This window comes from Physcomitrium patens, chromosome 13 (assembly GCF_059467195.1).
Source record: "Physcomitrium patens ecotype Gransden chromosome 13, ASM5946719v1, whole genome shotgun sequence".
NCBI classification, from domain to species: domain Eukaryota; kingdom Viridiplantae; phylum Streptophyta; class Bryopsida; order Funariales; family Funariaceae; genus Physcomitrium; species Physcomitrium patens.
The window spans coordinates 4,214,214-4,265,137 of NC_143422.1; the positions used below are offsets into that span (position 1 = coordinate 4,214,214).

The window sequence follows — 50,924 nt, forward strand, 5'->3', positions numbered from 1 at the left end:
ACAATGGCTACATCATTGTTTTTGATAGATATTCATATTTAATAGATCTTTTTTGCTATTGCATTATTTTTACAACTATTATGTTTCTTTCTATTTATTATTCTTTATCATTATATAATCATGAATTGTATTTTTAGAATGTACGTAATTATTTATGTTTTATGATTTAATTTATCTTCAAATCAATTTACAAAAAAGTTGGTTTAAAGTTAGATTATATCATCAAAATACTAAGGTTTTACTTATTGATATTTATAACAAAAATTAAAATTAAATATTATTTTATGACTAAAATTTTTGTTTGACTTTCTTATTATGTAGATTGTTTTTTCCTATTCAAGTTTCTTTACTAGTAACAATGTTATATTAGGCTATTGCATAAATTTTCTCTTCTTATAGTTCCATCTTATTGCATCCAACAAAAATAAATTTCTCTTTTAAATTTTTACATATTCTCTTAATAACTAAAGTTACATCAGAATCTTGAGATTTAAAAATTTTACATTTGAGATTTTGATAGACTTATTAAACTCTCAATATCACTATTATTGTCTTTTTGCTAACAAGTTTTTTTTCACTAACAGTGACTCACCAAGAAGATTAATTTAAAAACACCAAAAGTTTAAGGAATTATATGCAATGTTGCCTACTTCAACTTTTTTAATTTAAATACAATCATGGCAGTTAATATTAACATACAAACTTCTCTTTGATATTTAAAAAATTGAAGACTTTTATATTTAAGTCACTCTTTAACCAAAATTAGATAAAAAAAATTTATTTCATCTAGAAGTTAAAACACATAATTTTGATTTTATATTTTATTTACATGATCAATGACTTGTCTTCTAAAGACATATCATTCTACATGTCTTTGATTCTTTCTTGTTCTCTAAGTTTGACTAAAAAAATTTAGAATATTTGTTGGAATCAGATTAAAAGTTCTATATAAATTTTAATTTTATTTATTTATTAAATTATTAGTTTGATTCACACTTCTTCTCAACTTCCATCTTTGATCTTAGATTCTATAACTCCATATTCATTACAACTACGCATAATGATATATTCAAACAATAAAAATATTTTTTCTTTAATATTACTTCATTTTTTTTTCCAATCCACATTCTTGTTGAGATCTAAACCAGGACATTATAGAATTTTAAATATATATATATATATATATATATATATATATGTAGTTCTAAAACTTTATAGAAAAGTTGCATTTTGATTGAAAAATAGAAATAGAAATAGAAATAAAATTAATAAGATTCTTCTCTTTTACAAACTCAAATTGGCTCAATCTTTTGTATCTAGTTCCTTTAATATCTAAACATGTTGGTTTTAAAATCTACTTGGTTGTTGATACTTGATCAATCTCTATGACTAAGTCAATTTAATTTAGCTAAGTTTGATAGGGCTAGACTTCAATCAATTGAGTGAATCTTCTTATTTATGGTAATGATACAATATGTTGGAAATTTGGTTATTACATCAAATAGTCTTAAAATTTAAATACTATATTAATAAAAACATGCAATGTACAAATACATGTACATATAAACATACATGAAATAATTAACTAAATAAATAAATAAATAAATTTATATATATATATGACAAGTGTGTTAAAGTTTCTTTTAAGAAAATTGGGGAGTGAAGGTGAATAATCTCCGACTCGTGCAACGAGTTCCACTGACGTGGAAGCCGTCTGCGAACCTGGCATGGCTGGTGCCGTTGGGGCACCTGCATGGACGCTCTCTTCTGGCTCCTTGTCAAGAGGGCAGTGGTCTCAACTCCCGCTTTAGGGTTTTGAATTTCTTCGATGGAAAGTTGTCGCTGCCTCGGCAATTGTTCCGGTGGCATCCATTCCCTCGCTTGATTCGGATCGATGTGCAGGGTTGGAATGTCATGAGAGCTCTGCTGTGGAGGTCTGTTATGGTGATCTACTGCTTCACTCGAAAGGGACTGGGGCTGTCTTGAGGAGGTTACAATTTCAGCTGGCATTAGTGAGGGGAAGCAAGGTCATTGGCGATTCGATCGAACCACTTCGAGGGGCGGAGGAAGAGTCGTGAAGATGAACCTTTTCAAGAAGAAGCCGGATGCGAAAGGTTTGTAGCTCACATTATCATATTTTACTTGCCTTGTGATGGGAAACAGAAACGTCTTGTTGCCTCGCATGGTGAGCTGAGGAGGTGAAATATGTGGAGGACTAGAGTGCGGGTGACTTGTTCTGTCAATGTAGTGCGATGGTGGATCGTTGAGGTCTCTATCTGCCGTTACGATGTGTCTGCATTGGGCGAGTCGGCTGCCGATCGCAGTCTCTGGGCCGGCGGGGTCCCAATTCGTTGTTGAAATATGTCTGCATTGACTACCGCTCTATCTGCCTTCGGACGCTGCCTGATTGCGGGTAGAGCTCGTTTTCTTCGTTCGATAATTTCTCCGTTCAGTGTACTATGTTCTCAATGCTGTTATATAGATGCTTAATTGAATGTCACTGGATAATCCCCTACTCCTCCATCATCTATCGTCTTCTTGGCAGCAGCTCCTACCGTTCCCTTATGTTCCTGAAGCTTGCGCATTCTTAGTCTTGGATTGATAGTACTTGGAGCTGAGCATGACTAGTTTTGGTTGCAGAGGTGCTGAGAGCGAGTAAGCGGGAGATGTCCAATGCTACCAGGGGTGAGTTGCTGACTCATGGTCGCTGTTTATGTAACAGACACAGTGTGTGAATGGCTTTACACTGTATTCTGTGCGAATGCACTTGTAGGCTCCTGAAAGTCATTGGTAGACTCTCGGCTTCGGCATGTTAGTCAAATTGCCAAAACTACCAGATTTATCCAACAGTCAATAAGTTCTACAATTTAAATTGCAGGCTATGTCAATTTATGCTGTCCCCAGCATCCGCTTAGAGCCTCCCCTGGTGCTTCTCTTGTTAATTATGTTTTGTTAACTGGGAGTGTCTTGTTGTATTTAGTCCCCAATTTCAATGTTATGGCAAGTGTTTACGACAATAGCTTCATGCAGTTAAATGTCAACAGTTGAGTGGTATGAGACGGTTGGTATGGGGTTTGAATGCATGGGTACACAGGGATCGAGAGAGAGATCAATTCCTTACAAATAGAGGTATTACTCTTTCAACTGCTTACGTGTTGTTAAGTGAATGCTCATCTAAATCTTCAAGAGAAAGTAGTAGCTTGCCACATGTGTTTCGAATGTGTAGCCTAGTCTTTTACTTCGCATAGCTCTTCAGAAATGACCACGCTTTACCTTTTTTTTAAAGTGCAAGCATTGGTTTCTTAGCTCGGTTAGTTGTTTTTGTGTCGCATTAGCTCGATTCGTCACAGGAACTGTTGAAGTACAGACTTTTACCAGACGTTTTTGATTCCATAAGGATCAAGTTTTGAATTTACATGTCCAAGTACGTTACTGTAAAGAAAAAGCTGTAACTTACGAGACTTTGTTACAGTCTTCGATGTTTGTTATGACTTTTGTGTCGTGAATGCAGGAAAAGAAGCTAGTGGCCGAAATAAAAAAGACGGCCAAAGCTGGCAATGACGTGAGTGGATTCTTCACGATATTCATCACTTAATCATTAGAGATTCTCGGGAATTGCTTCTTTCTACTACCATGACATTATTGTAGAGAAGTTTTACAGATGATAATGAAGACAATGTAGACCAAGTTCCAATGAATCTTGGAATCCTTTTCGATATATTCTTATCACTGCGCCGCGTAACGGAGATAACGATAACAGACGATCTGAGTGTTTCAACTGAGCAGGCAGCTACCAAAATCTTAGCACGGCAGCTGATCCGGCTGCGGCAACAAATTACAAAGCTACAAGAGAGTAGAGCCCAAATGCGCGGGGTTGCCACGCATACCCAGGTACGTTGGGCACTGAGCATCAACCAAATCGGGTCTTGAGTTTGCTAATTGAATAATGACGGACTTTCTCAAATCAAGCTTGGCGTATGCTTATAACTCTGAATGCTTGGGTGGAATTGTTAGGCTATGCATGCAAACACAGCAGTGGCTGGCGCCATGAAGGGAGCAACTAAAGCAATGGCCTCTATGAACAAGGTACGTTTTCAACGTCGTCGCTGTTCAAATTCTTATGGAAGAGCTCTGTGCTCCGTGTAGCGAATGGGTTGGTGATCTTCTTCTTCTTCAGGCTTTTACAATGATTTGACAATGACAATGCTGCACTTGCAAGTAGGTTGTAAGCCGACAATTATTCTGGACCAATCGTCACTCAATTGACGTTCTTCAATTCTTATTTCCCCTCTCTCCCTGTGTATTTCTTTCTACTCCTCTGTTCATAATTCTCTCAGTTTAGTTGTCTTGAATTGTTGTCCATGGCATTTTAAAGCGAATGTTTGTTATTTGATACTTTCAACAGCAAATGGAGCCTGCTAAGACGGCTAAGATCATGCAAGAATTCCAGCGTCAGTCAGCTCAGATGGACATGACTGTAAGTGACCTGGTTTCGATTTCCTCGACTCATGTCAATGCAGTATTCTTAGGCGTTCTACGTGAAACTGTTCCAGACGCCTCAGTAGTTGCTTACCTGCCCAACTTTTGCTTACAGACGGAGATGATGTCCGATTCGATCGATGATGCATTAGACGATGATGAGGCTGAGGAAGAGACAGAAGAGCTTACCGCCCAGGCATGTTCCTCCATCCCTTCACTGCTAACCGTCGTAGCAAGTCTTTCACGTCGTCTTCCGTTGTAGTTGTTATTTCTGCTGATTCTTGGTTTTTTTTTTTTTGTTACTGCGTTGTTCTCTTTTAGCTAAAACTTATTGCTAAAAGAATGTGCTGGACTGCAGGTCCTTGATGAAATCGGCGTCGATATTGCCACTCAGGTTAGTCTTTTATGCGCACTACATGTACATGCGACATATTTTTGCTTCTACATCTTCTCTTCATCCTGTTCAAACCCTCAAAGTATATGCCATTATTATTTGCGCAGATGAGTGCTGCGCCGAAAGGGAAACTCGGTGCAGGCAAAGCTAGGGTCCCCAATGCTAGCAGGTATGTTACAATCCTCAGACTAGTGCTGATGTGGTGCGTGACCGATAGAGTACTTCAACAACGTGTTGGTTGGTCCTCATTCACGCCTTTAAGGATAGGTGAAAAGTACTAAGGAAATTGAGAACCATGGGCTCGTCTAATGTTTTCCTGCAGCTCTGGTATCGATGCAGTGGACTTGGAAGCTAGGCTGGCGGCTTTGCGAAGTGGATGAGCACGACTGTTTCACCCCGAAATACTTGTACATAATTCCTGATGGCTCCCGTACTTTCCGGCAGTTAACTTGCAGTATTTTAGAACTTGATCCCTTGGCTGGCCATTGATTTGGCTGGTTTAGTTTGAATGTACGAAATGCTGTTGTATTCAAAATTAAGGAAAATAAAAATTGTTTTAGCATCAAACATCACTTGCGTTCTACTTGAATCTGATATTATTGGATTGAATTTTAACATACTAAAACTGTCATCGTACCAGTACTGGAATATTGGAATATTCCACTACTGGTGCGATGACAGTTTCCAATACTGGAATATTCCAATATTGGAATAGTGTCTGATGTAAAACATGCTGCACTGTTAATATGGAATATGCAGTCATCAATGTACAAGGCCTAAATCAATCGAATTACATAGAATTACATAGACAGGATCTTAGATTATTATAAACAACATGTATTTTATTATATAATATAATATAACCCAAGATATTTTGGTGGTGGAATCAAGAGGGGGGTGAATGTAGATAACTATAATATCATCATTCTCCCCTTTCACTTGATATTTTCACTTGATATTATCATTTAGAATTGTTGATAATTAAATGGTTGGTTTAGATTATAATATGTCCTAAAAAATTCAAGCATATCATTTTTATATGTTTCTAATATTTCACTTATATATATATATATATATATATTTATTTATATATATTTATTTTTGTTGAAATTGATGCAAGTTTTATTTTAAGACCAAGCTAGATGTACCCGTTAGATGTAACCGTGCTATTGTCATGGATAGTTTTTGTTGTGGTTGATAATACTTGGAAAATTCCAATAAAATTATGTTATTTAATAGTTTTGTTTATTAAATGATATACTATGTGTTTTAGATCAGAAAAGTAAATGCCATAGGATTTAAGCCAAATCTGGAACTCACAAAACAAAAATAGTGGAAGGATCAATTGCAATGGCAAGCCAGTTTCTACATCTTAGTCTTTTGCTTCCTTATCCTCCTTCTCATCTTTGTAGAAGAGAGATTCAGAAAAAGTCTTCTTCTTCTTCTTCTTCTTTAACTTCTTGACAATTGTGTCTAATATACAACAAAATATATTTTTGCATTCCATATGATAATAAACCTATAGATCTGAGCAAACTCCTAGTTGGATGGGGAGATCAGGAAGGACAAGAATGAGGATTGGTGATGAAGAATCCTGGGCTTGTTTCTCAAACATTTGTAGTGGCTACCTAAAGCTTTTGTCTTGTAGGGCTAGAAAGCTCATGAAGCTTCCAAACCTTCTTTAGATATTAGAGATTGTAGAAAAGAAACCATGTGCTTTGAGAATCATATGAATCCTTGTCTATAATGAACATGTTTTTGTACTATAATTGTTTATAGTATATAAAAATTAATTAAAACATATAATATATTTATAAATCTTGATGTGTATTAGAGTGGTTAGTAGGTTAATTTAAAGAGAATTGATGTAAGAAAATTTATTTTGAAGTTTACTTATTTTAATTGTAATATTTAAATTATATAGGATTTAGAGATTTAATATAAAATTTTCAGAGAAGATTGGAGTTCAAAGATAAAAATCCAAACTACTAAGAAGCTTATTTGGAGGGATGAAAGCAAGGTATGAAAGAAAGGCATAAAAATCTTCATCTCTATTGGTTGAAGGTCATGTCCAATATGCTTTCAATAGGCTGTCCACAACCATAACAAGGATTTCAACAATTTCAAAAGAGGCAATTTAAAAATCAAAAGTAATAGTTATAAGGTTTAGGATTTGAGCTACAATTTGTATATAAAATTTAGATGGTTTGGAGTTAGAATGAAGAAGATATAGCCATTTGAAGTTATAGGATCTTTTAAGATATATTGTTGCTCTTTTCAGGATATGAGGATTTGTATGATAGCTTTTGGAGATCAGAAGATGTGGCTACAAGGACAATTTTAAGATCTATGTCTTTTATGAAAAAATTATTACATTCAAAGCTTATATAAAGGAATTATAGGAAGTCGAAGATAGTACATGTAATTCAAAGGTAATAAGTGAACTATTTTGTCGATAGTAATGGTTGGAGCCATATTTTAAGTTTTCAAATCAATTTTTGGCTCAAAATTTTTAAAAGTTTGAATTATTAGGTTAAAAAGCTATATACCAATTTTTGTGGTATTTAAGTGATTAGTTTGTGAAAAATAAAGAAAGTTGTACTTAAGTATATGTAAATAAGGATTTGAAGCTATTATTAGAGTTTTAGTGACATTTCAAGATTTATTAGAAATTTGAAATTAAAATTTATTTTAATAGTTTTTTTTAAAGTACATCAATACTTTATATAAAATTTAAGTGTGTTTGGATAATTTGATTGTAAAATATGAGCTATTGAAGTTTGGGAAATTTTTTCTTTAAGGATATATAAGGTTTTAGAATATTTTTATGACATTTTAGATGTTCTTGGATGTAATTGCCCCTATTAGAATAATTTTATGTATAAACTTGATGCTTTCTTATCTTAAGACTTGATAGAGCAATTGATAATAGCCAAAAGCCTAGCGCTTTCTTGAGGCAAACTCTCTCTACTTTGATATTATATTGTTCAAACACCCTCTTATGAACCATATAAATATCTTGACATTTCCATTCATCATCAAAGCATTGCCAGATCTTATCTCTTTTACAATTTTCACCTCTAATTGCTCATTGACTTACTTATCAATGCTATAGTTGTTGTATGCACCATTACTCTTGCCTCTCTCAACATTAAGCAAATTCCACTTCTCTCCCTTTCTTACTTTCGATTGCATTTTCTAATCTTCCTAGAGCCCCATTGTGCAAATTGTTGCAAAATTTGATGACTTTGAATGAACAACAAAATATTGAAAGGTCGATCAAAAGTCAAAACAAAAACCTCTACTTATAGAAAAAATCAAGAAGGCTGTTGGAACAACAATATACAAGAAAAATACCCATAAAAGCACTTATCTTAGAATTGAAATCCAATGAGCTTACAATGTTAAATCAAAACCTTTTCTTAATTCCTACCTTAACAAAGTAATTAGTTTCTAATGAATCTTGTGGAATGCCTAGATGAATTATAAAACGCCTTGTAGAATGCCTTGATGAATTGTAAAACTGGTTGTGAATTCCACAAAAAAACTTTTTTGATGAAAACAAAGACCAATCCATGTGGTGAATGAGAGCAACCACTTGTATACTTGGGATAAATGGGATCTTAATATATATAGATAGAGTACGATAGTATTTTGTAGATACCAGAGGACGATAGCCGTTGACATCATTTTCAAATGTAGCAACAAGCAATATACTTCACTCCTTCGATTTATTGTTCTGAGTTTACCACCTCTCTAGGTAGCGCTTGGTAAGAGTTCAGGATTCAAGAGGTCCACATTGAGGGAAGCAGAAGAGCAAATGAAAATTCGTTTTAAGACAGCTGATGGCTACTAGAGGTTGATGATGAAGGCATTTAATGCAGATGTAGACAAGCTGCCTTGCTATGGAGGTGCTGGTGGAAGGTTTTACGGAAAAGGCAGCCTTGATGATAATTATGATGATTCTCAGAGTTCTGGAAGAGGAGAGAAAGAGGAATAGAAAATTGGATAAATTTGCTTAAGGAGGTGATGATGGTGATGATGCTGCAAATTACATTGGCGTTGATAAAGAGAAGCTAGAACGAAGGATTTATTGTCAGCAGATTCTGCAGCGGTGATGTCTTTTGCTCAAAAATATTTGGTCATTAGTGTGTTGGACATCCCATCCTTACGCTGCTTGGTGTTGCTTTGCTTGAGACAATTCCATGGAAGCCAAACTTGCGTTGAGTGAATTGTGGTGAACAAACCAAGTCGTTGAGCTTCGGATAGCACTTCTATTCTCATTTCTCTTACGCAATTAATCCCATACTTCTAAGGTTAGTAGCCTTTCAATAGTCCTGTGGATTTCGCATCTTCAGGTGATGATTGAGAGCATGAAGAAACTTTTACAGATGATGATGAGGCAGTGAACAACGATCCGGATGAGCGGGAGGACCAGTTTTCGGAAGGACCAGCTCAACTAGAAATCAATCCGATACACCAGTTTTTTGGTATATTAATTTGATTTAGATTTTCGCACGATCTGCAAGGCAAGATGCTTAGAGTCTGGAGAGCATTCGTCAGTGTTCATCATAGGTGACAATCATTATAAATCTCGTCACACGCTTCTCATTGTTGACCATATTCAGTCAAGAAGACTGCAAAAACTAGTTTTGCAGGTCCTTGATTATTGATCTTACCAAATGGTTCTCGTTTTGCAATGGCCTGTACGTGGAAAATGAAGTTACTGGATACGTTGGGCAACTTGTTAATTAACAATTTGTTGGAGCTGGTATTCTTGTGATTAAGTTTGGACGGATTTGTGTCTGCATGGATTTAATGACTGAGATTGAGACAATTGAACCTTAGAACCTTGTTGTCGTTTACTACTTTCGGGTAATCACTACGTAGCCTGATTTATTGGTGGGACATCACAGTTTTATCCATAGAAAACATGATCAGCTTCTATTAAACAGCATGTATCTTCTGAAGGCGACCACCCTTCTGGTTCTGATTTGTTCGGGAATGTGTCGTGAATGTATGATAGCGTTTCAGGAAGAAGAAGATGAGCAAGATGAGAGATAGGAGGAGCAGGACGATGAAGGGCAAAAACCGTTCAGCAAGTCTGGTTGTGATCGTAAGAAGATTGATAACCAGGCTCTTGACGACCCTGATGGTGAAGAAGACGTGAGATTTTTGCACCCCTTGGATATTTGCATGCCTCGTGAAGTAAGGAGCATTGCAAGTTCGCTTTGTGTTGTTTGTTTCATCTTCATTACGCTTGACTTGGATGTAGCAGCTGATGGTATCACTCATGTACATGTTTTCTTCTTATCCAGGTTGACTTGGAAAACGACGAAGTGGGAATGTCCCCAGTTTTGACTCCAGATTTGAAAAAGTAGGATGCCACCAAAGAAACTCCAGTAGAAACCACTCCAGCTGTAGCCGGGAATGAGAGTTCTGTGGCTGCCGCATCAAAAGAAAAGCGGAAGGGTGTTGCTGCTGGGAATGAAACCAAAATTCGTGGCAACAAAAAGGCCATGTCAGAAGATGTTAAGAAAGTTGTTTTTCACTACAAACGCATGTTGCTCATTAGCTCTGGCCTAGTTTTGAGCAATTTAGGTTTAAACTGCTGGACTGATGTACCGTTGAAATCAATGTGTACAGGGTTTGAGCTCATATGTCCCACTCAGCAGGAAAAACTTATCACACCAGGCAGATTATGGATGTAACATGGTAGTTCTGTTAGTATTCGCTAACCAACTTTACCGTTCACCTCGTCCAAGTGGTTCAAAGCAGCCACATGGGTAAAGAAATCTCTTAAAAGTGCTCCTGTCAACGGGATTCCAGCTCAGCCTGCTGCAGTTGCTTAGCCGGCTGGGGGTAGGAAATTTGGGAGGAGGTAAAAACATTCCTCCGACAGAATGGATCTGTCCAGGGCAATAAGCTAGTTTTCAAGTACAAGAAATTCAACCGAAAGCTCAAGAAATGAATTTAAATCTGTCATATGACTCCATGTCAGTTACTGTTTGGTAGTAAGGTGCTGTTTGACATGTGTCGAATGCTTCCTGTCTGCGTTTACTGACAAGCAATGACATCTAAGTCTTATTTCCTTGTGGTTGTATATGTGCAGGTACAGGCTGCTCATGTAGCAATGCTGAAGACTATATCCCACACTGAAAGAATGGGTGGTGTAAGCTACATTGTCTTACGATAGATGTTAGGTCTGGATTCCAAGATTGTTGAGGCTCCTACTCATTGGTTGCTATAGAAGTACCTGGAACTTGAATAGAAAACACTCTTGTACAGAGCGAAGTTCACAAGAGAATCATATTAAGTTATGTATATTTCACACTATAAATTTCATCCTTGATTGCATAGTTTAAACTGAAATTAGGGTTTAAGGGTATATATCGTATGACATTGCATGAAAGAGGAGCAGTTTTTCACATGCCCACGAGCATATTGGTCTGGAGAATGAAAGAAACAAAACAAAACAAACAAAAACTTTGACATGAGATTTTAGATCTTAATGTCATGCAAACGAGGAGCGAAAATCCTCACCCGTCTGCAAAAATACTTTCACAAAAAATGAATCAGATGACATACCATATTTCGTTACTGCAGTAATGGTTACGCACGAAATCAAAACTTCAAAATTAACATCAAGCAGCACTAAACAGTATAATCGAAGGGCCAGTCGGGCAGTTTGACAGATTTTGGCTCTGAAAAAAACCCTAAGATACAATCATTTCAGCTTTCGAATTTCCATCTATGCAAAACGATTGGGAAAAAGTTCGATTCATTAGTATAGTCAACATCATTTCTAACATGCCTTCTGAAAGTTCAGAATTGAACCATTCAAACAACACATAGTAATATTTGCCGTGCTGAAATCAGAGTCGAGCTTCAGTTGCGACCCATAAAATTAGGTCACTGTGGAAAGTGCAAGGATGTCCGATTTCTGTTCTGTTGCTTTTGGGGGCTTCACTTTTTTGTGTGGTCAACGATGGTCAAACGTGTGAAAAACACGCTGCTGGATCCGCCCACCAGATTCAACGGGCTCCCGCACCGGGTGTTCGATCCTGACCCGCGCCTGTCTTCGAACGGCTTCAATCCACAAGATACCTCCCTTTCCCGTACAGAAGATGCACTTGGGTTTTGGCGACAACGAAGAGGATCGAGGACTACAGTACAGAGGCGCTACTCCCGCCAGGTTGCCTTAAGTTTCTTCCGCGCCTTCTCATTCCACAATGTGGTTATTGCCAATGCTCTTAAACATTCTACAAGCTCCGTTGAGTACCGGAAGTTGGATGTCACCCTCGATTTTCCATCGGAAATGTAACCTGTGTTGTTTTTTGTCCAATTCTTCCAGGCTCTTCGAAGTGGAACTCGATTGTTCTGCGTCCTTATTGTTTTTATGCTGTTGAAGGGGGTCGTTGTTGGAGAGGCTTCCCGTGTTTCAATGTAGCTTGTTCTTGAGGAGATTTATTTGTATGCATCATCCTGTGACTCTTTGTCTTTCTTTTAGGGGTTTTCATTTCTAGGGTAATGCCGTTTTACGTTCAGCTGCAAGCCAGGCAGTAGTTCAACGTGTCCACCACTCATTGAATAAGCTTGTATCAGCCTTTCACAGATTCTGTGAACATTCCTAAGAAATTTATGCGTGCACTTCTGAGACATTGGGATCCTCTGGATGATTTAGGAATGTTTCTGTTTAGCTCGCATATGTCTCATAAGTTTCTAGAAACCGTGACCTCATTTTATGTCGCTTATTCCGTTGTTTGTGGAATTTTTAGCAGATCCACGAAATGATTCTATTCTGTTCCTACGTCTAGGATAGCGTTCGAAGGCGGGTAATATACAGCGCGATCCATTCCTCTTCAAGAGTCTTCTTAGATCGATTTATGTTAAGACGGATCAAAGAAAAAATTTCGCGTGGGTTCTTCACAATGGCTTCGTCCCCTTGCACGCCTACGCCTCCTTCGATGGCTTCAAGGATGGCAGGAGCTAGACTTCCAGATAAATCTATAGACATTGAAGCAGTCATTAAGCAGCAGGAAATGGCCAGGGACCTCCCACTGCCGTCGCTCAGTGCAGGACAGATCTCGGCTTGTAAGAATGCTCTGAAATTGCTGAAGCAGAAATCAAAGAGTAGTAGTGGGCGTGGAGTAATTGATCGTGAGTTTGACACGTTGCAGGTATTCATATGTTAATCCTTGCAAGAGTCTCTTGTAGTGAATGTCTTTTCTGTGCTTGTAAACAGTGAACACATAATTATACTTCTCTTTGTTCCACTGTATTCCAAGTCCCTCTTCTCTTGCCTACCATGATCCATCTCGATGATAATAGAGTGCGAACTAAACGTTGTGTAACATTGTTTGTCGTGTATGCTTGCAACATGTAGATATCTTAAGGGTATTATTACTCCATTTAGGTTTATGATCGGGGTTTGTTATGTTCGGCACTAAAAATGTGTTGTTGAATATCTAGGGAGAAAAGATGCTGAATTACAAGGCACTCTCGTCAACGACAGTGGCGGTGATGTCCAACAACAGAGCCAAGAACCGCTACATCGATGTTCTGCCTTGTATCCTGAAGCGTGATTGTTGAATTTCTCTTTGCATAGTTTTTTCCAGGTTTTTTATCTCTTGTGTATGTACTTGTTAGGCTGCCTTGGATTATGATGATGCTTCGAAGAACAAATTCATTAGACAGATGATGTCCTCTCATTGAGCTGCTGTCTGGTTATGAAGTTATTTGTATTAATCTTCGATCGATTTGGCACCTTAGAAGATGCATAGGATGAAGTGTGTTCCACTTCTTTAACTTAATTCCATAGATGATATCACAAGAGTGATCCTCGACAAGAGACACTACGATCCCACTTGCTCTGATTACATCAACGCAAGCTTTGTACAGGTATCGATTATTGGCAATTGTGACAAACTATAACTTTACAATACGATTCTATTCTTGGTACATTACATCTGTGTGGTGCTGCATCTTGATATAGATGATGCTGTAGATTTTGGCTGTACATCCAAAGTATTGAAAGCAATGAGTGATGATCTGTTCTTGCAGGACAATGCCCACGAAGATTTACCCAGGTACATTGCCACCCAAGGACCATTGCCCTCCACAGTGAGCGACTTCTGGACCATGGTGCTACAGCAGCGGTGCCCTGTCATAATCATGCTCGTAGGAGTTGTTGATGGTGACCAAGTAAGCAAAGTTATCCTGAGCAGGTTAGAGATTGATGATGGTGGTTAGCTGCTGCCGTGAACCTCTATGCTTGAAGGTAAAATGTATGTGGGGCCGAATGGGTGTTCAATCTTATGCATTTTCTTACACACGAATAGTACAGCTATGGTCTGAGCCGTTGCAACACTTTCCATCAATTTCTATTCCAAAGTTTAGTTCGTTGTTGACCTCCATTGATAAACAAAAATCTATAATTCGACCGAAATCTATCTCGAAATTACAGACTTTGCAGCTTATTAGTTAGAACACTGGTATGGTTATTATACAGTTTGCTAACAAGCTTTATGTCATATTATGTAACATTACGCATTCCTTCTTGTCATTTAGAATGTTTCCTTTCACATGTTTGACAGGGTAGCATACTCCAAGAAATTTTCGGTCGAGTTATAGGTTTTTGTTTCACGTGGCAACGGTTTTCTTGTGTGTATCAAGCAAGTCTTATGTTTAACTTTGCTTTGGTTGCAATGCAGTCTAAATATGCACATTACTTCCCTAGGAGCGAAAATCAGTCTGAAACTTTTGGACATATTGTTGTTTTAAACAAGAAAATGAGCCACAGTCAACATGGAATAACCAGACGGGTTTTCGAGGTTAAAGACATCAAGGTACCGATTCACTCAAGATTTTGTGTTGCATGGTCGTACTTTCATAATTGTTTCAGGAATCCGAGCTGATTGGTTGTCAACGTTTGTACATAGGGAGACTTCAAAACTAACGACCGGGTGGCATACACTTAGTATGAGAGGTGGATACGTGTTAACATATATTGACTTGGACTTGCTTTTGGATGCAGTTTTTGTTTTGTTTTGTTTTATTTAAAAGAATTTTGACCTGGCTTTGCAGTCTCCAGAACCACCTATGACATTGGCGCATTATGAGTACTTGGAGTGGTCTGACTATGGTGTTCCAGATTCTACAAGATCAGTGTGTGAGCTGATTCGTGCCTCGTTCTGTATTCCACCTTCAGCTGGCCCTTTTGTAGTCCACTGCAGGTACACTCTCGTCATCTAAATTTATGATCCTGTCACACCCCTGTATTTAGGCTCGCACCTGAAAGCAAAGTTCCGTGGATGCCGTAAACTTTCACCACCCTTTCTCATCAACTTAGTAGGTTAATGTTCAAGGTTACTGTCCACACCTGCAGTGCTGGCATAGGAAGAACTGGAACCTATTGCACTATTGATCATACGCTTCGACGAATTATGGAGGGTGACTTAGAGGCAGTCGATATTGGAAACACGGTGCGGAACTTCAGGTCGCAACGACATGGAATGGTGCAAACCAGAGTAAGATACTTCCTTCAGCCATCTACCCCAGCGTGGTATCTTGTCATTGTCATTTCAGTGCAAAGCAGAAGCCTTCTTATCCTGTGTTTTGATGAAACTATGGATACTCCTAGCAATAATGTGTGTGCATTCCAGCTTCGTCCTGATCTAGCTGAGTTAGACGCACCTGACTCGTCTAATATACTTGGTAGTTCATATAGCCATGGTTCACGCTTGGTTGCTTATCAGCTTTTTCAATGCCGATTTGAATGATACATAGCCTCTGTTTAGATTGCATCGTCGTAAAAAGAGAATCTGAATCCCAAGAAACGAAGTTAATGGTTCTGGCCAGTAAAATGTAACCTGCAAGCATCTGGATTTCGTTTTTTGGTCGGTGCGTAATTTGTGTCGGAAACTAAAGCCATCGTGCATGTTATATATCAGTTTGGTGCTAAATGTGGCAATTGTTGGATTCTTAGGATCAATACCGGTTTTGCTATGAGGTCGTTATCAAAGAGCTGGAGTCTTATGTCAGCGCTGGACCCCAGACCTGAGTTCTGCAAAGACAGAAACAGCTGTGAGGTTTCGTCGAAAGATGCCTCTTTTTCACAAGTCAGAGGTTTTGTTACAAGGTTTAAAGTTTTAGGTCTGTTGTAGTTATGAATTTTCCGGGAGGGAAATTTGGGGTTGGCATCATTCGACACATTGGTCAGATGAGAGCAACAGTAGCATTGCCAGAATTGGCATTACAATTAGATCTCCCCTCTCTGATTGACCAGCTGGGAGTACTTCGAACTGAAAAATAGCGTTTTTCGTTCTGTACTGCTTGAAACGTTCGTGCAATTTCGCTGCAATTAATTTAGAAAAACAACCTGCAGCAATCTTTTCCTATCTTGTTCAGTTGAAGACTCTTGACAGTTTTTGAATGCTCATTTAATGTTAGAACAACAGAGTTCATTTTCTTTCACAATTGATGGTTCTTACAGATATCATTTTAAGTTTTATCAGTTTAACTAGCTGGCATGTTCACGTAAAGATTTTAATTCCATTGGTTCTTACGATTCCTAGTTGTGTTTGTTAATGGTTATATCTCATTTCAAATTTTTTATGGTTCTAGGATGATTTTGCCTAATTAGAATTAAACATGTATGACTTAGGTCATACTGTAGGTATGTAATTTCTTTATCCATAACAAGATGAAAGTTAGTTATAGACCAAAGTAAACTTCAAATAGTTTAATTTCAATTAAACATATTACAATCAAATTATGAAACTATCAGATTTTAATATATATTTTATTTTATATATTTTGGTAATACAGATGTCAATTACAAATATCACTGAGAGTGATTAGCTCTTATACGAAATTACGAAATTGTGTCATTTGTTTTTTTGGCCAAATATATCTATAATCCTTATTCTTATTTACTCTCATTTCATGAAAAAATCATTCAAGCCTTAAGATTTGTGAGTATTAAGATTTGTGAGTATTTATATCTATACAAATGCTATATTCATTCTCAAACTTATCTATGTAAATTAATTATTTATATTCTTTTATGATAATAGATATTATATAAAAATTATTAGCTTATAAATATATATATATATATATATATATATATATATAATGTATTTATGTCGATGATGTTTCTTTCATTTTCTTTCCATTCTTATTTTATTTTTTATTTTTTATTTTTTTTAATTTATTTTTGTGTGTGCATGCCAATTTTTTGTTTTTTGTTATCATTATTATCTTATTATATAATTTTGTATGTTTTGCTTTAAAATATATATATATATATATATAGGAAAATAATAAAGCAATCCAAATTTTTTTTAGAGCAACCCATCTATTATCACAATTTTGCACATGGATTGTACAAATCTTCTTCATCATTGAGACCATAATCTATATTTGGATAAACAAAATCATTATTTTGGATATAGTTCCCAATTATTCTCAATAATTTCCAATGGCTAATAATAACATCTTTCTATTGTTTTTTCTCTACTTGCTCTATAAATATGTGTATAATGAATTTACTTCTTCATCTTATTCTAATGGATACTTTTTCTAGATTGTGAGTAGTGGACAAAGGAGAGAAATTTGTATATTCTACAATTTTTTTGCATTTTGCAATGGAAAGTGAGAGATATATGTGTGCACTACCAAAGGAATATTTTGAAAATATAGAAGAAATGAAATGTAGTATTGATGAATTTACACATAATCAAGGCTATGTCATATGCAAACGGTGCTCTAACAAAGTTCGCATTGATTACAAGTATGACAAAGGAGAGGTTTACTATGATTGAAATCGTCATACTTACAAATAAAATAGTGCAAGTCATTTGATAGGATGTCCATTTGCATTGCAAGCTTGTCATTTGCATAATAGTATTCAATGTCATTTGATTGTTTGAAATTCTCTTCATAACCAAGGAGATACTTCTTTTCTTTTTCGCCATCCATTTGCTTGCTATTTGCAACTAACTAAAAAAGAACTACCTTCACAATTGCTAACTGCAAGCATCCTACTAAAAAATGTGATTGTTGCCTTATGTGAGAGAGATACTAATAGCAAAGTTATTACTTAAATTATTTATAATGAGCAACAAAAATTATGTCACATTACACTTGCTAGACAATTACCTATTATATGTCTTATGGAAACTTTACAAAGAGCTAATTACCATTTTACTTATCATTATGATCAAGATTATAAAGTCAATTCTTTATTTTTTGCACATTTTAATTGTATTCAACTTGCAAAAAGGTATCATTTTTCTATTGTCATGGATTGTACATACAAGACAAATAGATTTGGAATGCTAATATTACATACTGCAAGGATGACAAGTTTCAATACCTCATTTACTATTGGTACTGCTTTTCTCCAAGAAGAAATAAAAATTTTCTTTTGTTGGATGTTAATCCAATTTTAAGAAATTTATGGAGAAATTTGATCTATTTATATGGATGTTGATAGGAATTTAGTATTAATAAATGCCATTGAATTAATATTTTCTACTTCAAATATATTATTCTATATTTGGCATATATAAAAAAATATGTTACTAAATTGAAAAAAATACTATTCAAATAAAGTAGAGTTAGGATGGTCTTCATTCCTTGCAGATTGGACCACTATGATTAGTACATGTTTTGTAGAGCTTTTTGATTTGGAGAAGATTAATCTTTGCAACAAGTACATTCCAATTGTTGCTCATACAACTATTGAATATTTAATGAATACTTAGATACTACATAATAAGACATTTGTTAAAGCTTGGACAAATAATCTACTTCATCATGGAAGTATTATTACATTACAAGTAGAAGGTCAACATTCAATATTAAAATCTCACTTAAAAATTTCTACCAAAGACATTAAAGAAGTTCAAATTTCTTTCTCTCACTTTTTTAAGAATACAATAAGAGAATTGAAGGCTCAAGAAAGTTCAAAACAAAGCCATATTGCTCATCAATATAATATTATTTTCTTCACCAATGTTGTCAAACATGTATCTTTACATGCTCTTAATCTAGTCGTTGAGTAATATAAACAAGCAAGAATAGAAATTGATGAATACAATTTTTCTTACACAAGGACAATGACAAATACATTAGGTCTACCATATAAGCATCAAATAAGAATTTTACTAAAAAAAAGAGATATTTTATCAATTAGTGATTTTCATCTTTAATACTACTTAATAAATATTCCTAACAAGTTTATTCCAATAGCACCTATAGTTCTATTCTCTTGTGATAGTTTACATCTACTTTATACTATTATTAGTCAAACTTTTGATATTTAACTCTTCACCAATAAAAGAATCTACATGAAAGTTTCATTGAACTTTCAAAAATAACTATGCAATTGAAAAATCCATGAGTGATTTGACGAAAGAGAAGACCATAAGGAGCAAGAAATTGAACTAGTAGTGACATGCATGCAAAAACATCAATACAACAATCTGCATCATAATTTAAGTCTGTAGAAGCAAAAATAAGGAAATGGATTTGTAGCAATTGTAAATCAACTGAAGATAATATTTGCATGTGTCCTACAAAGATAACTTTTTCTTTACAATTATCTATAAACAATATGAAAATAAAGTAAAATTCAATAATATGCTTACAAAATTGTTTTAAAAAATTATTACATATAATCATTTAAAAAATTGTAGATAGTTATTACTTCAAGTGATATTAGTTATTAATTAATTTTATACTATAGAAGCAAAAAATAAAAATAGATTTATCAAAACCTTCAATGCCAAGGGCACTAATGTTGCAGATCTTTAATCTATTGAATCGAAGAGCACTCTCAGTTGCTGCCGTACAATGAGAGCAATCCTAAAACAATATCTACTAAGTTACATGTCAGAAAGACAATCTCAGAAAAAAAATTCTTGAAAGCTACTCGAATATAAATTATAATAATAAGTTATAAAATCAAGTGCAATTGGCTCAAAATATCTTTTGCGAGAAAGTTGCAAAATAGATGAAAAAATCAAAGAAATCAATAGCAAAAAAAATATTTTATTTTTATGAATAAAAGCTTATAAAAATTGGTAGAAATCAAGGAAAATACAACCTCTCATTGAAATACGATTTGATTATCTATAAGATTTAAGATCCTTAAAAACCATAGTAATATAAATCTCATGATAATGAAAGACAGCATAGATCAAATCAAAATTGAATAGAATAGAACATAAAAGATAGAATAAAGAAAAAGAAAATAGAATAGAATTAAAAAAAAAATTACAAAATCAAACCTTATTAAAATAAAAAAAAAAAGACCTAAGCCATACCTGACTAGATATCAAACGCCTTATTATGCAAAAGATCAACCTCAATTCCTACAATAATAGCTTTAATCAATTACATTGGCATGTTATGGATAAATATCTATCGTAATTATTATCTAGATAATATGAATAGGTAGAAGTAAGTAAAAGTAGATTAATTTCATAATATCTTCTAAAATAGCTTCCTAAAAGCTTCTTAGATGCTATATTGATTTTATATGTATTTATAATTGATTGGTAGGTTAGAAACTTTGTCAATAAGCTAATCATGTACTACATGTGTTAATAGCTTGTAGAACAAGCTAACTATGTGGCACCTATATAAAAAACTTCCCTTACAAGTTGAAATACATGTCATGTAAAGTGAATATTTTTTTGGAGGTCTAATAGAAAGTTGCCATATAGATCCTAGATAGATAGTATATATAGAGGCAAGAATAAAGCCTTCTTCACTCTTGTCAAATTTTTTCTTGCTTCTAATCTATTTTCAATCTATTTTCTAATCTCTAGTTTTTTTGTCTTTTTACAATAATTATTCTAGTTTTTTTTTTTAATATACATACTTTTCTATTTTTATTTTGTCATATTTCTTTGAGAGAGTCTCATTTATTTATTTTCTTTCATCAAGTTCTTATTTTTGACAAATTAGCAAGAATATATTTATAATATTAGAATTTTGTTTTTTTTTTTTATTAAGAGTGGATTATTCCTTTCTCTTGATAAGACTTAAGTATATTAGGAGTTGTGGATTATCCTCTTCTAAACTAATATTATTGTTATTATTTTTTCTTTGATTTTAAGTGTTTACTTTTATTTATCATAAGTAATATTAGACATCTTTCCTTCTTTAAGTATTATCATGGTAGAACTTTCTAAAATAAAGAGTTTAATGATACAAATACAAGAACAATTAAAAGAATTAATATTTGCGATGTTTCAACTTAATTTATCACTACAAAGAACAATAAGAATGGTAGGGAGTAAAGATATAGAGATGATTGGAGCTACTTCAATATCTATATCAAATCATGTCCCTTTTTCTATAGTAGAAAATCCTTCTAATGTTAGAAAACCAAAGATTGCACTATCTAAGAAGTTTGATGATATAAGATCAAAATTTCAAGGATTTATTAATCAAGTACAACTTGTGATTGAATTTCAACCCCAAAACCATCCAATTCTAGGATTGTAAGTTAGATTTATTGGTACACTCCTCTCAAGTTCAGCATTATCATATTTTTTTTTTATCTTTTTTTGAATGATAAGATTCAATATTGGATAATCTGGAGGATTTTTTGGCAAAGTTTTGATCCATGTATGGAAAATATGATGCAATTCATGTTGCAATCAATAAGATCCGTATTTTGTCATAAAGTAATTAAATAATAATATTATATGTTTTATAATTTTGATAACTTGTAACTAATATTAAGTGAGATGATGTTGTATTTATTAGTTATATTTTCTATGGATTACAATGTGAGATAAAAAAATTGATGCTCATCTTATGTGATCCTTAAACATTGAATCAAACAATTGAATTTGCTTTGAAATGTGACAATTAACTTTTTGAATTTTGATCTGAGAGTCACATAAATGTACCTCAACATTACTATAATTCTATGACAATACTAATGTCTTTTCAACACACACATTTAAAAGCAAAAGATATGGAAATTAATGTGGTATATTTCAAATCTCTTACTAAGCAAAAAAAGACTCGTTGTTGTTAAGAAGGATTATGCTTATATTATAGAGAACTTAAATACATTGCTCAATATTATTCAAAGAAGTGACATAACTACAAAACAAGGATTATAGCCATCAAAGAAGATAGTATGTCAAAAAATAAGTTTGTTTAGTTACAATAGAGATTGTATGGCTGCAATCTTATACAATACCTAGTGAAGATCCTATTCTCTCTTCAAAATACTCTCTTTGTTTTACAATAAATATTATTTTAGGATCTAAACATCACAAACCTTTTTTCTTGTTAGATTCGAGAATCTCAGCGTGTTTTTGACATGAAGAATTTACTAAAAGACATAATATATCTTTAGTGAAAAAAATTAAACTTATTCATGTAGAAGTCATAGATAGTCATCTATTATCTTCAAAAAATATTACTCATGAAACCTTTCCTATACAACTAAGAACTAATAGTTATAATAGCTTTGTAATATTTAATATCATTAAATCTCCCTTTAATCCAACCACTATAGGTTTAATATGGATAAAAAAATATAATCCAAAAATAGATTGGATTTCTTATAGTCTTAATTTTTTTTAAAGTATAATTAAGAATTTAATTGATAAAATAGAAAGTTATAAGTCTAGTTCAATTAAACCTATATTTATAGGTGCAAGAACTTTTTTGCATGTTGGAATAGAAAGATTATCTTGTATCATTTATGCTGTACCTATTTCTGATAGTAAAAAGATTTTAAGTGGCATTCTAAGCCAATATTAATATCTTTGACTTTTTATCTTCAAATTGATGGATAAATGGAGCATATAAATCAAATTTTGGAGCAATATTTAAAATGTAATATCAATTATCAATTAGATGATTGAATAACTTTTTTGCCATTGGTAGAGTTTGCTTATAATAACATGATATATTTTTCTAAACAAAAAATACCTTTCTTTGCTAATTATTATTATGATCCACAATTTGATGTTTTTTACTTTTTAAAATTTGATTATCTTACAACAAAAGATTTAGAAAATTATTTATCTAAGCTACATATAACAATAAAGGCACAACTAAAAGATGTTCAAGAACAAGAAAAGAATAATGTCCATGCTTATTATAAGAAAACACTTTATTGTCATATTGGTGATAAGGTATAACTACTTTGTTGTGATATTAAAACTATTTGCCTTTTGTGATAAGTTGGATTGTTGTAGACTTGGACCATTTTCTATTTGTGAATAAGTCAATCTAGTCGCTTATTGATTATATCTACTGGAGTCTATGAAAATTCATCTTGTATTTCATATGTTTCTTTTAGAGCCATACAAGACAATGAATATTTTAGAAAGAAGACAAATACCACCACATCTTATAGAAGTAGATAATAATCAAGAACTCAAAGTAAAAGAAGTCTTAGACTTAAGGCAATATTAATATAGATTAGAATATCTTATTCATCAGTGCGGATATAATATTAATACATATATATGGGAGATAATAAAAAAATCTTACAAATATAGCAAAGAAAATCAAAGATTTTTTATCAAAGACATCCATCAAAACCAAGATAAAAGATAGCAAATCTTTGCTATAAAAAAATATAATTTAAGAATTTTTTTAATTTATTTTCTATTTTTATTTATAATTTTTGTATAATTATTACATTAAAGAGATGAAGAATTAACAGTTAGCAGATTTAATTCAAAAGCCATCATTTGTTGACTTATCAAATAAGACATTGCAATTATCACAACTTTCAAGACAACATAATAGGAATGAAGACCTTCAAGAATGACATATTCTTTTTTGAATAGATAGTAAGATTTAATAAATTTGGTATCACAACTTGAGAAGAGACTCTTGATGTTTGGTAATTTTATTAAATGTAAGAACAACTCCTGATGGTATTACAAATATTTTGTTTAAAGAAAGTTATGAAGGTTTTAATAATGATCAAATAACACATTGGTCTTTCTATTTTAGAATGAAAAATTACCAATAGTTGAGAAGTCCTATTAATTACCTTTAAAGAGAATAAAGATTAGAATACATGGCAAATATAATTTTTTGCATCATAGACTTTCTCAACATGTGATCAGCGCTCCTTATTGAACTTGTTTCTAGAAGGGAGGTAATGTCATAGATATATATCTATTGTAATTATTATTTAGATAATATAAATAGATAGAAGTAGATAAAAATAAATTAATTTTATTATATCTTTTAAAAAAGCTTCTTAGAAGGTATTTTGACTTTATATGTGTTTATAATTGAATAATAGATTAGAAATTTGGTCAACAAGCTAACCACATTCCACATGTATTGGTTTGTGGAACAAACTAACTATGTCATGTCCATATAGAAAACTTGTCTTGTAAGTTAAGTTACATGTCATATAAAGTCAATACGTTTTTGGAGGTCCTATAGAACGCCACTATATAGATTTTAGGTAAAAAGTATATATAGAGGCAAAAGTGAAGCCTTCTTCACTCTTATCAATTCCTTTCTTGTTTTTAGTCTAATTTCAATAGTCTTTAGTTTTCTTATCTTTTGGAAATAGTCATTCTAGTTTCTTTTTTAATATACATACTTTTCTATTTCTATTTTGTCATATTTCTTTGAGAGAGTCTCTCTTGTTTATTTGCTTTCATCAAGTTCTTGTCCTTGATACTACATTCTTTATGAGATTAATTTAAACAAACAAGTTCACAAAAATAAACTAAAATTTACCTTCAAAATCTTTTTAAATGCTCAAATAATTTAATTTTGAATAGCAACAATTTAAATAATACTACATTAAGCCAATTTATTATAAATTTGAAGGATTTTAGTAGTAAAATTGATGGTATTTTAAAATAATAGATCTAAATACCAATTTTATGTTTGATTTCACTAAGAGATGCAAGTGAAATTCAAGATATTTTTCTTTAACATAATTGAGTCACCACTACAAGTAATTTTTTTTTATAAAATAAGATGGCAAGAGGAATTAAGTTTGGATGGAGTACTTCAAATTGACAAAGATAACAAGTTCATGTTTTTATTAGCTTTCTTTCTTTGCTATTTTTCTTTAATAAAGTGAAAACCAAAAAACAACAATGAAAAAGTTAGCTCAAGATATCAGACAAATTTGTGGAAGTAATCATTGATAATCACATCATGATTGGACATGGTTTGAGCTTTCATAATTCATATAGCCATCAAGGTTATAAGCTCCAATTTTTGAATCACAATCATATTCTTTCACATAAAGTCAACAACTAGCAAAATAAAGACTTTGACAGAAGTAATGTGACATTTTAGATGCAAAGACTATTATTTGATAAGTTGTGAAATTAGGCCTAGTAGGCCAATATTAATGTAATCTAGATAAAAGATCTAGCGGCAATAATGTGCAAAGTCCATACAATGATATATCAACATTCTTTAATTTATTTAATAATTAATTAGGTTTAAAAATTATTTTTTCGTAGCATCAATAATACTAAAAGTAGAGACCAAGTGGAGAGTAGCAATTTTAAAGCAATGGTTCTTTTTGAATATTTATTTTAGGAGGTGATTATTTGACCTAGATCATCTTTTGGCATGGCACCTAAAATTGAAAGATATTATTTTTTTTTCTTTTATTCAACTTAAAGAATAAGTATAATTATTAAGAAAACATGTTTGCCACGATTTGATGCAAAAAATTTACTACAAAACTTGGAGATTTAGACATTATATTTTTGCCTTGTAGCATACAACAATGGCTAGAATCTAATAGATATAGTGCAAAAAAAAGCCGGGCATGTAGTCAAGATAATATATCAAAGTTCTTCTCTATTATAGTCACAAAAACCATCATCTCCAAATCCAAGCTCTTTCTTTTGACTGACTTATTTGTAACCAACATGCATAGCATCAAGTTTTTGTGTATTCTATATATCTCACCTCCAAGAACAAACGGCGTGCTTGCACAATAATCTGAACACCATTCACAAGGTTCTTAATTTTAAAAAACTTGACTTTTTTGATGCCATTACCATCTTCCTACCTTTCTTGTGCCAAAGTGCTACACACATCAAGCCATCATATATTGTACCTCAAAGAGAGAAAGAGCATACAATTGCTACAACAATGACTCCATGTTTCCAATCCACAATCACAAAATCTCAGTTTTAAGAGAAGAAAAGATGCAGATTATAATTGCAACAACTACTACCGAGCCAACCTCTAAAAAAATATATTATTGCAGATTTAAGAAGGAAGCTCACTAACCAACATATGGATGTTATATAATAACAACTACTGCTGGTCTATGAATCATATCATTAATCATACATTAAATCTCTATGTTGATTTTAACAATAATTGGCAAGCCTCAAGCTCTCATCAATCTCATATAAATATTAGGAGGCTTCCAAAATTTGGTCTTTGCAACAATCATTACAGAAGTTTCTGCAATATAATTCCAAGATCTTGCATTAAAATGTGATGGTGGTAGGGAAGCTATGTAAAGAGAGGATGGTAGTAGAGAAGCTATGCGGAGAGAAAGGTGACAAAGAAGAGAAGGCCAATTCAATCCTTATCTCAATAGAGCACAGAGCAAGGAGATGAACTTGTTGCAAGTCATTTTTTTTCTAAACAAATAATTAGGGTTCTATAATTAAAGACTACTACGGCTAATAATTGTGGACAACAGCAATGAAGATTAGATTATCATGATTATGGATAAATATGTTTTTTTTTCATTGGTTGCAGATCTGATTGTAAAAAAATGAATCTATAGGTAATTAATTTTTCATGGTTGTGATGATGGATATGTTGCTTTAGTAAAAATTTGAATTATTTTATTATTTTCTTATATACATATATATAATTATTAATACTATATTATAATTAATATCTGCCACAATTAGAATATCAAGAAGGCATAATATTCCCCCATAGTAGTCCTATTAATTGATTAGTATACGGAATCAAGGAGAAGTGCTTTGCAAGTGTCTCCAAGGATAGAGTCTTATTATTAAAAATAATAATAAAAAAATTTAATTTATTAATAAAATTTGATTTTGAATTGAAAAGGTTTTTTTTTTGGAATCTTAGTCTTTAAAAAAATTACATTATTTATTTTTTTATTTTTTTCCTAATCAACCTTTCTAACAAAGTGATGAAAACATATAGAGAAGTAAGAAAAACAAACAATGTGAGAGATAATTTTGAAGACTAAGGTTCCAAAAAAGAACCTTCTTAATTCAAAATCAAATTTTACAAATAAAGTCCAAAAGAAAGAAAAGAAAAAAGAAAAAGAAAATAAAAACTTTTTGGAGACTTTGCCTTTAGAGACTCCTGCAAGGCATTGTCCCTTAACCTTGCTTGTTGACTAATTAATAGGACCACTGCAAGGGGCATTGTGCCTCCCCTACTTCCTGCTGTTGTGGCATATATTAATTAGAATGTAGCAATTTCAATTGAAGATGCACCATTAACAATTTCCTATATATTCATACTTATAATTGTCATCCAATAATTCTTTAAACAAAAATTATATTTCTAAATTTTTTATAGTTGCACTTGTAAAATATTGCCATAATAACTTTGATTCAATCATGAAACCCCATACAATACTGTAATTCCAATGGATCAGTTTTTATAAAAACAAGACAATGTTTCATGTAATCTCTTAATGTATTCTTCAACCTCTTTATATCTGCTTTGCTTTAATAAATTCACAGTAGAAAAAAAGAAAAAGAAAACAGAGAAAAAAGTAATTCATTTTAAAAAATAGTTTAATCAATGTGACAAATATTCTTTTAGTCCTTTTACATTGTTTTATTACCTCATCTACCACAAAGAACGTTCATTCAAAAAAACACGAAAAAAACTACAAAAAAAAAATTAATCAAACCAAAAAGAAAACACATAAGAATGACTACAAAACATAATGGGTTGCTTCAAGGAAAGGTCAACAATGCCTCACATGATAAGGTGAACAAAGCATAACTGCGTCACCAAGAGGGGGCATGGGGGGGTCTTCGGGGAGTAGTTGGGGGTCTTCGGTGGTCTTCAGGGAAAGTTGGGTTCCAGTTGCGTGGGTGTGGCCATGGCTAACGGCCTCGACGCCGTGCGAAGAGAGGAAAGGTAAAAATAAAAAAGGAGGAAGGGAGGGCGAGCTCAGAACGCCGACTCGGAACACGCTCTGCGATTGCCATCTGGTCGTCACGGACGAGCCGCTTTAATCAGCAGCAGGAGCAGCTTTTTTCCACCCACAAAAGGACGGAGTAGAAATTCAGATGAGTTTTCAAGTGCGGGATTGCGCAATTGTGAATGGGATGGATTAGAGCCCAGTCGTATGGGTTTGAGCCCCAGCCCCTGATTTTAGAATCTGCTTGCCTTTGTTAGACAGCCTGTTGGGGTGTTTCGGTGGCGACGAACAGGTGGGTTTTGAACGATGTGGAATTGGGAGCAATTTTTCTCCTCGTCGTCTTGGGTTGTGATTCTTGAAGTTGTGAAGCTGTGTAGGCTGATGGTTTAGCGCGAAGGTAGCGTTGGGTTGTGTGGTTGATGGCGTTCGTTAGGAATTTGAGGCATTGGATTGTCAGAGTTGAAGGTTGAGCCTGTTGTGCTGTGAGTTTGTTGGAACAGGAAGTGATGGTGACGGTTAGGCGATTGTTGGGAGTTGTAGCTGCTTCCGCAATTTCTGTGACAGCTGCGACGTCGTATACTGGGACTACGCCCTATGCCTATCCTATCACATGGAACCCTCAGCTCGCTAGTTCCAAATTGAGGCTCAATGATTCAATTGGTCCTGTAGCAGACGTTTTTTCTGCTGGCAGGGGATTCATACGATCATCTCGCGCAGTTTACGCAGTGAGGGACTTGACTTAAATGTATGATGTTGTTCAAACATTCATGATTGATCAAGTTTTAGGGTTTTTGCTTAGTGATGAACACGACTGCTGGATCGTGGCGTCGTACACTGTAGTGTGGTTACAATGTTACCGTCAATTTAATTTACTGGAGGTGTTTGTTAACGTTTTCCATGGAAATTTGCTGTCTAATCATAGGCTTTAGTCAGGATTGTGAAACTGAAGTTTTTTATATCTTTCAAGGTTAAGAATCATGCTGTCAGGGTTTTAAATGTGGGTGTATGCGTAATTTCTTGTACTATTGACGTCTCAAACGAGGGCCTTCGTTTAGGCCCGACTAGATTTTTTGGTTTCTGACTGGATTCTGTGAGCCCTTATGACTTAGGCAACATTGAAGAGTATTTTGGAGTTTTGATGAAGCTTCATTGTAGTTGTTAAGAATATTTGTCCTCATGGATACACACCGCTGTCTTTGTAGTTTGCAGCAAACAGCTTGGATTACAAGATCTCTTTGAGGGGCTTCGACGAGAAATCAGATGCATACTACGATGCTCGAAATAAGGTCTGTTTTCTATCCAACCCACAGAATGTCGGTTGCATCGATTAGTTCCATTTAATAGCGAGAATAAGTTGCATACTACTTTCAGGATACGCATGCAAGCCTAAAGCTAGTTTAGTGAATAGCAAGGTTCTAGTAATATTTGGATATATTTGTTGCCTCGAAGAAGATTTGTGGAGTGTACCCGTTCATAGATATATGAGTATAGGAAGCCGTACTGTTTTTTCCTTTTCTGGGGTTTGGATATCATGTGTGGGATTCGATTGATTTGAGGTAGTCCATGGAAGTGTAGGTGCATCTGCGAGCTGCTAAGAGACTACTAAGACTTTGTGAAAAAAACAGAGGTTTCTATATCAAAGCTGGACAATCCGTTGCTTCAATGCACCAAGTTCCGAAGGAGTTTGTTTCAACACTCTCCGTTCTCCAAGATAAGGTCAATATATATCATACGTCATTTTTCACATTATTTTACTCATACTGTTTGAGTCCTGGAGTCGGCTTGAAGGTGTTTTGATGGGAAGTGGCTCTAAATTTCATGGAACGTGAATTTTCTTTACAAGGTCTAGAATTTTGAATGGGTTATTTGCTGAAAACCAGTGGTTTGGTTGCATATGATCTACGTCTTCATGCTCTTACATCTTAATAGCTCCTGGTATACACGAAATCGTAGATTTAATTGTTCGTGGTCAAGCGTCAAGTGTATATATCCATCACTTAGTTCTAAATCGGGAAGCTTTTTCTTACCCATATGACTTTTCGAGTATGTGTCAGGCAAGTTTCTGGTCGTTCAAGGATTTGGAGGTGGTCTTTCTAGAGGAATTTGGGAAAGACGTTAAAGAGCTGTGAGTTGGATTATTTGCTAGTGGTGGTTTCATACTTTAGGAATTTGGGTTTCACATTTTGGTCAACTAGCAGTAAAAGCATTTAGTCCAAAATTGTAATATTTGTCTTAGCTATGAAACAGTTTTTTATATATTGTACTTGGTTAGTTGGATAATTTACTCTCAACGTTTGGCCTTGACTGTGCTTCTGGAATTCAAAGAACTAATTTTTTTTGCAAGCTACAGGTTTGAAGCATTTGATGAGCAACCGATTGCCGCCGCATCGCTTGCACAAGTGCACCGAGGTTTTCTTAAAAATGGTCAAGAAGTTGCTGTTAAGGTGAGTTATTGAGCTCTATATGTATTTCATTTCATGTGCCATCTGATGCGGGTGTGTGTGTGTGTGGAAAGTGCAATAGAATTATGAACTTGGTGTGTTCTTTGGTGCGTGAATCTGATTTCATTAGGCACTCGGCAGGTGCAATATCCAGGTTTGCAGAAACAGTTTGCAACCGACATTGCCACAATGGCATTTCTCTCCAAGGCTCTTGCTTGGGTACTGTTTTACTTCGCCATATTTAAATTACACCAAAATAATTGGTGGCTGATTATATCCTCCTTAACACATACACATTTGTTTTATATATATATACACATACATACAGACATACGATTTCTATTTCTTTTTTAAAATGTGGTTCTCATTTTTGTAAGATTAAGAATTCGAGGATTAATAAAACGCGCAGCGTGCTCAATAATAGCTGATAGTTTAATTTTATTTATTTATTTTTTGTCGTATTGCAGATTTTCCCTGATTATCAATTTGAGTGGCTAGTGGGAGAATTTGAAAAGAATGTAGTGAGAGAGCTCGGTAAGTGATGCGGCTCCAACAGACAGATTTAGTACTACACACATATGTGTAACACTCATCGAAATTGTGCTCTTTAAAATTTGTTCATGCTCTATCATATACCATGCTTTTTCGACGATTTGGATACTCCTGTAATAGATATGCCTTAACAACAATGATGCGATTCTGTGAATCATTTTGTTTTCTGAAGGGATTAAACGTTGCATCGTTTATAACCTTGAAATGAATGGTCCAGATTTTACTCAGGAAGCAGACAATGCAGATAGAACTGCTAAGAGCTTTGCCCACAACCGGAATGTTCGTATTCCACGTATTTTCAGGGTGAGCATCACCTTGTGTTTGGATATGTTTCTGTTTGCTCAAAATTAGGTAGGAAGACATGAGCATTATAACTTTTCTTCTCGATTCAATTTGCTGTTCTTGCCATGTCTATACTATTTTTAAATTTTTTGAATGTTTTAGGATCTGATCATCATTGTTAGATGAGTATTATGTTTGTTCATTTTCATTATTCTAGTGCAGGAATTATCAACAAAAAGGGTCCTGACCATGGAGTTCATGGAAGGGTGCAAGGTAGGTACTGATGTGAAGTAAAATCTGCTGTTATAGGGCGTAGTATTGAATGCGCTTCTTTGTAATAATGAGCTTTCAAAGATGTTTTATGTATGATTAGTTATTGACTCGGAAAGGATGTGAAATGACCCCAATTGTTGAAGGTTCCATCAACGAGTATGACATAGATTGGCGTGATAGATCATTTCTAGCCTACCTGTTTCTATCCAGCTACCCTTGTGAGAACATGTAATTACCTTGCATTTGTGACTTGGTTCAATCGGATCTTATCGAAGTTATGATATGGTGAGGGATGACGTCAAATATGAAGGTCAATCTTCTTTGGGGATAATTGGTTGATCATGGTGGTGTTCCGTGCAGATTGATGATATCAAAAGTTTAGAGAAAGCAGGAGTTGACCCCAAGGAGGTAGTCACTTGCATATGAGTTCTTTTGACTTTCGAGTTCTTTGATGCACTGGAAAACGATACAAACGAGTAGTAATGAAGATGCTGTCCAAGTGTTGCACTTTAATGATTCGCTTTCAGAGCGCGTAATGAAGACTAATAGGGTAAAATGGACAGGTGGCTTCTCTGTTGGCGGCCATTTTTGCGGAGATGATATTTTGCCATGGGTTTGTGCACGGCGATCCTCATCCTGGAAATCTTTTGGTGCACAGAGATCCCTCCCGTTCAGGGAAACACAATTTTGATATTGGTGAGTTTTTCTTTCATCCTGTGCATACAACTGTTTGCCATTCTTAATGGGGTCTCGTTAATACTTAGTCCTATCAATTAGTATATTCTTCGATTGTGCACATATTCTGAATTGCTGAAAGAGGATCCAGACATGTGATGAAGTTTAGTATTGTATTTGTATTATACAGATACACCAGAGGCTATTTTGGTTTGTGACACGAACGTTTCTAATAAATATTTGCGTTTTAGGGTGAATCTGAGGAAATTTTGAGGTATGATTTTCTGCAGTTATATTAGACCACGGACTATACAGAGAACTTGGCGAGAAATTTCGTACCAACTACTGCCGGTTATGGCGGGCTCTCATCCTTCTTGATGCGGATGAAATATCAGAGACTGGCAGAAATTTAGGAGCAGGACAGTATGCTCGCTATTTGCCTGTCATATTTACTGGTCGGGCCATATCAAGGTATGAGGACTTCTCTGAGTTAATTATGCTGTTCAGGTCCATCAAGTGTCCAAGGTCATCTATATGTGTAGGCGGAGAGATCCCAGTTGTCAGTACCAGATCATAGATCCCCATATATGCTGATGAAATCACTTATTTGTTTCTTATTTTTTTAGTCTTTTCCAACAACAATTCTAAGCATTTTCTGGTATTCAACATTAAGAAAGGTTTGTTTTGGACATATGTAGCAAGTCCTCATTTGGTCAATTAATGACTCCGGAAGAAGCAAAGGTGTTGAAAGAGGACGTGAGACGTTTCACTATGGGTGACGTGTCAGAATGGTTGCAAGGTTTAGATCGCGAGTTCCTCACTGTGCTACGAACAGAGTAGGCCCATCCTAGACCTGGCTTACTGTGGACATGGCTTAGAGTTCTTTTTCCTCGTTCATTTCCTTTCTTTTCTTTCTTTCTTCCTCCTCCTTTTTCTTTTATTTATTCAGTTGTATTTGGTCTATGCAATCGTCTGTTATTCACTGGTGTCCAGACACTGTCAATGTTGTTTATGATTGCGAGTGTTTACCGGAAACTCCTATTGAGTGGCCTGGCATGCTGTTGGTTGATCATTTAATATCATGCTTTTTGTTGGTCTACGATTGGGCTAGCTGCATCCTTTATCCTAGACTTATACCTACTCAGTTGTATTTATTTTATGTGCCTCCTTTGTGTTGTTCGACAGTAATTTGGTGAGGTCGATAGCTTATAGATTGGGGGCAACTCGCAAAACTTGTCTTATGGCATATGTCAAGAATGCTGTCAGTGGCTTGTCACTTGGACATCCTGGGAGCCCAGGTGAGTTTCTCGTTCGCCTCACTTGCAGATGGTGTTTAGGGTTGCTGGACACCCATCTTGTAAGGTAATCTGGATATTATCTGCAGTTGATATTACTTTATCTTCTGAGAAGTTATAATAGTTTCTTGTGCAAACCGTATAGCCTTGACTATGAGCAAATCATTTGCAGACCTTTACGAGCAGGGGCTTCTAGCTTATACAAAGGCAAAATTTGATTATGCTAATCTACGAATACGTCTGGGTAAGTAGTCACCTCAAATGTCTGCTTTGTTAAAACACCTAATGTTACCCCTAAACACTTCTCATTTTGAGCTTTCTGTCTTCGAGTCAATGTTTCAAGTTCTTATAATGTGGTGCTCAGCAAGTGCATGGTGTGGCTTTACAGAGTTTTTTGAATTTCTGATTGCTGCATACCAGTGGTACGGGGCGTTGTCTCGTTTAAAAGCCCGAATTTACTGCAACTTGTCTTTAAAGCGTTTGATGAACATCTCAGTTAGTAGTTAGGATTGGTCTGCTTTGAAACAGTGGTTCAATCACTTCTGATTCTTGCATTAGAATTGAAACTTTTACCCATTTGTCACAAAATAATAATTTATGACGAAATTGATTATTTCTATTATTTACTGTAAGATCCCGAAATGTTTTCTTTGAGGATTTGTAAATTTGGGTGCACGTTTTAGTGATAAAAGCATTGAACTTTAATTCAAATTTTTAGTGAGACTAGGTTTATTTGAGTTCTTGGGTTTTAGTTAATTTGTAATTCATTGTGTTGATGCAAAAATACTTTATGCTCGTCTTCTAGACCAAACGACAACAAATCTTTCTAGTTGCAATCCTTTCCTTCAAAACTTCTACATTCTTGTGCATGTACTTTAGGATTTTGACAAAACATTGTGAAATTCATGAACAATAAAATGATTGCCATCTTGAATAATAAAAACAACACATTTTGAAAGGATAAAATATTAATTAGAACCCAAATACCATAAATCGAAGAAAAGGTGAATAAAGTGATTGTTCATACTTATCATAAAGATGACAAAAATATTCTCAATGGTTTGGAATCACTTCTAATAATATTTTGTAGGGTTCTCTTACAAAAATATCTATGCTAATTTGAATACTAAGGATATCTAATGTAATAATAGCTCCTTATGAACTATATTGCTACTTTTTTGTGACATAGTGCTCTCATTGAGTCGGAATAGAATCTATCAAGATATTTTTTTTAGAATAGGGAAGGATTTAGGAAAAAGTGGGCGCAAACCAAGTACAGTAATGATGGATGACGGGGAATACATCACAAACCACTTGCCTAGAAATTCCACCAATGTGGCATTCTATGTCAATGACATGACTTGAATTAGACAGATTAGTGTGTAGTTACAAAAAATTCCACCAACATCGCATTCTATGTCATTGACTTGACTTGAGCTAGGCAGATTAGTGTGTAGTCACAGACTTCAAAGTGCATCACAATCGCTTTGATATTAAACTGATACATCCACAAAGTTATTAGTAGTGAAATTTCAAAAAATAAGGCAACAGAATTTGATCCCCTATCAAACTATTCTATTGATCAAGACAATCAAAAAAGCTTTGGTTTCATTAATCTTTTGGCATTCATTAGATTCAATTTGAAAAGGTTCATGTGAATCATAGACCATACCATGCACTAAATTCAATAGTAGATTTAAACCGTTAGAGTCTGTCACTTGTGCAATTTTAGTTAAGGACAATTGAAGACATTACTAAATGTCTTGAAGTTTTGAAACGAGTCATCGAGGAGAAGGGGACATGACTAATATTGAACCAGAATTTTTCAATCCTTTCTTTTTCTATAGCTTCTTCCAGCTGCCTCCGTAAACAAAACAAATATGAGCATTCAAACAAGTCAAAGATTAAATATAAAAAGAATCAAAGAAAGAAACAAAAGAAACCACACAAGCAACACAAGGTTAATAGGCTAATGACTTTGGGCATCACATTATGCTTACTGATAGTTATGCCAATAAGTAGTGAGATATTTAGAGATAGTAGACCTAAATATCTGATGAAAATATAATACTTAATATATAGATGGGATTGAGGAAGTATATAACCTTTTCAACCGAATTATATATGGAATTTGCCTTTGGCTTGGTACTCCACACTAGCAAAGCCACAATTATTGCAAGCAAAGGAAAATAATATCATGTGACAATTTTTAATAAGGCCATCATAAATAACCATAAGTATTTTAGTACAATTACAATACTACCTTACTTCTCCTCAACTTTAATCGCAGTTTGTTGTGGAGCTGGGATAACTTTTTTTTACCTCACCTATAAAAAGCCCACAAAAATCATAAGTTTCATAATTCCAGAATATAACAAAATCCAAACATTAAACAAAAAAAGAGATCTCGAAGCAAAACGGCATTACAAGGTTTTTTTGACCTTTGAACTTATGACACCTACCATATCTTAGAGATGTAAAAAACATCCTTGAACGCAATCAAGAAACGTGATGAATGTAAAGGCTTTATTTACTCTATAGAAGACAAGAAGCATAACTTAGTTATAGCTCTCACTTTATCTATCAAATTTTACTAGCCTAAGCTATAACTTAAAATAACACTCACCCTATTCACAATTAATAACCTCAACAGATCCATTCTATGTCACAAGACAGTTGGAAGCAAATGTTAATTCCACAATTTTTCCACTTGGTGCTTATTGATTGCTTCACAATATTTATTATAGAGAGGTTAATACATATTAGAAGAATTGAGGCTATAATAAAAATGATTATAATCCATATTCTTTCAAACATATGCCATGTAAGATCTAAACAAAAACTAAAGGACTTGCAAACAACTAGGCACCTAATCCACTTACAACTAATTTGTAAAATGGGTTGAAAACAATCCCATGTTTACAAATTGACAATTCAATGCTTCATATTTGAATCAAGTAGCCGATACACACAAAATCCTCTTTTCACTCTAAAATTGAGACTCACATGTTCTGCATATAAATAATTATAAATTTATCAATGATGGTTCTCCAATAAATAATACCTTCATCAGCAACCATTGAAGAAATACATAAGTTTCAACCACTGACATCAAATTACCAAGAATTATACATTCTTAAAAATCCTTAAACAATTCATCGGTTAAAAATTAATACAATCAAGCAAAAGATTTTGTTAGCATAAACTAAAAATTTTGAATTCAAAAAAAGAATACAATCTTTCACACAAATATGTTAGGATTGGGAGATATTACTTAAGTCCAATTAAAGTACATTAGAATCCAATGGAACCTTTGAATTGAAGAAAGAGCCGAAGTATTAAAAAAATCTAAAAAAAAAGTAATTTCTTGCATCAAGAGATAACTACATAATTTTATAGTAGTTTCCATAAATAGCTTCTTTAAGAAGAAATACATAGAAAAAAAGAAAACAAAATAAAATTCAAAAGATAGCTTCTATATAGGAGTGCGTACATATAATAATTTACAAACATCTCACTATCTTAAAATTTTGTAAATGATCCAGTCCAATACAGTGATTAAAATAAAAAAATAGTTCAAACACTTCTCTTTCAAAATTCTAAAAGTTGGAAAATTTTACTTGTAATTTGATAGTTGGGAGAAGAAACTTCACAAAGCAAGGTTCTAATTGAGGACAACAAGCAACCTCTCATCAACTTGGAAATCAGCATTTTGCCTCTTATTTCCAATGGGAATGTGCTTTTAACATCTCCATCCTTAGAGTGCTAGCTGCCTCTAGAATAAAATATAAAAGAAATTATTCAAAGAGTTTACTTAGATTAATACTACAATATATTACAAAGTTCAGCTCAAGTCGCTCGGATGATATTGCTGCTGAAGTAGTGAGCAAAAATAATTCAAGCACTACTTCAATCTATCCACTCCTCTATAAAAGACATCAATATAATAAGCTATATATTGCATCAATCACCCTCTCTTTCTACCTTAACTTCATAAAAAGATTTATGGTTCAATTCAACGACTTCCAAAGACCTCAAAACATCCAAAACCCAAAAGATACCCCCACACCATAAATTCAACCATTACTAATTAGAAAAAAGCTTATTTTTCAATGGAAACAACATGAAATCAAAAGACATAAAATGCACTAGGGCTAGAAAAATTCAACGACAGTAGAACACTTAATTTCCTCAATATAACAAAATCATATTAATAAACTTTCTACAATATACTACAAATTAACCAAAACCTCATTGCTTCAATAGCTCAAATCTATACACCATGGCAATCGACACTCTGTTGTCTTGGTTTCATAATCTAAACACGATTGCTATGTAAAACTTCAATGAAAAATACAAATGGTGCTCAAAGCTTTTCTTCATAGCTGAGCTCCAATAGAACTGAGCTTAGACGTGACAAGTACCATAGATAAATGGATGGATATCACAATTTATTGAGATGTATTTATCATCATCTTTCCCTCCTCAGGTAGATTACTTCTAGTTGTTTAAAATTGGCAAGCCAAATCTTGCAACATAAATGCTTCTGTGCTTTGCAGTAGTAACTTTAGGATTTTATTGTTACCGTTGAATTGAACCCTGTATCTTTGTATGAGATTAAGACTTTAAAACTTTAAGATTTTATTGTTTAAACTTTAGGATTTTATTGTTACATTTGAGGCAATAATATTTGAGGCAACATTTAGAAGTTAAGTTCATTGTGTTGATTGCCTCAAATGTTGGCAAGTTCAACATTGGACCTTGAATTTTATAGATGAAGTTGATGTTGTGCTTTAATTTATGACTTATTTAGTATTTTCTAAGCGATCTATAAAATCTGATACAGATTTGAAGAGCTAGCTTGCAAATGTTCATTTAAGAAGTAATGTGCAAGTTTCAATATAGAATTAGCCTGCTTAAATGATTACCTTATCTTCATTGTCATCAGAACAATTGTTATCTGGAAAAGAAGTTCAAAATCGTCACTGCATTTAGATTCGTCTGTTTCAATGATATCTTTTTTTTCACATAAATCACTAGTAACATGCAGTTATATTTTCATGTCTTAGTTAAAAAAATGATTGTAGAGAAACTTTGAAAGTATATTTCAAATCTTTGTATGGTTCCAAGTAGTATTGTTCCTACGTCAGAGATTTGCTTGTTCATTATGAGTAGACCTTCCATGAGCTTAACATCATAAAAAATAGATGTGCTGATCTATAGATATTGATGTAGGTTTATGGTATATATGACACCAATAAGCATAGTTGAAGGTTAATGGATGGGTTTGTATTGTGTGATATTTTCAACTTTCTTATTTTAAATAGGTGTTTGAAAAAAAAATTAGGTCATTGATAAGCTAATCATTTTGATAATTGTGACTTCATCATTGTAGTTCTCAACAATGCTGCAAAATCGACTTATAGATTACACGTGTCTAATGAGCTATCTACTTCAAAGAACACTCCACATTAGGTAAGACCTCTTATAAAGTATAAGAAATTTTTTGAAGCTTATCTTCATGAACATGACAAGACTATGAATTTAGAGAGAGAAACATTTTCATTGATATTCTTAAGATTGATAACTAAAGAGTTGATGTTTACAAGATTGTTAACTAAAGAGCAATACAAATGAGTACCCATTTATGCTAGTTTATTTGCAAATAGAACCAACAATAAGATTATTGAAATCTAATGCAAGACCAATCATGGATTCATCTAATAACTTAAGATGTTTTGTTTTCAGAAGTCCAAGTTAGCTTTGCTATAGGTGATCGTTTTCTTTCTATGTCAAATAGGTATTTAAATTCCTCTCGTCTACTTAGTTTTTTGTTTACAAATCAATTTGAATTTTACTTTGCTAGAAATAAATCATTTGCACTTTAATTTTTTTTATGACTTTTAATGCAATCTTGTCAATACAACTCTTAGTTTATAAATTTGAAGAATGCAAACAATCTATATGTGGCATATTCTTAGAATAACTTATAGAAAAAAGTAATTGTTGTAAGAATTCTATTAAGAAGCAACTTGTTTCCAACAATTACTATCTATGCAAGAAGAATCTAGACAACACATTCATTGACAAATAGATGACCACTTGTCAATAGCATTTTCATTTAAAAGAAATGGTTAAGTTGAATTCTTTAGAGAGTTAGTTTTTACATCTTTTGCAAAAGTTTTGCATATATATATATATATATATATCAAAGTGACATTGTTATACAAACAATGCTAAAAGATTACTTCAAAAAGAACAAAATTTTAAAAAGAACTATGAAGTGACAATGTTTGGGGATTGAAACATACATGGTCATAGCATAACCCAATCCTTTGCCAACACTAATGTGTTTGCAAAACTTATTGCTATTGGGTTCATAACTTGTTTTGTGTCACATGGATTAATTTTATTGAAGCTAAAAAATACCAGTATTTTTGTGACAATTTTTTTTTCAAAATGACAATATATTCTTCACTTCTGGAAAAAATTAAATAAGTTTATCTTGAGAAAAGAAAAGAAAAGAAAAAAATAAAAATAAAAAATGATGTTTTTCCAAGAAAGCTTGCAAGAAGTCAATAGAAATACAACACTTCGTTTTAGATGTTGTCAAGCATATATCCACTTCATTTTAGCATCCATTTTAAAAGTTTCTCCTTTCAACACTCTTTGGGCGCTGTATACACCCTTTCAAGGTAGCTTTAAAGTCTCAACTAATTTTACAGTTGTGTTGCATTGCATGTGAACTTAAAAATTGTTCTAAGAGGTCATGTGCCAAACCAATACAATTTTGAGAGCTGTATGTACTTCTCATAAGTCTGTGGTTAGGGTAAAAATTGGTAAAAATGTTCTATATAAAACCAGACTATGGACGCATAGGAAATCAAGATGTTAGAGTTGGAGAAATTCCAAGTTAGCCATATTATCTAGAGCATCAACGAGCTCCAGAGCTTTAACGGCTGCTTTCAAAGGCTTTCAGAACCTCATTTGATAACTCTGGTATATTTCGTTCCGATGAAGTGAAATTCTTTGTCGTTTTTATCCAATACGCTTTACACCCTGACTGCACGTCTTATAGAAAAAAGGAACTAAATTACGAGAATTAGAGTACAAAGTGCCAATCATAATGAACACTTACAAGCACTACAAATTGACTTCTGGTATGGTGTGAGTATGTGACATAAAAGCAGAAGCCTTATTGTAGAATTTTGCGGTGCACCATATTAAGCTTTTTAAATACCATAATTGCAGATCTGATTAAAAGATGTCGTTTCTACTTCGGCTCTTCCCCCTCCCTTCCCCTACAGAAGCTTGTATGCATCATCGAAACGAAGTGCACGTCGAGTTAAATGTAGGTGTTACTGAGACTTCGCTGCAATTTCGGAGGTGAAGAAACAGTGAACATTCAACAATTGTAAATGTGACGAGTCTGTAGTCATACATTTTATGACGTTTTGACTCTGAGCTCATCAGACCGATATGCCTAACATTGCATATTTTTCTGCCGAATTCTGATGTTTAGTCTCACTGTCCTAAGTTGCCCGAAGTGACGTTAACGTCGAACGTCCGGGGTCTGTAGATGTCGGGCGGTGGCATCTTCGGCACAACGATCGTTAGCAGGCCATCTTGGCAGCCTGCAGAGATTTGGTCCAAATTTGCATTCGTCGGCAAATTGAACTTGCGCATGAACTTGCCGGCACTGCGTTCCACCCTCACGTACTTGACCTCTCCATCTTGCACTGCATCCTCTCGCCTCCGCTCCCCACTTATCTTCAGCACGTTGTCATTCTCCACTTGCACCTGGAAGATTACAGCTTTGCAATGTTTGACTGGTTACTGCTTGGACGGAATCAAATGGACATAGCCACAAGGATTTGTACAAATCAGTGCTTGGAACGTGCATAAGGATAAAAACATCTAAAAAAAACCTGGGCCTATGGTCAAGAACTGATGCAACATTTTCAAAAACGTCTGCTAGACTCGTTTTGATATGTAAATTGTACCTTGATATCCGAATGCTTAAGACCAGGCATGTCCGCTACAAAGACGTAGGAGTTTGCGAGCTCCTTAACATCCACAGCTGTGGTCGCCATGATTGAATTCTGTAATTTAATCACATTTTAGAGTGGCTTCAGGTTATTCCACACAAACTAATCAGCCACGAATCCGTGAAATTTTCTGGGACAAGGTGTCAAATCTGGCTGAGACTCACATGCAGCGAGTATGGCGAAGTTTATGTCTGACTTCTACTTGCAACCTTGGATTTCAGATTGTTTCTTTAGAGGCAGAAAGCGAGAATGGCCAGTGAAAATGGTCATGTACCGGGTTGTATCAATGGCATTCGAATGCAGGTGCACGCAGATGCCGTGCAAGCAGGTTACAGCACGGAGCCAAACTTTGGAAGTGCAAAGACGTGCACGCTAATCAATTGATCAATTTGTTACAGACCTGCACATATCAGACAGCATGTCGCTCAGTGCAGATTTAATCGTCTAAATAATATGATCCCAAGTCTCCTACCATACTCATCACAAGATTCATTGGCAAACCTCGTCTTCTTCTAAGAAGATACTTTTTCGGAACAAGTTAGCTGAGCATCCCACCATTTTACCAAGGTCCACCATTTCTGCTCAGAGAGCGTGAATGACTTGAAGATTTAAATGTCCCCGAAACCGTGTGACACAAAAGATATCATCACATCCAAATCTGCAGGACAGTTTGGTCCACCTAGTCTTTAAACACCAGCGATTCAACTTCGACCATAAAAGTCGTCACATTATCCTTATCGCGGAGTTTACATACCATGAATGCATTTCAAGAGGATGTGCCAGTTACAAAAGCATGCAACCGGTTATGCGCTTCTTGCACACAATTCCTGGTGATCACATAACCTACCAATGCCGGACGGACGAGGCTGTCATTCTCCAAGTGGCGCTGGTTGAGAGCACATGCGACATGGGTCCCCTGCCTTCCCAGTCTATCTAGGTCTAATTCTTTTCGTGACCCCAATCCGCTACTCTAATCCTTTCTGACACCTACCCGGACGTTCTCAGAGATTTTCTTTCTTGCCTCAGATGATTCCTTTCTTGTACCTTGTTAGCATTCCTGCAGAAATGTCTCCTCCAAGAGTTGATCCTGCAGGTCCGTCTCTCACACCGTTTTTTTCCTGCAGAAAACTCAGCTTATTGGATTCAGCCCAGGGTTCGGCAGAATTACAGTTACTCTGCGCAGGTCCTACGACATAAACAGGTTGGTATAACCGAGGACGCACATGTGAAGTTCAACGAGATGATAGGATTGGCAGTGAAGCCCCTTCTGCAGACAGTTATATTCCCGGCAGGCATATGAGGAAGTGCATTAACGTCGTTTCACAACGACATGAACATGAATCGCCACCTTCCACCCTCTTTCGGTTGGGTCCACTCATCTATAGTTATTTGTTGTTGTTAACTAGGTCTCTACAACTCACCATCACAAATCGGGACAGAACCACAGGACAACTCCGAGAGACTTCTGTAATCTAAAACATCATTCTCAGACTTCCATGTCGCCTGTGTGTCCAATTTCTCGGAACCATACCAAGTTGAAATACTCCAAAACTTAAAGTTAGTGGGTAACTTCATAGCTTCGTCCACAAAATTTGAGCATTCAGCTTACATCTGCTCACCTATTCTTCATAGAGGGATCACTGATCTGCAACGGCATCCTGGCGCTAAAGATGGATTTGGCATGTTTCAATGATCAGATCCTGAACCACTCATTTGAATAACACGTTTCCACTGTTGGTTTAACCCGTCTCATTGATAAATGTAATTGACGACTCATGTTCACAATTGAGTCTGGTAAGTTTGCCATGGGCCTTCAGCGAGGGCCATGTTTACGAAAGCAAAAGCAACCATTGTTCTTGCAGCATAAAAACTGCCAAGAGCTCGTGATTAATCTGGATAAACATCAACCTGTACTTACAACCGTTTGTCACTAATTGCGGCTGAGACGTCAAAGCCTCAAAATTAGTAGAATTTCGAGTGAAAACCAACCGCGTTCAAAAGCATCTCCTCACCGATAATAACCCCTAACGTCCAGTTTGGCAGTCAACCACCAATGGTTTACAGATACCTCGAACCAAACAAGTTATGGAAGTGCATCAAAATGAAGTAAGAGTATTTGAATCTCCACATAGAGAAATTGATTACCTCCAGACGATAATTGCGGAGAATTATTCTCACGAGTTCAAAAGTCATACAACCACGGAAGCTCAAGTCGATATTCCTCATGCTTACCATTGTCAATAAAAATCAGTAGAAAATCTTCGAATGCACGAATCCGCGTAAATAAGAAAGCCTGTTCTGATCTGCAATGTGTAGGACATTATCGATGCGGTCTTCCAAAAGTGTCCAATCATCTACACCAATCTGCTTTTGGAAACTTCGAAATCATGCGGTAAGTGACGCATTCGCAGAAACAGGTTAAGCGCAAACATCCCCCATGTTGAGCTCAGATAAATTACCCTTCGCAATTACTGCATCGTTAGGAACTGCCCGCCATCAGGGATTTTCATCAGTTCAAAGCAGCTCTTCGTATTTTGAATTATAAGTGCTACGACCAAAGAACTAAAACCGTACTTATACGACCTCTTTAAAAGGAAAATCTGTCTTGGTTCATTGTCCAAACCTAAAGCTTGGCTCCGAACCTTTAGATTCGATCTGAGAGAGATGGTCTGTGCACGTCCACCATGGATTCCGAATCCAAACCGCTTCATTGATGGGAGTTCATCACTGATGCATGCTGTGAATAGGTTGTATGACTTGTCTAGTGAGAATCATTCGTGCTCAACATTGAGCACAAAAATTCGCATTGACAAATTTATACAAATCCCACAAAAGGCTGTAACAAAGCTATTGAGTGTTAAATTATCGCCAACAAAATGACATTGAGGTCCTCCAGAGGTCGATCTAAATTAATGTTATTTCAATAGTATCCAAAATGACGACTCTTGCCCCTTCCCAAAAACAACAATATTTTATTTATAAAAAAAAGAGAAAGGGAGAGAAAAATTGGAAATTAATGAAACATATCAAGTGTGGTGGGATGCCGATCAAGCCTCACTAAGATTTGTTTTTATAAGGAAGGCCTTCGAGAGATCGGTATGCTGCAGAGTACGTGTTGGAGGTGGCTTCTTAGAGTCTGATTTCCTCAACTTCGTTAGTGCATGTCAGAGAAGTCTCCAAGGTCCGATCCTCCTCGAGGTACTTCATGGTCTGGTGTTGTCGTCAAACAGCCGATTTTAGTTGACCACAAGTGGGGTATTCCCTGATTCTCTATGCTCTGAACTTGTCTACGTTTGCAATCGATACTAAGCCGCTACCACCATGACACTGCCACCCGAACGTATCATTCAAAACTCAGGACTCCTGCAAACTCGCGGACTAGTTACGCACATGCCAAATGAAATGGACTTGGCACTGCCCTCTCACAACATGTTTTCGGCCAGTTCGCATACCTTGCCCACCATAGACCTGCACTCCGCACATCTAGGAGAGCAAGTAGTATCTGCATGCCGGGACTGGGGGTTTTTCCAAGTTCACAACCATGGCATCCCGCCGGAGCTTCTCAACAGGCTGCGGGCACACGCTCACTGTTTCTTTGAGTTACCATTGCAACAGAAAGAACGAGTAGCCGCATGTAAGTCGAATAATTTCTACGGCTATGGCGTCTCCAAGGCACGTACATACTTCCCTAACGACTGGATGGAGGCCTTTGACATGGAGTGGACGCCCATCTCACGAGTGCGCCGACACGTGCAGCAAGTCGGGCTAGCGCACGCTCGATACGAGGATTTTTGGTAAGGGTTGCAATAACCGCAACTTGCTTAGTTCGTGATTACCAAACGTTGCTTTGCTCGTGATCCATATCGGAAGGAATAACCTAAGTTACCCGAGACGCACTTGCCACAATTTTAGTGTACTGATACCATTGAACATCAACGACATGTCTGGGATATTCTGGAAGTGGCGCGGTGGAGGACTACGCCTCAAAGACGGAGAAGCTAGCCGTGCGGCTGACAGAGCAGGTAGCGTTGGGACTTGGACTCGACGCCACAGCGTTCTCTCGGCACTTCGAAGAATCGACCACTTCTACTGTCCGCATGAACTACTACCCCCCACATCCGAACCCTTCCCGAACGCTGGGCATCTCGCCTCATTCCGATTTCAACATCTTCACAATTCTGCTGCACGACACCGTGCCCGGGCTGCAAGTTCTCAAGGACGGCAAATGGATCACCGTGAAGCCAAGCCCGGACACGTTAGTCATCAACGTCGGGGATACTTTTCAGGTACGATGTCGGAAAAACAAACCCTAGTTGCTGCATTTGAATGGAAATGACGCGAGAGCTTGCGAAATGATAGGGTTAACTCATTGTGTCCGGCAGGCGTGGTGTAACGGGAGAATCAAGAGCGTGATGCACCGGGCACTCGTAAACGCAACCGAGCCTCGATTGACGGTAGTGCACTTCTTCGGCCCTCACCCTGACACGATGATCGTGCCTCCGGCGGCATTGGTAGACAACGATAATCCTCTGCGTTACAGGAGCTTTGCATACAAGGAAATGGTGGAGCAGATCATGCACATCCGCGGCAAGAGCGTGTTCGAGAGTCCCCTCACGTCATTCCTTCTGTAAACTGCAGCATCCATGGATTCCATAGTCCCTCAAAGCGTGAATAACTCTCTGAGCTTCACAACAACCTCTGAAAGGGGAAATGGAGTCCCAAAGGTGTTTTAGGTTTAGGGTTTAACCCCCTCCCCCCCAGGAGCCCTCACATCGCCACACATGCTCAGCACAAGCTTTGCATACACACTCCCTGATATCTCACACTGTGACATCGTGAATCAGGCTTGTAAATACAATGATCGTTTGATTAACATCTCATAGTGTCTACCTTTTCTGTACTTATGAAGAGATATTTTCTAATTTACTTATGAAGTTTTATTTGTTTGCTAAATATATTGTTGTTATATTGTTGCTAAATATATTTTAGATATCCCTATTTACAACTTTAGAATGCTTTTGTGAAACTAGTTGTTGTGTAGGTTGTGTTTGTTAATACTAAAATTTTTGTATTCATAAATGATATTATTGTTGTTGATTGACTTCATTAACAAATAGAATTATATTAATTTTTATATTTTTATTGAAGTACATGGGTATAAGTGAGCTACTACAAATTAATGGGTTCTCAATAAGAAAGTGATTTTTTTTGTGTAAAATACTAAAACAAAGAACAAATTTAATTCTTTACTTTTGTAGATTGTTATAGAACACTTGAGAAGGTGGTGTCACTAGTGTTGAGCATGCCACTTTAAAATAGGGCTTTCCTTGCAATATCTAATTTATCTTATTTTAAGATTGCAATTAGGTTTTATTATAGGTGTACAAGAGATGAAATTTATCTACATAGTTGTTTAAAATTATCCATCTTTATCAAATTTGATAGATTCTATTGAATTGTTTTGAAAGTAGAATATTCTTAAGAGAGAAGTTGGTAAGGCATTGCCAATATTCATCCTTCTACCATCCAATCATGGTGAAGTCAGATTTGATAGTACTTGTATTAGAGAAAATAGAGGCTAGCCCACCACAAAATCTTTGACATTGTAGAAATTGGCCATTGCAATGAGTCTATCTAATGTGAAATTCTATTTGCAAATCAGAGTACTTGTCAATAGTGTTCTTAAAGATAATCTCATCGTGGTAAGTGCGCACCATAGCTTGGTGGTTGTTTTCAATATCTTTGATTGATTAAGCATTCCATCTAGCCGATTCTAACTACATCTTACGCCTTTGGATGGAAATGCATAGTCAAGACATTTGTAATTCACACAAATCATAAGACAAGACTTTCAAAATGTCTTCATTGCTAGCATCATCGTTTTGATTGCATTGGACAATGATGGATACAATGTCATTGACAAGACTAGCTGTCACGGACACAGAATACAGACTTGATATCTACCAAGAAGTTCAAGAAGAACTGGCAAGAATTAGATTAATCAGATGAATACAAGAACAACACCAGAGAGGTGAGCTAGAGCTCCAAGAGATGTGTTGTCAAGACTGAAGAACTCTTCAGCCTCGATTCCAATATACACTCCTATTTAAGAAGCTTCTCAAGCAACTTCTATCAACTAAGAAGCTTCTAGAAGATTCCAGAGACTTGCTTCTAGAAGGTTCTAGAAGCTTGTCTCTAGAAGGTTCTAGAAACTTGTCTCTAGAAGGTTCTAAGGACTATGTTCCTAACATCACCCCCTCCTTTAGCTTCGAGGTCTCTGAGAAGCAATGTTGTTGTCAATCAGTAATAACGCAAGAAAATGAAGATCTGTCGCATAACGTCTGCTATGAACTCCAACTGTTGTTCACGAGGTAAGTGGTTCATCGACCCTTGAAGTCAACGGTAGTGGCCCACTCCTTCAACTTCTAACCAAGCATGAACTTCCGTGTCTTCATTGTGAAATTGTCCTGCAAATATGCCTTCTGGCTGACCATCGTAAGCAGGCTCGGACTCAAATACAATTACCAAAGATCGATTACTTGGTATCCTCCGTCGTCGTCGTTGTGCAGGTGGTTCTTCATCTCGGGGTCGCCTTCGTGAACTAGTTGGTTGAGATAATCTGACTGGCATAGTATCTATCTCTTGGCTATCCATATCAGAAGACCAAACTATGGCTATTGAAAAAATTCTATTTTATCTTGGAGAAAATAACTACATCAACTACGAATTTTGGTGGTGCTCTCCCCTTTTCTTATATTCTTTGATGAGCAAGCTTCAGAAGGAAGCTATCGTCGAACCGGCTTAGGTTTATGAGGATGTTGTTGATGAAAATCCTGTACCTTTTGCGGCGCATTGGCGAGATTTTCAGTTGGCTCTCACGTTCGCTCATTAATGTCGTAGCCGCACCAATGAATAAGATACTCCAACTTGCCCCACCTTCGCCATGAATCCAATACCTTTTCAACCTTATATTCCTCATGGTTCTCGATCTCAATACTAGGTGGCGGACATTGCACTCTTCCAGGAAAAGATGACTCTCGATAAGGCTCCAACAGAGAAACATGAAAGACTGGATGTACCTTCATAGAAGCTGGTAATTCCAGACGGTACGCCACTGGATTGATTTGCTTCTGGATGATAAATGGTCCCAATCTTCGATAGTCCAACTTATCACATGGTCGCTTGGTCTTGATATTCCGTCGAAGAAGCCATGCTTTATCTCCAATTTTGAAAGTAGGTGCTTGATTCCGAAATCTATCAACAGACGCCTTGTAGGATTCTTGAGCGGATTGTAATTGAAGCTTCAACGTATTTTGAAGCTCTGATAGTTGTTTCGCAAATCCTTCAGCTGCTGGATTGTTATTTGTTGATGGACTCAATAAATCAAGCTTTGGATGATATCCATAGTTGGAAAAGAATGGTGTGTATTGAGTTGATGCATGGAAGGTGTTGTTATATGAAAACTTGGCTAGCGGCAGATATGTGGTCCAATCGTCTTGCTGATAGTTGATGCTGCATCGTAAGTATTGTTCCAAGACTTGGTTCACCCGTTCCGTTTGACCGTCAGTTTGAGGATGAAAAGCCGAAGAAAGCTTGATATCCACCTTTAGTATCTCAAAAAGAGATCTCCAAAACTTTGATACGAACTGGGTTCCTCGATCTGATATGATATCATCTGGTAGTCCATGATAACGATACATATTATCGAGAAAGAGCCTTGCTGTGATTTCACTAGACGATGTCTTCTTGCAAGGGACAAAGTGCGCCATTTTTGTAAGCCGATCTACCACGACAAAGATGCTGTCAAATGAGTTCGATGATGGCAGGTCCGTGATGAAGTCCATGGAAATTGAAGACCATGGTCGACGTGGAATCGGCAATGGCTGTAGGAGTCCATAAGGGCGATGCCGAGGATTCTTGGATCTTGAACAGATGTCGCAAGAGAGGAAAAAATCTTTCACATCCTTCTACATTTGGGGCCACCAAAAATCTCGAGAAATAAGCTCCAAGGTCTTGTTGAATCCAAAATGTCCCGCAGCTGGAAAATCGTGGCGAGATTGAAGAACTCGGAGTCGTGCTGGTCCTTTTGGGATATATAACCGCTCTTCAAAGTATAAAAGATCTTCCTCCACCTTGAACTTGTCGTCATTGGCATGCTGCTTAATATCAATGGCTACTGAATCTTCAATGGTCACGGCACGTACCTGATTCAGGAAATCAACATCAATTGGCACAATAGTAGCGCAAAGCTGAAATTGCTCTGGCTTCAACAATGTCGTACATTGTTGATCAAACGCTGCTTCTCCAGGCTTTGGTACAAGATACGATCTCCTCGATAAGACATCAGATAGTCCTTGTTGCTTTCCAGGTCGATAAGTGATAACAAAATCGAACCTAGATAGTAATATACTCCATCGAGCTTGACGTTGATTTAGAACTCGAGCTGACATGAAATACTCCAAATTCTTGTGATCTGTGTATACGGTCACTAGATGTGCAGCTCTTTCAAGAAAGTGACGCCATTCTTGGAAAGAATCCACTATAGCAAGAAGTTCCTTATTGTGGATGTCATAATTGATTTCAGTAGTAGAAAACTTTCGAGAATAGAATGCAACCGGATGGAGCTTCTTGTCTTCTTCCATTTGTGAAAGTACAGCTCCTAAAGCAAAATCCGAAGCATCAGTTTCTAAATAAAAGACCTTTGTAAAGTCTGGATGTACCAAGATTGGAGCCGTTGTCGTATTACGTGCTTTCTAGCTCGAGAACGCACCGAGCGTCTGGCTTTAGAAGGTAGTATGGAGATTCGCCAGTAGTCAAGCAGTCTATCAGTTTTTGACTGTTAGAATATAAACGAATGCAAGAATACACCGTAAATCTATACGGATGCCCCTTCGACTGCTCGCCGAAGTCCTTTTTGTCCTGGCCGGTAGGTCTCTAAACGTTACAGAGAACCCCAAACAACCCAAACTGTTAATCTTCGATACCGCTTTGTACTTACAATCTTGTATCCACTGACTGTCTTGTTAGATTAACCCATTAAATTTCATTCACTCCGCATACTCAATCCTATAGACACCCTTTTAATTCTCCATTCACAGACGTAACTCCGATTTCACAAAACAGTCAAGAGTGATCACACCTACTTCATTAAAAATCCCGATTCACCATTACAACATTGACTTCAGCAACGATTGCCTCAATCTTCCCAAAAGCCTATGAAGAAGAAAAACCCAATTCTCTGTCTTTTCTTCCCCGACTCCAAAGCATGAAGCTAGCTCTCTCCTATCTTCAAAAAAAACCTCCCCTCCCAAAACTATTCTCTCCCCTAACCTT

General features: G+C 35.5%; 5 protein-coding genes across 22 annotated transcripts; 4 read left to right on the top strand and 1 right to left on the bottom strand.

The window, feature by feature from the left end:
* The first annotated feature begins 1,797 nt into the window (after window positions 1-1,797).
* Window positions 1,798-5,440, top strand: LOC112290251 (vacuolar protein sorting-associated protein 2 homolog 3). Of its 3 annotated transcripts, none has more exons than XM_024536357.3 (11): window positions 1,798-2,114; window positions 2,641-2,685; window positions 3,095-3,129; window positions 3,512-3,562; window positions 3,787-3,891; window positions 4,015-4,086; window positions 4,406-4,477; window positions 4,595-4,675; window positions 4,838-4,873; window positions 4,981-5,042; window positions 5,213-5,440. In XM_024536357.3, the coding sequence occupies exons 1-11, from the start codon at window positions 2,081-2,083 to the stop codon at window positions 5,226-5,228; spliced, it is 609 nt and encodes a 202-aa protein (XP_024392125.1). In that variant the 5' UTR covers window positions 1,798-2,080; the 3' UTR covers window positions 5,229-5,440. The 3 variants fall into 3 exon arrangements, with proteins under 3 accessions (XP_024392125.1, XP_024392123.1, XP_024392126.1); XM_024536355.3 differs by having other exon boundaries at window positions 1,802-2,114; window positions 5,196-5,440; XM_024536358.3 differs by lacking the exon at window positions 3,095-3,129 and having other exon boundaries at window positions 1,802-2,114; window positions 5,196-5,440.
* A 5,326-nt stretch (window positions 5,441-10,766) lies between these two features.
* LOC112290169 (protein-tyrosine-phosphatase PTP1) lies at window positions 10,767-16,270 on the top strand. 4 transcript variants are annotated; one of them, XM_073538261.2, is made up of 11 exons: window positions 10,767-10,810; window positions 10,986-12,068; window positions 12,228-12,346; window positions 12,655-13,053; window positions 13,346-13,442; window positions 13,695-13,774; window positions 13,937-14,077; window positions 14,587-14,721; window positions 14,960-15,102; window positions 15,255-15,402; window positions 15,861-16,270. In XM_073538261.2, exons 4-11 carry the CDS (start codon window positions 12,760-12,762, stop codon window positions 15,933-15,935), a joined length of 1,113 nt encoding a protein of 370 aa, XP_073394362.1. In that variant the 5' UTR covers window positions 10,767-10,810; window positions 10,986-12,068; window positions 12,228-12,346; window positions 12,655-12,759; the 3' UTR covers window positions 15,936-16,270. The 4 variants fall into 4 exon arrangements, with proteins under 4 accessions (XP_073394362.1, XP_073394363.1, XP_073394364.1 ...); XM_073538262.2 differs by lacking the exon at window positions 10,767-10,810 and having other exon boundaries at window positions 10,867-12,068; window positions 12,652-13,053; XM_073538263.2 differs by lacking the exons at window positions 10,767-10,810; window positions 12,228-12,346 and having other exon boundaries at window positions 10,867-12,068.
* An 11,797-nt stretch (window positions 16,271-28,067) lies between these two features.
* LOC112290893 (uncharacterized) lies at window positions 28,068-34,165 on the top strand. 8 transcript variants are annotated; one of them, XM_024537734.3, is made up of 17 exons: window positions 28,068-28,317; window positions 28,526-28,750; window positions 29,228-29,311; window positions 29,601-29,741; window positions 30,080-30,150; window positions 30,376-30,469; window positions 30,608-30,685; window positions 30,934-31,000; window positions 31,236-31,321; window positions 31,523-31,573; window positions 31,934-31,981; window positions 32,137-32,269; window positions 32,539-32,719; window positions 32,947-33,084; window positions 33,434-33,546; window positions 33,716-33,787; window positions 33,932-34,165. In XM_024537734.3, the coding sequence occupies exons 2-17, from the start codon at window positions 28,532-28,534 to the stop codon at window positions 34,048-34,050; spliced, it is 1,695 nt and encodes a 564-aa protein (XP_024393502.1). In that variant the 5' UTR covers window positions 28,068-28,317; window positions 28,526-28,531; the 3' UTR covers window positions 34,051-34,165. The 8 variants fall into 8 exon arrangements, with proteins under 8 accessions (XP_024393502.1, XP_024393506.1, XP_090111338.1 ...); XM_024537738.3 differs by having other exon boundaries at window positions 28,070-28,317; window positions 28,526-28,770; window positions 29,651-29,741; XM_090255212.1 differs by having other exon boundaries at window positions 28,157-28,317; window positions 28,526-28,770.
* Window positions 34,166-40,738: 6,573 nt separating this feature from the next.
* LOC112290350 (17.3 kDa class II heat shock protein) lies at window positions 40,739-42,936 on the bottom strand. Of its 6 annotated transcripts, XM_073538013.2 has the most exons (6): window positions 42,815-42,930; window positions 42,636-42,709; window positions 42,147-42,249; window positions 41,866-41,991; window positions 41,547-41,645; window positions 40,922-41,343 (listed from the first exon to the last, which is right to left on the bottom strand). In XM_073538013.2, exons 5-6 carry the CDS (start codon window positions 41,634-41,636, stop codon window positions 41,068-41,070), a joined length of 366 nt encoding a protein of 121 aa, XP_073394114.1. In that variant the 5' UTR covers window positions 41,637-41,645; window positions 41,866-41,991; window positions 42,147-42,249; window positions 42,636-42,709; window positions 42,815-42,930; the 3' UTR covers window positions 40,922-41,067. The 6 variants fall into 6 exon arrangements, with proteins under 6 accessions (XP_073394115.1, XP_073394114.1, XP_024392291.1 ...); XM_024536523.3 differs by lacking the exon at window positions 42,147-42,249; XM_073538010.2 differs by having other exon boundaries at window positions 42,636-42,880.
* A 1,148-nt stretch (window positions 42,937-44,084) lies between these two features.
* LOC112290282 (protein LATERAL BRANCHING OXIDOREDUCTASE 1) lies at window positions 44,085-46,544 on the top strand. The gene is made up of 3 exons (XM_024536410.3): window positions 44,085-45,385; window positions 45,553-45,877; window positions 45,974-46,544. The coding sequence occupies exons 1-3, from the start codon at window positions 44,913-44,915 to the stop codon at window positions 46,220-46,222; spliced, it is 1,047 nt and encodes a 348-aa protein (XP_024392178.1). The 5' UTR covers window positions 44,085-44,912; the 3' UTR covers window positions 46,223-46,544.
* The last annotated feature ends 4,380 nt before the right edge of the window (window positions 46,545-50,924 follow it).

What these genes read in the sequence shown, in the direction of transcription:
- LOC112290251 (XM_024536355.3), top strand. Translation starts at nt 2,081, where the DNA reads ATGAACCTTTTCAAGAAGAAGCCGGATGCGAAAG. An exon ending in CGGCCAAAGCTGGCAATGAC is followed by an intron (nt 3,563 to 3,786) that starts GTGAGTGGATTC and finishes TCAACTGAGCAG; the next exon opens with GCAGCTACCAAAATCTTAGC. An exon ending in GCGTCGATATTGCCACTCAG is followed by an intron (nt 4,874 to 4,980) that starts GTTAGTCTTTTA and finishes TTATTTGCGCAG; the next exon opens with ATGAGTGCTGCGCCGAAAGG.
- LOC112290169 (XM_073538261.2), top strand. Translation starts at nt 12,760, where the DNA reads ATGTTAAGACGGATCAAAGAAAAAATTTCGCGTGGGTTCTTCACAATG. An exon ending in TCGAGGTTAAAGACATCAAG is followed by an intron (nt 14,722 to 14,959) that starts GTACCGATTCAC and finishes CTGGCTTTGCAG; the next exon opens with TCTCCAGAACCACCTATGAC. An exon ending in GCTGGCCCTTTTGTAGTCCA is followed by an intron (nt 15,103 to 15,254) that starts CTGCAGGTACAC and finishes TACTGTCCACAC; the next exon opens with CTGCAGTGCTGGCATAGGAA.
- LOC112290893 (XM_024537734.3), top strand. Translation starts at nt 28,532, where the DNA reads ATGGTGACGGTTAGGCGATTGTTGGGAGTTGTAGCTGCTTCCGCAATT. An exon ending in CAGGAGTTGACCCCAAGGAG is followed by an intron (nt 31,982 to 32,136) that starts GTAGTCACTTGC and finishes TAAAATGGACAG; the next exon opens with GTGGCTTCTCTGTTGGCGGC. An exon ending in CTCACTGTGCTACGAACAGA is followed by an intron (nt 33,085 to 33,433) that starts GTAGGCCCATCC and finishes GTTGTTCGACAG; the next exon opens with TAATTTGGTGAGGTCGATAG.
- LOC112290350 (XM_073538014.2), bottom strand. Translation starts at nt 41,636, where the DNA reads ATGGCGACCACAGCTGTGGATGTTAAGGAGCTCGCAAACTCCTACGTC. An exon ending in TTAAGCATTCGGATATCAAG is followed by an intron (nt 41,344 to 41,546) that starts GTACAATTTACA and finishes GTAATCTTCCAG; the next exon opens with GTGCAAGTGGAGAATGACAA.
- LOC112290282 (XM_024536410.3), top strand. Translation starts at nt 44,913, where the DNA reads ATGACACTGCCACCCGAACGTATCATTCAAAACTCAGGACTCCTGCAA. An exon ending in GCTCGATACGAGGATTTTTG is followed by an intron (nt 45,386 to 45,552) that starts GTAAGGGTTGCA and finishes ATATTCTGGAAG; the next exon opens with TGGCGCGGTGGAGGACTACG. An exon ending in ACGTCGGGGATACTTTTCAG is followed by an intron (nt 45,878 to 45,973) that starts GTACGATGTCGG and finishes TGTGTCCGGCAG; the next exon opens with GCGTGGTGTAACGGGAGAAT.